Raw genomic sequence first — 72,089 nt, 5'->3', positions numbered from 1 at the left:
AAGCAGTAATAATAATAATAATAATAATAATAATACTGACTATGACTGGGATTCTCCGTGATGTGAGAGAGACTACAGATATTGCCATTAGGAGGGAGTTGATCAGGAACTGAAGTGGGTAGATAAGTGGGGTGTATTGCTGTAAGGAATATCCAAATAAATGGCAGTGACTCAATGTAAAATGAATTTGCTCCTCACGCTAGGACTGGAGACTCCAACTTGGCATCATACAACAATGCTGTGAGTGGGGTTATATGTGCCCCCAACCTACATGTACAATGATTGCACTTTTAGTTCTTCCCATTTCATAAGTATCATGTGAGTAAAACGCCTATTTTCCCCTTTATCCACTCAAACTGAGGAAGCGATTGTGAGAGCCAACAGAGACTGTGTGAGATCTCTCCATATACAGGGTTTATAAGATATACAGATGCAGGATCTCTTATCCAGAATGTACTGGGGATCTTTCACACCTTTGGGCACTGTGCTTTAAGGTTGCACATAAATGTGTATAAATGATATCATGGCACTAGGGTGTCTTACAATCACCATGGAGTTACACAGTAACATCAGTTACACAGTTCAGGTGCCATTTACCAACACAGCTACAATTTGCACCACAATGGATCCAAATATTAGGCTTATAGGTAATTGTGTCCAGTCACTTCCCAATTGGTGCCCCTGTGTCCTTCCCATGTCTCTGGCAGATGATGTGAGAGAGACCACCTATTGACACTGGGGTACCCTGGAGCTACTGTCAGGTTATAGGCAGGTGCCCTAAAACCAGTAACATACATACATTATCTTCCTTTCTCTCATTTCTTTTTGGCTGCATGCAAATGGTGTAAAAATGAGCGCACACAGTGTATGGGGTATACTGTATCCCCCACTGGTTACCTGCACAGAACTTACCCTACACTTGCAGTGGGCCGGTCCCTCTCCATATTCTGTGTTGTAGAGTGGGATGTTCCACCATACAGATAAATTCCACCCCATTGTCAGTGAGTGGGGAAGGAGTGAAGGACAAAGTGGCAGTGCAGGAGAAATGTCTATAGTCCTCTCTGAGTTTGGGGATCTTGTACTTGTCTCCATGACTCACGGGGAACCCCTCCTGGTCTCCTTCCTCCTTTCTGTACCATGTGACTGTCAGGGCAGCAGGGAGGCACCTGGAGATCTTACACTGAAATGTGGCCTCTTCCCCAGGGACAAGGCTGGGGGTCACTATCTCCCCAATTTCTGGGGCCCAAGGGAAACCTGTGGAATAAAGCCAAAATAGTATGTCAGTTATAATTCCTTTGAAAGGAAAATGATTTTGGTTCTTTGTGGCTCTCGTATTGGCCAACTGAGGTGAGTATCCGTCAGTCCCCCTAACTACAGTTACTATGCCATTTCTCTGCTGTGACCAACAGAGAGAGATTGATAATTTAATTATCTTTAGCTACTGCTTTTGCATTCTGCAGTTAATGAATTCTGTGTTTTTAATTGGTTCCCTTACCTGGATCTAGAGCTGATATTTCTCTTGTTTCTGGACCTTCCATGGTTTCATGTTTCCAGGTGACGGACACTCTGGACTTTGGATCTCTCAGTTTGTTTCCTGACACTTTGCAGTTACTCTCAATGTTCCAAGTCTCATCAGAATTCTGGGTCAAACTTGGTGTCGATGATAATTTAGCTTTAGCTGGTCCTGTTTTGAGATGCCACTCAGTCTGGATCTCCTTGGGATAAAAACTCAGGAGCTTCAGAGAGAAAAGTACTTCTCCGGAGTCACAACAGAGGGTGATATTCACAGGCTGGGGCATCAGGGGTTGGGCTGAAACACAACATCACACAGGATAAAGACAAATGGGAAAATAACCAGTGATACATGTTTTAGTGACTGTTCCATAACTATTATCATTTAGTACAAATAATCTCTTAATGTTCTTTATATTCAACTATTAACCCACTTAATACATGTAATTTGTGATCACAAAGAGCATGGGAAGCAGCAGGCACTGAAATGATAATTAACACCTCCTGCAGTATAATCTATAAGGCTGTACTACATTGATAACATGGGATGATATGCTAACTGTGGCATTTATGAGACATCTTACACGCAGAAAGTTTAATGCAGATAAATTTTGGTCTTATTGCAAAAAACAGTGGCTGCTTTTATACTGCAGTTTCAAAGTAATACAATATAATAAAGAAAAAATCTAAGTGAAAGTAGCCTGACTGATCTACTAGCTGACCCAGAGGATGGGAGATATACAATAAATGCAAGTGTGCTGCAGTCTAAGCTGTGATACAAATAAAGGCAGCACTCCAGTAAGAAGGAATGGCATATTTATTTGCTAGGCAGCTAAGGATACAAGGTCTTTAAAGGGGACCCGTCACCCAAAAAAATTATTCAAAATCCTATTTAATCAGATTAGTCAAGGAAAATGAACTTTAATTACACTATATAAATTATTTGAATCTTGTTTCCTTCAGTCTGGGAATTCATAATTATAACAAGCAGGCAGGAGCCATTTTGTGGACACTGTTATTAAGAAAAGCCTTGTATCATCTCAGAATCTTGTTTGTGCACCAGAATGGGGGACCTGATGTCCATCCCCATGTCCTGGTTACACAATTAAATGATGAAGAGAACGGGGGAATGTGGGGAGAGCAGTGACATGTAGGAAGTGCTGAATGGAAAGTGAAAGTAATTGCCTGCCCCGCCTCTATGCCACGGGCATAGACGAGGGGCAGACAATATTTGATTGACAGCTGAGACTTTGAAATTAGTTTACAACAGCTATTAATGCTTAAATAAAAAATAGAAATTGGATTTCATGTTTAATTTGAAAAGGACTTTTATTATACAGACTTTTGTGTCTGGGTGACAGGTCCACTTTAACCCCTTAAGGAGCAGTTCAGTGTAAAAATAAAAACTGGATATAAAAATAAAAACTGGCTAGATAGGATAGGATAGGCTGTGCAAAATAAAGAAAATAATAATATACTTAAAAATGTAATGTATAAAGACTGGAGTGAGTGGATGTGTAACATAATAGCCAGAACACTACTTCCTGCTTTTCAGCTCTCTAATGCTGAGTTAGTCAGTGACTATAAGGGGGGCCACATGGGACATAACTGTTCAGTGAGTTTGTAATTGATCCTCAGCATTCAGCTCAGATTCAAATGCAACAGTTATGACCCATGTGGCCCCCATTCAAGTCTCTGATTGGTTACTGCCTGGTAACCAATCAGTGGAAAGCAAGAGAGCTGCAAAGCAGGAAGTAGTGTTCTGGCTATTATATATATGTTATACATCCAGTCACTCCAGCCTTTAAAAAAGAAATGTTTGCCTTACTAACTATGTTAGATACATTTTTTATTTTGCACAGCCTGTCTATTTACCCAGTTTTTATTTTTATACTGAACAATTCCTTTTTAATGAAATTGTCACTAATATCCAATCACAATGGTTCCATTGAACTCTTCAGGTAGGTGTTGGCTGAAACTCACAGAGGTGTGAAAGTGGGATCTGGTCACAATGGCACGATAGCAACTTCATCACACTTTCATAATTTCAGCTAACACTTATCTGAATAGTTCAATTGAACTGCCAGTGATCATTATGGTTTGTCCAATAACTCCAAAACCACTTATCCAGGATGAGTTGAGATACAATGTAAGTTGCACATACCAGACAAGCAGGTGGAGGATCAGGAGTTGCTTTGTCTTTTGACTGAGATCTAGGGATGTAGCGAACTGCCGTTTTGGTGTTCGCAAACGTCGTTCGTGAACACCGGCAAAAATGCGAACAGTTCGCGAACTTCGAACACCCGCTAAAATCGTTCGATTCGAACGTTCAAAGGATTTTTCGTTCGATTCGAACGTTCGAAGGATTTTCATCGTTTGATCGAAGGATTTTCATTCGAATCGAACGTTCGAAGGATTTTAATCGTTCGAACAAATGGAAATCGTTCGATTTTAGCGGTCGAATGGTCGCGAACTCAAAATGCGAACGATCCCAAACGTTTGCGAACATTAGGCGGACGCGAACGGTCGAAGTTCGCGTGAACAAGTTCGCAGGCGAACAGTTCGCTACATCCCTACTGAGATCTCCAGCACAAACACCATCCTGGGTAATGCTCAGTCTCTCCTATTCCCTAACTCTGCTTGCCACTCACATCAGATCATAAACTTTCCCATCCAAATTCTCACAAGATTTTCAGTGCAAAACCTCATGATGACATAACTGGAGTCACCAGATTGTTTTAAAGACACTAGTCAGCAGTGCCCTCTGCTCCTCCCCGAGACAAGCTCAAATATATACATTGGTGAGATAGAAGATTTTCTTTTTCTTTTAACTTTCTTTTAATTCTTTAGGCAAACAGGTTTGGGGAGGCTTAGCCTCTCCAAGCCTTAATGAAAACCCGCCTATGCATGACTGGTACGTATATATTTATAGTGAGTGTTCCTACTATTAACAATGTTTAATCCCCGCCCCTTGTGTTTTATTTCTACTGTAGCCTTTGTTTTGGACCTAGAACCCTAACAAAGTAAATGCACATGAGTTTTACCCAAATAAGTGCATTGAGTCTTGGAGGCCACCAAAACAGGCAGCTTAGAAGGCCAACTTTCCTTAATAATTAGGATGCACCACTCCCAGCCTTTGTATTGCTGGAATGAGGGAAATACAGTAAATAGTGATACTGTACAAGCAGATGCCCTGGGTTATACCTACAGGTGATGGCTTCCCATAAGTGTCTGGTTGGGGGTAGACCTTGGGGCTTCCCTTCAGTCTCAGGCTGTGGCATAACTACAGGCCTTGGGTTCCTATCAGTCTCTGGTTCAGGTAGAACTACAGGCCAGGGCTTCCCACCAGTCTCTGGTTGGGGTATAACTACAGGCTGGGGCTTCTCATCAGTCTCTGGTTGGGATAGAATTACAGGCTGGGGCTTCCCATCAGTCTCTGGTTGGGGTTTAACTATAGACCAGGACTTACCATCAGTCTATGGTAGGGGTATAAGTACAGGCCAGGGTTCCCATCAGTCTCTCGTTGGGATAGAACTACAGGCTGTGACTTCTCATCAGTCTCTTGTTGGGGTAAACTAAAGGCTGGGGCTTCCCATAAGTCTCTAGTTGGGGTATAACTAAAGGCCATGACTTCTCATCAGTTTCTTGTTGGGATAGAACTACTGGCCAATGCTTCCCATCAGTCTCTGGTTGGGGTATAACTACAGGCTGCGGATTCCCATCAGTTTCTGATTGAGGTATAATTACAGGCAAGGGCTTCCCATCAGTCTCTGGTTGGGGTAGAACTACAGGCCAGGACTTTCCATCAGTTTCTTGTTGGGGTATGGCTACAGGCTGGGGCTTCCCATCAGTCTCTGGTTGGGGTTTAACTACAGACTGAGCTTCAGCCCCTGAATAAATACAATCAACATAACCGGATATGGTCACAGTACTATAAGAAAAGAACAAAAATTACCAGCAAACCCAGACACGGAGACAGTTATTTTACTGCAGTTCCCCAGAATTTATGAAAGAGAGCAATACAAAAGTAACACAGTACATAGATATCCTACAGTTGGAGTGGCAAATACACCTCCATCCTCACCTTTCTCTCTTGTCTTCTCCAGTTTTGGCTTCCCATCAGTCTTTGGTTGGGGTATAACTACAGGCCAGGGCTTCCCATCAGTTTCTTGTTGGGGTATGGCTACAGGCTGGCGCTTCCCATCAGTCTCTGGTTGGGGTTTAACTACAGACTGAGCTTCTGCCCCTGAAATAAATACAATCAACATAACCGGATATGGTTACAGTACTATAAGAAAAGAACAAAAATTACCAGCAAACCCAGACACTGAGACAGTTATTTTACTGCAGTTCCCCAGATTTATGAAAGAGAGCAATACAAAAGTAACACAGTACATAGATATCCTACAGTTGGAGTGGCAAATACACCCCCATTCTCACCTTTTTCTCTTGTCTTCTCTGGTTGTGGCTTCCCATCAGTAGGGATGTAGCGAACCGCCGATAATGTGTTCGCGAACGCCGTTCGCGAACACCGGCAAAAAATGCGAACAGTTCGCGAACAGTTCGCGAACTTCGAACATCCGAAAATCGTTCGATTCGAACGATCGGAGGATTTTAATCGTTCGATCGAACGATTTTCGTTCGAATCGAACGAAAATCGTTCGATTTTAGCGATCGAATGGTCGAATGGTCGAACGATTTTGACGCGAACGCCTATTGGCGAACGTCGCGCGACGTTCGCGAACTTGCGGCGGACGCGAACAGCCGATGTTCGCGCGAACAAGTTCGCCGCCGAACAGTCCGCGACATCCCTACCCATCAGTCTCTGGTTGGGGCAGATACATACAGTAGTTACAGATACATACAATGATTGGAGAAATATCCAGAAATGGGTCTCATTCCTGCAACATTTTTTAAATATCTCAGGTCACATGGGGGATTGGAGAGAGAATGTATGGCTGTATCTGTGATATGATGTCAATACAATGTAGTGCACTATCCACAACAGAGATTTGATATTGTTTGGTGAATTCCATATGGGAAAATGAATTATCAATTCTTACCTAAATCCTTTAGAGAAAATTCCCTGGATTCAGGATTTCCCATGGATCCATGTGTCCATCTCACACAGACTCTAAACCTTGGCTTGTTGAAGAGATTTCTGGGAATTCTACAGTCACTGTGGATACTGACTGTAAGGTTGGGATTTTCCTGCAGTTGGTCAGTGGATTCCTGTATTTGCTGAGAATCTCCCACCCCACAGGTCCAACTGATATCCAGATCTTTTGGGTAGAAGCTCCCAAGGCTGAAGAACAACATCACCTCTCCTGAGTCAAAGAGGGTTGACTTTATATCTCCCAGGGGTTTGGGTTTAGCTAATTCTGACAAGTGCCTGGGACCCAGAGCCTTAAAGGGACAGTATATACCCCTTCCAACATGAGCTGAATGATTAGGACTTGTGCTGAACATACAGTACGTGTTGCCTATTGTTGTAATTAAGGAATATGTATAGTTTCTGCTATTTCTGGCACTAAACAAGAATATGAAGCCAGTTTAATTTTAGTACTTGTCCTGTAGAACACAGGAAGAGCTGATTACCAGCCCAATGAGAAGCCCCTAGTGCTGAGCTGCTCAAGAGGTTACTGCTTAGACAAGGGATGGGTTGTTTGTTTGTTTAAAGGTATATAGGAAGCTCTGAACAAATTGCCTTGCTTTATAAAGGAAGGGAGAGGTAAGTACAGTGGAAATACCCAACTTTCAAATTAGAGCTTTATATTGGCAAAATAATAGGAAAATGTGGATTTTTTAAATTAAAACAATAGGCAGAATATAAGTTTAAATTCTATTAATGTGTTCATTTTAGCAAAGGGGATTTTAGGTTTACTCTGTTCCTTTAAAGGTACTATAACATGAATATATTCATTATTTTAGTGTGGTTTTTAAAGTATTACTATTCTGCCTATTTCCACCATGATACTGAAAATAATATCTGTTACCACAGTTATCAGACAAATTGATCTTTCTTTTTCATGCCTTCCGATATAGCCAGAAGCTGCAGGCTAAGCTTCATGTGGTTTGTAGCGCCCCCATACCCACCCCTTTAAACTAATGGTGGTTCTGTGCTTTTAAAAAAATGGTCGTTGATTTGGGCGGCGGAGGATTTAGCCCTCAGACTGAAATAAAGGTTCAGGAGACACTTATTACAAGGAAGAAGTATGTCTTTTTATACTATGACCAGAGGTAAACAAGTTAGGGACCACCGTACCGGGTTTACCTTGACGTAGAGTCCTGCAGCGGGTCGGGTCCCTGCAGGTACCCTCGAGTTACACGCAAAAATCTGCGGTACCCTGCGGGTAGAAGTTCCAGGTGTTGGTATAGAGGCGTGTAGTGGTTTTGTGGGTCGCTGCTCCGGCCGCGGGTCTTCTCCATAGCGATTTTTACTATATTTTTCGATAACGCCTACTTCCGATAATGTCATCTCCGGTTTACAATGACAGCACTTCCTGTTTTGCTCCTTTTTTCTGATCACTCCTACTTCCGATGATGTCACTTCCAGTTTACAATGACAGCACTTCGTGATGGTCAGCGGGTCGCGGGTCTGGGTTGTGGATAAGGTACTTGCGGGTCGGGTAGCAGGTCCAAGCAGATAAGAATGCAGTTGCGGATTGCAGGTAGCGGGTATGGGTCGGGGACGGGTTCCAAAAAATGGGCCGTGCAGGACTCTACCTTGGTATGGTGGCTTATCAACTTTATTATCATAACTTTGTAACTAAAAACCCTTGTTTTTTTTAACACATGCACTTGTATATATACTGCATTACTTAGACAGGGGACCAGGGAATGTTTATTGATTAATTGGCCAAATCAGTAGCACTTCTATTGTACTTGAACATATTTTATGAGTGCACCCACAACCCCCTATTTTCCACTACTCGTCCTTTATTCTACCTCCCAAGCTGTTGTCATAGTCATATACAAGTCATAAAGTTTTCCCAAGTGAGGGGAATTATTGGGTTAAGTGGGTAAAAGTAGGTTAAGTTCTCTTGATGCCAGACAGGCAGTGTCACTAGTTCTAGGAGTGTTTTGATGAGGCTGAGAATGACATGTAAGAGAGGGGCAGAAAGAACACAAATATGGAACCCAAAGGACTGAAGAATATGAAAGGTTCCCCTGCAAATGAGAGACAGGGGGTGAGCTGGGCTCGGAATGATTTTATTGTGAATTCCCTTGGTTTTTGCCTTCAAGGAAAACTATACCCCCACGATGAAAAGTTGAGCAACAGATAGGTTATTTGAAATGAAGTGACATATTAAAGAAACTTACCAAACTGGAATATATATTTAAGTTAATATTGCCCTTTTACATCTCTTGCCTTGAAACCCCATTTGGTGATGGTCTGTGTGGTTTGTTTGTGTGCACCGTGAAGCCTACGATCCCAGGCCCTTATTTTTTAAAATGGCAGTTTTCTATTTAGGATTACCCAATGGCACATACTACTAAAAAGTATATTATTAGGAAAATGTTTTATTTACATGAAGCAGGGTTTTACATATGAGCTGTTTTATGCAATATCTTTTTATAGAGACCTGCATTGTTCGGGAGTATAGTTTTCCTTTAACAGAGTACTTTGTTTTTCATAGTCAAGAGAACAAATACACTTCCCTTATGCACCAGGTTTTCACTGAAAATTAATTCTTATTCAGAACGTCCTTCTGCCTTCTTATTACTGGCACTATAATTGGATATACTGCACCTACTGCGATATGTGACTCTCATGAGGAAATCAGAGCACATAGATTACTATTGCCTTAACTAGTTCATCAATCTAAGATCTAATATTATGTGTTGTCATTGGTTCATGCAAAAAGGAGTACTCTTTTAGAGACAAGTATATAGTTAGATCAGGTAGAAAAAAGACCAAAATCCATCAAGTTACCATATGCAGGTAATAAGGTCAATCTCTGGGTTCTTAAATGTCACAGATCTGTGTGTACAACAAATATCAGCTCACCATACTCTCTAATTATTCTTATTGATGGGAGCAAAACAGGACAACTGGACCATAGTAAAACCTTTAACCTGAAAAGCCCACAGCTGAGATGTTGCACTTAGTGGGTCAGTGTATATAGGACTTCTCCACCCAGTACAAGAGTGTCTGCATTGTACTTACCCCAGACAAACAATGGGCCAGTGCTCTTCTCTATGGGTTTCTGTAGAATGGGATGTTCCACTCTGCAGATAAATTCTGATCCATGTTCCTCACTCAGTGATGGAGAGAAAACCAAACTTGCTGTATAGGTGAGAGTCTTATCCGCCTGCTCCTTGCTATTGGAATCTGGGATCTGATACTTCCCTTCCCCGGAAATAGGAATCAGCTCTTCCTTCCCCTTCTCCTTCTTATACCAACTGACAGTCAGGGCATCAGGGAAATACCCAGAGATCTTGTACTGAAGGGAAACCTGCCGGCCCACCAGTATCTGATGGAGGGGAATTTCTTCCATTATTGGCCGCCAAATGTGACCTACAAAATGAACAAATTAAATAGAAGAAATAGACTGTCTTACTCAAATGGAAACCAACTCTAAGGGACAGTTTTCTTTTAAACTGTTTTTTTCTCAAGAAAATCACTGCGAATAGGTCCATTTAGTACAAAAATAATGAAAACCTGAAGTAGTACCACCTACTTCAAGGATCAGAGGGAATTGTGCAGATAAAAAACAGAATTATCAATATGACAGACAGATAAGAGTGGTGGGATGTGCAGTTTGAGTAAAGGTTCATTTAAGGAGGAATCATGTAGATCATCAAAACACGAATCATGTAGATCTCAAAACATACAAAGCCCTGAAAGAGATCCCTACTATGAATTCTATTAAAGAGGTAGGAGCTTGATTGCAAAACATGTTGTATAAATTACAGCATCTGTTCTAAATGAAGGGAAATTCACACATTTGTAATAATCCTCATTATCTCAGGGATCAAGCAATGAACCAAATATATTCATATGTTTCTCCAAACATTTGTTTTTGTTACGGTCATATATAAAAGACACAAAACAGTTAATACATTGGCTAGAAGGAATGAGTCTGAATTAAAAAGGACTATGGACTATGGAATGGACTGTTACACCATTGTATACTAACTTTTAATGGTCAACACACCTCCTACAATTCCAGTTTTTATATAAATCCCGTGTGACCTCCTGGAGCTGTATGTGAGTCAAATAAAAGTGCTGGGTTCATTGGTCATCAGCCCATAATTTAATAGTTAATGTCAGATGCCTCTTGGGCACCACTTACTGTATTTACATTAGAGTGTGATTAGTACTAGAAACTAGTGTTAAATTACACATAACTCTCATGAAGGCAACCATTTGGCTTCGTCTGGTCATGGGTGAGTGACTACAGTATTTCTGTCAGCTGTAATCAAAATCAGAACAACACAGATACAAAATGTGAATATATTATATCATTTATGTGGCATAATAAATAATAATTCTTTTTAAATAATAATTTGTTCAATTTTGTATTTCAGATTCCATTGTAGATAGAACTGATATGATATCCCATCTACAAACTTGTCTTTATAAGCCTTTTAGTACTAAACATAACAATAACTAAATAAATCTATTAGTCTATAAGGAATCACCGATCTGTTTTCTTACCTAAATCTTGTAGAGAAAATTCCCTGGATTGTGGATTTTCCATGGATTCATGTTTCCAGCTCACACACACCTTAAACTTTGGATCTTTGAAGAACTTCTGGTTAATTGTGCAGTCACTTTGGATGTTAAATGTCCATTTGGGATTCTCCTGCACTTGGTCAGATGATTTCTTCTTTTTCTGAGACTCTCCCACTCCAGACGTCCAGGTGATTTCCATGTCTTTTGGGTAAAATCCCCCAAGGTTCAGGGAGTATTTCACTTTCTCTGAGTTACACCATTCCAGCATTATAGGCTCCAACAGCTTGGGTTTAGCTGAAATATTGAGATTTAACATTAGGGAATTTGGCTTACTCACCTACCCTAGCACTTTCATTACAGCAGAGGTTGGGTAAAATTGTGGTTAATCAACCTTTTATCAACTCAGATATATGTCTGATATTTCTGCCCTTTACAGCCACTGAGGCCCATTTTGTTTTGTTTTTTTACAAAATAAGCACACATGGGGTTGAGCCATGATGGTTCTGGATGAACAGCGGGAGGATCAGAGGAGAGCAGAGAACAGACTAAATGGAAGATGATTCTTGAGGTTGGTCTGGTGCAGAAAAACACAGAAATAGCTACGGTCTGAATCTTTTCATGCTCCCTTAGCAGGACTAGGTAAATGAATGGGTCAGGGTAGAAAACATGATTGTTAGAGTTGTGGATCCTGATGTATCAGTGTTATGGATTCTGCTGGTCTATACAGGGATGCAGACACTTGTTGAGAGAAGTGAGCTATAGTATTGGACATGTTGGACAACATAAGGGTTGTATTCTTAAAGGTATTGTAAACTCAATCATAACACTGTCCATCTCCGCCCCCTAGTTTTGCACATGGAGCCAGATTGACTCACATCAGCTGGGATTCTCATTGGAGGATTATTTTGCATTTGAATGCAGCTGCTGGCTGTCAAGATTTAAGGACACATTTTGGAAAAGTTTTATTGTGCAATATTGCTTTAAAGGAGAAGGAAAGCTACGGAGGCATTTTATTGCCAATAGATTAGCTGCAATAGTGCAAGCTAGAATGCTATATTTATTCTGTAGAATGATTTACCATACCTGAGTAAAAAGTTCTAGAAACTTTATGTTTGTTTAGAATAGCAGCTGCCATATTAGCTTGGTGTGACATCACTTCCAGCCTGAGTCTCTCCCTGCTCTGGGCTCAGATTACAGTAGAGAAGGGAGGGGTGGGGGGGAGAGGAGAGGAGCAAATTGAGCATGCTCAAGCCCAGGGCAATGAGGTTTAAGCTGAAAACAGTTAGTCTGATACAGAAGCCCATGAGTACACAATAGAAGGAAAGAAATGCTGTGTTTCTTTTGACAGGGGACTCAGAGCAGCATTACTTTTGGGGGTTTACTGGTATATTTAGATGGACCTTTCTGATAAGGCTTACTTAGTTTTAACCTTTCCTTCTCCTTTAAGAATACAATCCTGATGTTGCTGGACTACAGCTCCCAGCATGCCTTAACCTTGGTAATGTGTTACATCATTCTGGGAGTTGAAGTCCAGCAATAGCTGAGAAATGTTTGGTGGAGCAGTGCAGCAGGGTTTACTAACCATTAAAAGCAATCTTGCACAATAAAACTTTTCCAAAACTTTTCCCAGTCAGCGGCTGAATTAAAATGGAAAAATGAGAATCCTACTTTTGATTTAGAGCCGTAAGGCAGACAGTAAAACAGTAAAACAGACAGAGAAGAACAAATCCACAAGAAAAAATGAATTGATGAAAGGTAGAGAATCAGATATTTCAAGAAGGTGGATGTAGATCTTTGTGAGTCTTTCAAACATTATTGAGCTTCTTTAATATTGTTGGTGCAAAAAAAATAATGTAGGGACAATATGAATGTGCCAATAGAAATACACATGTGCTTTGGCTTAGAAGAAATAAAAGGCATCATAGAAGTGAAGACATGTCAGACCGCAGGATCAGAATTTGCTCTTTTTATACTGGAAGCACATGTCTCTGTTCCGAAAGAAAATTACAGTACTATATAAGAATATCTCTAGTTTAAAGTATTCTCATATACATGTGTTATACTACTGTGTATAAAATAACATACATTATACAAATACATTACTTACCATAAATGGCTTTGGGCTTAAATTCTCTCTCCTCGCTCTTTCCATCACAGACAAATCTGCACATGAGACTCACCCCAGAGTGGACAGATACAGAGGGGATAAATCTTATGGAACTGGACACATTAAGGAGCCCCTCTTTGTCTGATGTATCAGTACTTTCTCTAGTTGCCACATATCTGTTGAGTCCTTTGTCTGTTGGCTTCTTGCCTTTCTCTGTTGGGGTGTCACAGATCTCCCACACTTTTCCATCTCTCTCCCTTATAATCCATATCACCTTTATATCTTTGGGGCAGTAAGAAGCCATGGCATAGAGAGTGACTTCTCTTCCCTTTGTCCATTTGTCTGGCCCCTGAATGTCATTCACAATGAACTTTTTCTCCTCTACTGAAATAAATGTCTTCTCTTCTGCCAAAAATAAAATGGTTACAAATTGACACATGATGATGAAGGGGCTTTCTAGAAAATTCACTAGTAGAATGTGTGTTTCCAGTCATCAGAGCTTACATTCTCTTCTTCTCATTAACTTATATCACATGTTATACTTGTTGTGCATAATAAAGTGTATGGGAAGATGTGTTTTGATGCAGCCATTGACCTCTTTGATGCCTGTGTACTTAATGGCTGCTTTACAGCTCTTGCACTTAGCCATAAATATTTTAGAAGATACTTGTGGTTTGGGCACATTAAAATCAGCATGGTAGAAAACCAGTATAAAACTAGTAGTTAGTTAGATTACAGGTCATTTCCTATGTAGATTGCCCCATGTTGTTGCTAAAACATATTTGTAAAACTCCCAACAGTTACAATGTATGAAAATGACCTATGGGGAGTCATCCAACTCATTACTGTACCTTGTATCTGGAGGGGACCTGTTCTCCTCTCCTCAGTTTTCTCTAAGCTTGGATGTTCCACCCTACAGATGAATTCAGCTCCTTGCTCTGAGCTAATGGTTGGGGTGAAGGTTAAACAAGCTCGGCACTGAAATGTCTTGTCTTCTTGCTTCTCCAATTTAATCTCTGGGATCTTGTATTTCTCACTGTGAGACACTGGGAACAAGTCCTGTCCATCCTTCTCCCTCCTGAACCACTTCAAAGTCATGGACTCAGGGAAGATATTAGAGACTTGGCACATCAGTGTGACTGGATTGTTAACAAAGAGATTGGGCACAGGAATGTTCTGGACTACTGGTTTCCAAGGAAAACCTACAGAAGTGAAATACAAGTGAAAACACAGCAATTGTTTTTATATGACAGTTGATATGACAAAAGGTGAAACTACGTATGGTTCAAGGCATGCTGCTCATGGAGATGAATCTCCTAGACAAACAATATAATCTATGCAACAATGTAGTGTCTGTGCAAGTCTATTATTTTGGTCATAACTGGTCATATTTTGTGGAGATCATTATTTCTTGATTTACTCCTTTATAGCTGCTTCTAGATTCTATGAAGTTACCCTTGATTTCATAAATTCCTCTTTCAGCTCATTGAACAAACTCAATGAAACATTGGTAAATGACCAGCCTCATAAAGGTTAGCCTTTTTGTATATAATCTATTTATATTGTGCTAAAAAAGATTTCAAAACCCTTTGAAATCCATTGACCCCTCCTTCTCAGGGTCTCAGGCCACTTGATTTTAAGTGATGGATATTCACTTATCTGTAAAAGAGTAGATTATGACATCGATTTTTAATTTGAGAAATTGAATACACATGATTTTTAATGTATATGGACATTTTTGGGTACATAAAAGGACAGTTTTGAAGACTTTACTATTCATCTTTACAGAAAGAAATCCCATAGAAAAATAAGGAGTGAGAGAAGTTTTCATCAAACTTTTGGTACAAAAGTCTTGTGAAAATATTTACAAATAGAATAATCCCCCGAGCTTCTTATCTTTTCTGTACTTCCTTTGAGTACATAATACATTACCTGGGTCTCTGATGGACAGTTGGGTAGATTCCCAGTCACTCATGAACTCGTGTTTCCAAGAAGCTTTGACAGTAAAGTCAGGATCTCGGAGAAGCCTCCCTGTAATTCTACATTTGCTGAGAAGATCATACATGATCCCTGAGTCTGTCACTTCCTCATCTGACTCCATCTTGTTATAGGAAGGGGGAACCCCAGCACCCCAACTGATCTTCATGGATTTAGGGTAAAACTGCTGCAAGCTGAGACAACACAGCACTTCCCCATTCTCAAGGAGAGAGAATTTTATTGGCTTCAAGTGCTTGGGTTTGGCTGGAACACACGAGAAAGAAAAGATATAGAAACAATTTCAATAACAACTGCTATAGCAGTAAAATCTCTATTGGCTGTATTGCAAATATACATATCCAAACCTGAGGTTGTTCCCTAATGTACAATTTTATAAGACTCATTTTCCAATGCCCAAAGCACTAAAACGAGTGTGAAAATACACACGTTTTACCAAAAGGCACTTGTGTCTTTAGATGATTCTACTTTGCAGCAAGTGCTAATGGGCCACTTCAGCCTGAAAGCAGTAAAGTACTGGAAATCATGGAATGAGCTTCTGCCTAGAGTAGATCTTACTTCCCTTAGCGTGTAACACTTACACATGCACTGACTTGCATGTCGTGGTTATGTTAAGTCAATGGAAATTTTTTCCTTATGGCGACTTTTTTGTTTCTGCAACAATTTTGTCTTGAAGACTTTTTTGCTGCTGCAAAATTTTTCATGGCGGATTTTTGCCGCAATTTCGCGAAAACATTCTCAGAATCCATGCCTGGTGAAAAAATTGGCTCATCACTAGTAACAACATAAAAAAGTTGAACTAAGACTTGCAATGATGTGCCAATGCAATTTAGTGTCCGCGTTGCTACTATGTGGCCTGCAACTTTAAAACAGACAGTGCCCCATATACAGTATTACTTCTTCTTGAAACACAGAAGGATCTATAAAAATAAGGCATTGATGTGAAAGGCAAGTGTGTGTGTAACAGACAGGCTTGGATTTGTGGAAAGGCCACCTAGGCCTGGGCCTAGGGTGGCAGGATTTTAGGGGGTCGGCATGCTGCCCAACCACACCCACATTGGTTCAAAAAACACTGGGGATGCGCTGGAGATACAAAAAATATTTAAATTTCTCGTACGCCAATCCCCATTGCTCCTGTCCAGATGATGAAAATTTGCACGAATAAAGGGGAGGGGACAGGGGCGACGAACGGCAGTAGGCCTAGGGGCGGCCGCTATGAAAATCCGGCCCTGGTAACAGAAGGAAAAGATTTACAGGCAAAGTCTGTTGGAACAATATATCATGAATATAATATGAAGCAGAATTCATTAATTTAATTGCCAGATAGAGACAGATCATAAAGTAACTTCTCACCATAGAGATTTTTATATTGGAAGAGTTTTTCAGTGGATTTCCCATCACAGACAAACTTGCATTTGAGGCTCATGGATCTGTGCCTGGAGACTGAAGGAGTGAAGCTCAAGGAAGTGGTAATGTCCATGAGTCCCTCACGGTCTGATTCATCGCTCCTCTCCCTACAAGCCACATAATCATTGGCCCCCGACTTCTCCTCTTTATCCTTCTCCTTGCTAATGTCTGGGATTTCCCATTTGGTCCCATCCATCTCAGTCACTATCCAGGTCACCTGAACATCCTTCTTACAGTACAGGGCAGTCCCATACAGAGTGACCTTCTCTCCTTCTTGCCATCTCTGTGGCCCCTGAATGTTATGCACAATGAAGCTTTTTGGCTTCTCTGTCAAATCTGATGAGCATTAACGGTAAAGAAAGAAAAGAAGGTTTCGTTACAAATCAAAGAAATAAAACAGAAGGAAAAGAAAACAAAGTAGAAGAGGACTGTTCAGTAAAACACAATATTGCATGATACAGTTTTATTAAAACATGTGTATATATATATATATAGTCAAATACAAGAGTCCTCTGCACTCAACCCATTATCAATATATTTAAGACAGAGACATTTTGTGCTACTGCTACTGAAAAATGCCTTACCCTTTAAACAACACAGGGATTGTTTGTCCATATATTGCAATATATTTAAGCTGAACAACTACGTCACAGTCATCCCATATCTGGCCAGTCCTACGCTTAATTTTATCTGATTCATTAAGAATTCTATTGCTTCATTATACATTTTACACAGGGACCTGCAACTTACTTGCTGCTTTCAAAGTAAAACTCCCAAACTTGGCTGCCCTTTTATTAGACACCAGTGGGATCACCTGACTATAGCTGGGAGGGGTGGAGCTACAACATGGAGCTGGTCACTGCTCCTGTATAACTAGAACAAACAAGGGAAACTTGTGCTCACCACTAATTTTTAAAACCATTAATAATAATTGAGCATAGGACTGGCCAGATATGGGATGACTGACGTAGTTGTTCAGCTTAAATATATTGTAATATATGGACAAACAATCCCTGTTTTGTTTAAAGGGTAAGGCATTTTTCAGTAGCAGTAGCACAAAATGTCTCTGTCTTAAATATATTGATAATGGGTTGAGTGCAGAGGACTCTTGTATTTGACTATATGTATTTTGTGGTCACAGCCTCATTGCACCCCCACCTAATGGTTTTAAAACTAGTGGTGAGCACAACTTTCCATTGTTTATATATATATATATATATATATATATATATATATATATATGCTGTGGCTGCCCCTGTGCACGGATGTAATTACTGTATAATCCAATCAAGAAAAAAAAAAGAAGGATTACATATATATATATATATATATATATATATATATATATATATATATATATATATATATATATATATATATATGTAACTAAAGGAATGGTGCACTCCGTAGACAAAATTAATACCTGGGCGCCAGCATGGGAAATAAGCAGTGAACAAGGATTGCGGCACTCACAGGGTTTTAGTGAAAAAACGAAAACATTTTTTATTATTAAACCTCAATGTTCTTCGTCAGGAGCAAAAACAAACAAACATCGTTTGTTGAGGCTTAATAATAAAACATTTTTGTGTGTGTATAATTTACGGGTGCTGGATTTAGTAAAGGGATGAACACTCTAGTGGGGCACATTGGAGGAAATCCTCATAGAGATGGGTGGTCCCTAGTTAGAATTTTCCAAGACTACTTGAATTTGTCTTACCATATTTCTGTATTGACCCAGTGCCTCCTTGTATTGGTTTCTTCAGGCTTGGGTGCTCCACTCTACAGATATATTCCATTTCTTGCTCCATGCTTTGTGGTACTGAGATATCCAGACATGATTGGCACTTATATGTGTGATTTGTGCCCCTTTGGGACTGGGACGTATGCATGTCATAACTGTCACTTTTAGATACAGGAAACAGTTCCTCACTTCCTTTCTTCTTCCCAAACCAACTGACAGTAAGTGCATCAGGGAAGTAATTGGAGATATTACAGCTCAGTCTTAATTTATTGTTCTTTCTCTCACTTTGTAAGGGAATGTCATCGATAGTCGGGTGCCATGGGAAGTCTGTAAGGGAGAACAGTAGGAACTACAATAAATATATATATATATATATATATATATATATATATATATATATATATATCTAAAGCATAACATTCTTTGATCAACTGACATTGTGTATTGTTGTGATGCTTAGAAATATTTTAAGGAGGCAAGTTATGTTGACTTTTTTATTTAAAAAAACCTTTAGATACACATACATGGTTAGTTACTCGAAAAAAACCCAAAATCCATCAAGTTCAAAACCTTCACATGAAACCCAAGGCACCCACTAAAACTATATATACTATACCAAAATACACACTGTATGTTAATTGTAGATATAAGAATCACAATAGCCCTTGTATTATGTCTGTCCAAGAAATCATCCAAGTCCCTCTTATAGTCATTAATTGAATCATCATCACAACATCTCCCAGCAGTGCATTCCCCAAACTCACTGTACTCATCTATGAGAACCTACTCTGCTTCAAATTAAAGTATTTTCCTGTATTTTAATAGGGGGGCCTCTGGTCCAATGCTTCATTTTATGGAAGAATAATTATGTCCTCTCATGTCTCTCTCTCTCGAGAGAACAACCCCAACCTTGAAAATCTACCCTCATTATTCAAATCTTCCATCCCCTTAACCATTCTTCTTAAAGGGGATGTTCACCTTCCAACACTTTTTTCATTTCAGTCGATTTCAGACCCCAGAAATAAAGACTTTTTCAGTTGCTTTCTATTTGTCACTGTTTTTCTAGAATTGAAGTGTAAAGTTTCATTTTTCACCTTCTAAAGCAGCTCGGGAGGGGGAGTATCTGACTTTTTAACTGTTCTAAATTGATCCATCAATTAATCCATGTGTTTGTCCCTGCTGAGCAGAATCCCTGAGTGACATTAAAGGCAGCTATTAGAATTGATACAATAGTCGCACTTATATTCCCCATAGATCCTTCTGAGAAATGGACCAACTAATGGATCAGCCAATTGGAACCTGCACCTGGATCACTGAGTTGCAGACTGAGACACTAGAGACAGGAACATTTAATTTTAAACTATTTAAAATTTTGGAAAAACAGTAAAAAATAAAAGATGGAAAGCAATGGATTAACTAGATGCTACTGGGCCCCACAGCAAATTAATTGTAGCTCCCCCAAAATATTGTACTGTTTTATGAATGTATATTGAAATTGCTCACTAAATAGGGCCTCATGGGCCACCTTATACCTCCTGGGTCCCCCTGCAGCCGCAGGGTCTGCTTCCTCTGTAGATCACCCATAATGGAAAACTATTGTAAAAAGTATTTGTTTATGGTGAACAATCTGAAAACAACTCAACTGAAAAAAGTTTTGGAAGGTGAACAACCCCTTTAAGAACTGGAATCCAAAACTGCTCCTCATACTCCAGGTGAGGCCTCACCAGGGACCTATAAAGAGGCAAAATGATGTTTTATCCCTTGAGTTAATGCCCTTTTTAATACAAGAACTTAATTTGCTTTATTGACCACAGAATGACACTGCCTGAAATTAGACAATTTGGTATCTACAAAAACCCCTAGATCCTTCTCATTTAAGGAAACTCCCAACACACTGCCATTTGGTGTATAACTTGCATTTATATTATTTTTGCCAAAGTGCATAATCTTGTATTTATCAACATTGAGCCTCATTTTCCAGTTTGATCCCCAGTTTTCCAGTTTAGACAAATCACTCTGCAAATCGCCAGCATCCTGCATGGAACCTATAGTTCTGCACAATTTAGTATCAACAGCAAAAATAGAAACAGTACTTTCAATGCACACCTCCAGGTCATTAATAAACAAGTTACAAAGCAAAGGACCATGTACAGACCCCTGCGGTACTCCTCTTACAAGTCCAAGTAGATCACATCCACTGCCATCCCAGAGTCGAGGTTCCTGCTCACCTCCTTATAAAAGGCAATTAAACTACTGTAGTTTGGCAAGAACTGTTTTGCTTTAAACCATGCTGGCACAAACTCATGGTATTATGATTTGCAAAGAAGTCAAGTATCTTATCCCTTAATAACCCTTCAAACAGCTTTCCGACCACTGATGTCAGACTAACCGGCCTATAGTTTTGGGAACGGGATCCCTTTTTGAATAGTGGCACCATATTAGCAATTCGCCAGTCTCTTGTCACCATGCCAGATTTTACCTTTCTGTATTTATATATTTTTCAAAAATAGCATATGGTACCTGGGAAACAGAGAGTCTGATTGAAACCTGTTTCTTTAAATGTGGATGCAGACATGTAAACCAGATGATAGGGCACTAATGCCTGAAAACATTACCTGTCCTCTTTGGGAGCAGCAGTAGAAATTAAGATGCCTTAGCCTTGATAAGTAAAACAGTCCAATATTCAAAGTGCAATGGAACCTGACTTAACCCGGAACAATTTGAGCAACATCAATGATTGTATTAGGGACTGCCTACTACTTAGGGGCATTTTTATCAAGGGTTGAATTTCGAATTGAAAAAACTTCGAAATTCGAATTCAATAAGATGAATGTAAATTAAGTCAGTCATTTCTAGGTCGAATAGGTCAGTTTTCGAGTGAATAGGCCCGTATTCGGCCGAATTCAAATGGTATGAATCGAAGGAATAGCACATTCAAAGTTTTTCCCAAAAAAAACCTTCCAAGTAGGTCATAGGAGATCCCCTATAGGCTAAAACAGCAATTCGGCAGGTTTTAGATGGAGAATGGCCGAAGTCAGATTTTTAAAGAGACAGTACATGATAAATTTCTAATCAAATTTGGACTATTCCCTAGTCGAAGTACACAAAAAATAGCTTGAAATTCAGTTTTTTTTCTTTCGAAAATCCACCTCAACCTTTGATAAATCGGCCCCTAAATGTCAATTGAGTCTCTGTGTTATAAGAAGACTGCTTTAGAGCTGAGAATTAAGATTTTCCTTCAATCAGTAGCAGTAGTGTAAGTGCAATATCACCCTCTTACCTTTCACACTCACTTCTCTGGACTCAACTTTCTCCATAGAATCATGTTTCCATGAGGCACAAACTTTAAAGTCTGAATCCTTCAACCAATCCCCAGGAATTTCATATTTGCTTCTCACAGTAAATGTATTATCCGGATGTATAATCAATTCATCCACTGGTGCCTTTGTCTCTAGTGACTTCTCTTTGTTACATCTCCAAGTGACCATGATTCCCTCCTTAGGGTAGAACCTCTCCAGGATGGCTAATAGCTGCACATTCCCAGAGTCACAAAGGCTCATACTTATTGGCTCAATAAACTTGGGTTTGGCTGTAACATAAAAGCACACATTTCCATAAATATTTAGTATTTTTATAGACCTACTGTATGACTTAAATTCAAGGAAATGCCTTCCATCTGTGATTGCCATAGCTGCAATTCTGTGGTTTGTCCCTCTTAAACCTGTGTTGTATTGATGAATGTGATTAAATGAATAGGGCTAAACTATACTTGAGTAGTACTCAAGTCTGTAACCCACCAAATTCATAGCTAATACACAGCTCAGACATGGGTCAATAAAATGCTCCCACAACTGCACAACTTCTATACTGAATCATTATCCTTTAACATTGATATTGTGCTGGGGACATTATTTTAAGCAGACTTAATGCATTAGGGCCAAAAGCATTAGATTCTCATTTCTTTGATGAGATGAGATAATGATTATATTGATCCTATTAAACGGGCTTTAATAAGTGTAACCAAACACATTAAAGGATATATTGTTAGTAATCGCATCATTACTTCACCAGTAAAAGCCCAGCGGAAATGATTATCGTTATTGTAGGTATGATAAGAGTTGGGATTCAGTGAGCATGAGCCATATCACTAGGACATATTGGGAAGCCACATTTACTTGCTGGTTTTAGCGGGCAAACGTATTACCCCATTTTCTGACCTTGAATAGACTTAAACTGGAAGGTCTTCTCCTGGGTTTTCCTACCACACAGAAACTTGCAAGAGATGGATGTGCCAAGGTGCCTCGATACAGATGGAATGAAGCAGAAAGTGCTGGAATAATCACAGAGGCCATTCTTTTGTGACTTGATGGTTTTAGATACAATATATTCTCTGGAGATAAGAGGCTGTTCCTCCTCTGCCTCCCCAGTACCAGCCTCTGAGAATTTACTCTCTGTGCCATCTTGTGCCTTTACAATCCAAGTGACTTTGGCATCCTGAGAACAGTTGGATGTTGTACAGTAAAGACTGAGCTTTTCCCCATCTATCCAAACCGGAGGCCCCTGAATGTCACCCATAAACATCTCCCCACCTGAATAGGACACAATAAACAAAAAATAAACAAAGCTGGACTTTCTATAAGGATTGTAAATATAGTAATTAAATAACACATTCCTTGGCTATGTCTGGGCATATTTCCATATGCTATAGTGTTACAGTAGAAAATACAAATGTTTCTTTTGGTGAGCATGTTATAAAGCTGCCTTATTACCTTTTTTACTGCTATATTTGCAGTAAACTATTCCGATGATCACAAGAACAAGAAGCACCGCACAGCCACCGACAGCTCCGAACACAACAGCGTTATTGGATTCATCTTTAACTGGAAAAAAAACAATAACCATATATATGAATATAAGGGTTTTTATTCATCCAGATCATATAATATCAGGCAGCTGTAAGTCTAAATGAACTTGTAATTAGATATGTTGTTTCTGAATTTACTATGAAAAACTACATTGAATAATGAATGAATGAATAATCATTCAAACCGTTGGATCAGCCATTATCAGTGGTGTAACATTCCGACCCAGTCTTTACCTCCATGCAGCAGCAGGAAAGCTTTCTCAATGGGCTCAGCAAGAGATTGATGTTGGACTCTACATGACATGGCCCTTCGTTTCACAGAGTCCTCTAATGTCAGGGATCTGTTCAAACTGAATGTGCCATCGAAATTCTGTTGATAGTTGGACAATACAGAACTGGTCACGTCCTTTCCTTCCTGGATTATGGTCACAGTGATATTCTTTGGGTAGAACCGTGACGCTGAGCAGACGATCATACTTTGTTCATCTGTTAATCTCTCTAACACTTCAACTGTAGGAAGAGCTGTAGGATGAAGCAAACAAATCAGTATTTTCCTCCTTCCCCCTTCCCTAGTAGGATCTCACTTGTTTTTTCTGTCTTTTAATAGTCTGGGGTTCCTGAGGCCATAATGGAAGATAAATAATACTTCTTATTATATTCATAAAACAATTACAATTCATATATTTGCCACTTGCCCTATCCAGTCTATATCCCTTCCAGTGTCTATCCTTACCCCAGCCCTTCTCAAGATACATTCAATTTAAATCTTTCCCTGGGTACATATAATATTTAGACAAATACATTTGAAAACAATTTTTCAAATATTCATATTCATATATATTCATATTTTATGGTCAGATTAGAAGACAATCCAGTTACCCTTGGTCTATCCCATGCTCCAAGGGAGAATAGCTACTGAGATCTAGGCATTGAGAGGAAGAAGGAAATATGAAAATCACATTAATCAACTTTAGCCATAGAGTCCTGCTTCATTGTAGCAGGGTTGAGTGGCATTGGGAAGGGTTTGTGGTCTATGAGAATCTTGAGAATAATCTGGCTAGAACCTGGTGTCATAGCCAAAATATAAGAAAGTTGGAAGCTATATTTTTTTTAAGGGAGTATTGGTTCTAAATTGCACTATATGCAGAAGGGAAAGGCTTTATTCCCTGTTACTGTATTTAAATAGAGTAGTACAAGACAATGTGTCATTAAAATGTACAGTATGATGTGACCTGTTGTACCCTGATGTGCCATGTGATGTCAAGACAAACGTTTGCTACATCTGTAAGTAGCAAACCAAACAGAACAGTATAAAGAAAAATAAACTGATCTCTGTTGATATTCTAACACAAGGGTCCCCAACATTGAAATGTAAAGGGCATTGGGAGCAACACAAGCATGAAAAAAGTTCCTGGGGGTACCCAATAATGGCGGTGACTGGTTATTCTGAAGCCCTCTGTTTGTCAGTACAAAGGTGAGAAATATAAAAATGAGAACCTGGGTTTGGTGAGTAACATGTTGCCAGTAAGACACTTTAATCAGTCCTATAAGTACAGAGGATCAAAAGATCAAGAAAAGAAATAAATCTCAAGAATGGATTGTCAATAATAGGGTATATTCCTCATCTAATCTAATTGATTACAAACCTCAGTCATCAGGTCATTTTTTTTTATTATAACTGGTCAACCAAACTATTGCCATCTACTGTGTTTCCAGTTCAACAGTTAGGAACTCACTAAAGGAAATCTCCAGGGGTTTTTTTGGGGCCCAACCCATGCAAATAGTCATCTTGCTCCCCAAATGTCATGTTTAAAGGGTATATAAAGTCAAAAAAATTAAATCCCATTTTTACTTTCTTTAATAAAAAAGAAACCTATCTCCAATATACTTTAATTAAAAAATGTGTACCATTTTTATAAGAAACCTGACTCTATGCAGTGAAATTCTCCCTTCATTTACTGCTGCGGATAGGAATTGTCAGACGGTCCCTAACTGCAATCATACTTATGAACAGCAGGGGGAGCTCCTCCTTACTTCTCAGCCATGCAGAACTCAAGCAGCTTTGTTTGTTTCCCTGTAGAGCAGTCGGCGACTGTGTAGAGATTTCTATTGGATTTTATTGTTGCCTTTACATCCCCTTTACTGTTTCCAACTCCAGCTATAGGTACAAAGATCACTGAGCCAGATTTAAACAGATAAACTGGGATTCTATTTGGAGGATTATTTTACTGCAGCCACTGGTTCTGCAGAGTTGGAGAAAGTTTGTATTAAACAATACAAAAACTATAAAATCCACATTAGATTACATGACAACACAGGAAAGTGCAGTCTGTCTATTCTGATATCTGATTCTGATATTAATCAGTCTTGTTGTATCAGCTTCTGGCAGATATTATTTGACTTGTGCTGTTTTGAAAATTTATGACGATCCCTAAGCAGCCCAGACCACACTGAGCATGTGCACAGTCTTGGTCTTGCAAAGATGTTTAACAAAGTTACAAGATGGTGACCCCTGGTGGCCAACTTTGAAAGCATAAATCATTTGTTTGATTAGGCTTCTGATGCAATTCATGAAGTTCATATTTATGTTTAGTATACAAAATACAGAATTTCTATCCTTATTCTATTTTACAATTTACTTCCCCTTTAATGTCATTAAAAATGGCTCCTTACATTGAACTTTCAGCATTATGTCCTTGGATTCTATGTCAGGACTGTAGATAATTTTACAAGTGTAGACACCGGCATCCGAGACTGTGACATTGTGGAGTAGCAGAGAAGCGATCCCTTTCTTGGCATCTGCATCAATGAATGTCACTCTTGGGTTCGGCTGCTTCCCCTTGTTGTCAAGCCTGAAGAATTCTTTGTTCTGGAAGGTCCAGAGTATTGCAAGGTACTGCAGATTCACAGGCTGATCCAAACTGAATGTACAGGGGAGGATCACATCAAGCCCCAGGGTAACAACAGGGGGAGCCCCGTCCTTTATCTTCAATACTGCATCTGTAGAAAGGATCCCTAAAGGGATAAATTGGGTAAAAATGTTAAAACGTTTCCCTTGAGTCCAGGACCTGGTAGGAGACATCCCAGTGGCTTTTAATATTCCGCACAGTCAGTCAACAGATGGTCACTTAGATAAGGTCTAACACCCACATAAGTACAGAATCACCATATTTTTTGTATTTATTACACAAACTCCATATTATATTATATATATTATATATGTTGAAGTAGTGATGAAACAATGTTATTTATGGACAGTATTATACAATCCCTATTTAATATATATGCTAATCCCGGCCCCCAGAATAGAACCATTTTGGGTGGATTATGGGCAGAGGTTTGGAATAATTGGGGGATGCATTGAAGGAATTTGTTTTTTCTAACTGGGGCCCCATTTCAATTGTTGGCAGGGGCCAGTGGGTTAGGGGCGAGACTCTACAGATACCCCCACACCCTTTCTATTGTATAAGAAGCACCAGCAGAGATCTAGGAATAGAGAGATGAGGGAGCCATAACCCAAGTACTGCCTCTGAGTATTAACCAATGACAACGTTACAGTAATGTGGTTGCACAACTTCTTGGCAGCTCCCAGCATGCATCTGTGTGAATTAGGGGGGTCACTGGGAAAGAGCAAGAGGGGAGGTAATTGTTATGTTTATCAGGACTCATGGTCCATAAGTATTTCCCTACAGTCACACACTGATCTCAGCAGTTACACTCGCCTCAAACTGAATTTATTCCATATTTACACTAGTCACCCCACAGTCTGTATCTCACATGTACTGGCCCAGTGAGTGCCTGATATTAAATTATTCATGAGATCATTCCATACACTAAGGACTGCTTCATGCATCTGCAGCCTGAAACTACATCTCCCAGCATGCTCTACTAGGGTCCCAGCTGGAGTCTAAGGGTGCAGTATGGTTGATAGCAAATTATGTGATCCTCTATTAGAGATTAGATAAACTGCAATATGGAAACTGAGCAATTCGGACAATTCTGAATGAGCCAATTAACCCTTCATTTGACTCTATGAAGGAGCTGCTGGTTGTGGTTGTAGTTTCAGCCTCCCCTGAACCCGACTGTGTTGTACTGATTCTACTCATCCTCATCTGTCCCACAGAACTGCCTTATATTCCTTTATAGAGAGCAACAAAGAGCAAAAACTGCAAGTAGGGGAAGAAAGGATGGGCTTATATGTTACCCACTGGAAATCACTCACCTTCAGACAACAAAGCACCCGAAAATACCTTTGTATTGCCATGAACCTGAATCAACACTTGTAACACATTATACTGATATTATTGCGTGAAAATGCCCTCCTATCCCATAATCCCCTTCTCCAACCATGTGACTAATGGCAGAGAGATTCCCCTCAGCAGTCAGACCTCCTATCCCATAATTCCCTTCTCCAACCATGTGACTGAGTTCTCCTCAGCAGACAGGCCTCCTATCCCACAATCCCCTTCTCCAACCATGTGACTAATGGCAGAGAGATTCCCCTCAGCAGTCAGACCTCCTATCCCATAATTCCCTTCTCCAACCATGTGACTGAGTTCTCCTCAGCAGACAGGCCTCTTATCCCATAATCCCCTTCTCCAACCATGTGACTAATGGCAGAGAGATTCCCCTCAGCAGACAGGCCTCTTATCCCATAATCCCCTTCTCCAACCATGTGACTAATAGCAGAGAGATTCCCCTCAGCAGCCAAACCTTCTATCCCATAATCCCCTTCTCCAACCATGTGACTAATGGCAGAGAGATTCTCCTCAGCAGCCAGACCTCCTATCCCATAATCCCCTTCTCCAACCATGTGACTAATGGCAGAGAGATTCTCCTCAGCAGCCAGACCTCCTATCCCATAATAACCTTCTCCAACCATGTGACTAATGGTAGAGAGATTCCCCTCAGCAGCCAGACCTCCTATCCCATAATCCCCTTCTCCAACCATGTGACTAATGGCAGAGAGATTCCCCTCAGCAGCCAGACCTTGTATCCCATAATCCCCCTCTCCAACCATGTGACTAATGGCAGAGAGATTCCCCTCAGCAGCCAGACCTTGTATCCCATAATCCCCTTCTCCAACCATGTGACTAATGGCAGAGAGATTCCCCTCAGCAGCCAGACCTTGTATCCCATAATTCCCTTCTCCAACCATGTGACTAATGGCAGAGAGATTCCCCTCTGCAGGCAGACCTCCTATCCCATAATCCCCTTCTCCAACCATGTGACTGAGTTCTCCTCAGCAGACAGGCCTCTTATCCCATAATCCCCTTCTTCAACCATGTGACTAATGGCAGAGAGATTCCCCTCAGCAGCCAGACCTCCTATCCCATAATCCCCTTCTCCAACCATGTGACTAATGGCAGAGAGATTCCCCTCAGCAGTCAGACCTCCTATCCCATAATCCCCTTCTCCAACCATGTGGCTGAGTTCTCTTTAGCAGACAGGCCTCTTATCCCATAATCCCCTTCTTCAACCATGTGACTAATGGCAGAGAGATTCCCCTCAGCAGTCAGACCTCCTATCCCATAATCCCCTTCTCCAACCATGTGACTGAGTTCTCCTCAGCAGAGAGGCCTCTTATCCCATAATCCCCTTCTCCAACCATGTGACTAATGGCAGAGAGATTCCCCTCAGCAGCCAGACCTTGTTTCCCATAATCCCCTTCTCCAACCATGTGACTAATAGCAGAGAGATTCTCCTCAGCAGCCAGGTCTCCTATCCCATAATTCCCTTCTCCAACCATATGACTAATGGCAGAGAGATTCCCCTCAGCAGCCAGACCTCGTATCCCATAATCCCCTTCTCCAACCATGTGACTAATAGCAGAGAGATTCTCCTCAGCAGCCAGGCCTCCTATCCCATAATTCCCTTCTCCAACCATGTGACTAATGGCAGAGAGATTCCCCTCAGCAGCCAGACCTCCTATCCCATAATCCCCTTCTCCAACCATGTGACTAATGGCAGAGAGATTCCCCTCAGCAGTCAGGTCTCCTATCCCATAATCCCCTTCTCCAACCATGTGACTAATGGCAGAGAGATTCTCCTCAGCAACCAGGCCTCCTATCCCATAATCCCCTTCTCCAACCATGTGACTGAGATTCTCTTTAGAAGCCAGGGCCATGATGTAAAGGAGGGGAGATGCTGAGATAGAAGATGATGATAGTGATGGCACAAGGGAGAATTGAGGGTGAATTATATGGAAGAGAAAAGGTAAGAAGACTTCAATAAGGTATGTTGGTGCCCAAAAGCCAGTCATGTAACTACAGTCATATGAAAACATTTGGGAACCATTTTCAGCCTACATAATACTTGACTCCACTTTCAACAGAAAAGATAACAGTGGTACATCTTTCATTTCCCAGGAACATCTGAGTACTGGGGTGTTTTCTGAACAAAGATTTCTTTTGGTTTTATTATTTACAGTATTCAGTTGTATGAAATTAAATCAAATGTTAAAAAACTGGCTGTGCAAAAATGTGGGTACACATGTAACTGCTCAATACTGATTACTGGCAGCACCAAATTGGTTGAAGCAGACAATGACCCTAAACTCACTTGGAAATCTACAAAGACATTTATGCAGAGGGACAAGTCCAATATTCTGGAGTCCCCCGACTTGAATATCATGGAAAATCTATGGGATGATTTGAAGCAGACTGTCCATGCTCGGCAGCCATCACATTTAACTGAACTGGAGAGATTTTGTATGGACCAATGGTCACAAATAGCCACATCCACAATCCAGACACTCATCAAAGGCTATAGGAGGCGTCTAGAGGCTGTTACATTTGTAACTAAGTATTGATGGAATATCTCTGTTGGGGTGCCCAAATTTATGCACCTGTCTCATTTTGTTATGATGTATATTTTCTGTTAATCCAATAAACTTTATGTCACTGCTGAAATACTACTGTTTCCATAAGGCAAGTTATATATTGAATGGAAGTTGCTACTTTGAAAGCTCAGCCAATGATAAACAAAACTCCAAAGAATTAAGAGGGGTTCCCAAACTTTTTCATATGACTGTATATACAATTGTACAATCTGGTTGGCATGTGTGAGAAGAGAAGATGATTTCTGATATATAGTTGCCACTAATGAGAGGGATTTACTAGAAGAGCAGGGCCAAACTGAAGAGAGGAACTCACTTATGGTATTTTTTTCCTGTGCTGGATGTGGGGGTTCAGGGGAGCTGACAGCAATTCTTTTCCCTGAAACAAATAGGGAAAAGGTGGGAAATGTGTGGGAGCTGGAAGTTGACTAACCCATGTCTTAATGTTTTCTGCAGTTACTGAATTCAGTACCTACAGAGGATTCACTTTCTAGCCAATTTGGGATCGAAGGAAAATCGTACGATCGATGGATCGAATGAATAGTGCTAAATCCTTCGACTTTGATATTCAAAGTCAATGGATTTAACTTTGAGGGTCGAATATCGAGGGTTAATTAGCCCTCGATATTCGACCATTAGTAAATGTGCCCCTTAATGTTTATATGATTTTCTAGTAGACTTAAGGTATGAAGATCCAAATTACAGAAAGATCCATTATCTGAAAAAACCCCATTCTGGATAACAGGTCCCATACCTGTACCAGTAGATACTGAATGAGATATATTTAACTGCAACTGGCAGTTGTTCATGTGGAACAATACACTTTCTCTCATTGTCACATCCGACAGATTTGGGGGAGCAGGGGGACCTTTAAGACTTTCCTCCCCATTATGCAAATCACCAACACAGGCACTGACATTTCATGAATCACATGCAAGTTGTACATTTGATTAGTGTAAATAAGGACACTATTTGGGGGAACCCATGGCCGTACCTTCTATACAGAGGACACTGTATGAATTGTTGTAGATAAATGTGCTTTGTGATCTCATATCATGTGAATATCATTAGCTTCGAAGAATAATTTCTGCAGAGACATTTAGTGCTCGTGGGCAGATAGAATTAAAAAAAAAGATTGTGTTGCAGGACCACCTCCAGCCATGTTTTATACAAAAGCTGCTGTTTGGCATAGAGTTGCAAAGGAACAGCGCCACCATCTGATTAATGATGCACATAAGGGGCTGGTATATGATATGAATAGAACTGCAGAGAATATTTCCTCCTAAACACTGATACACACTCTAATAATACACACTCTAATATTACACACTCTAATATTACACACTCTAATACAGGGTAACACATGAATTGACATTGTCTGGCAGTGCATTCTGGGAGCTGTAGTCTTTCCTTGTCAGGCCCAGCAATCAGTCCGTTATTTAAATAAATAATAGATGTGACTGTCAGGTCTGGGCTACAGGGTAGGGCAAGACTTTATCAGCCATATTTATAGAGATGTATCAGTGTATGACTCCTGAATAGGACCCCAGTCATTTGTTCTCACACTGTAACGATTCTGCCAGTCAATTAATATAATAAATCCCTCGATCAGCCATCAGACCCCATAGTCACTTCTATCCCCCTGCAGCCTGGCACTCACACACTGGCTACAAGAGGAGTAGGGTCATTCAGTAATACATTATACCCAGTAACACTCACACACTGAGCTGCAGCAGAACTACAACTCCCACACCTCAGTGCTCCCCATTACCCAGCATGCACAGAGAGAGATTCTACCCAGTAACACTCACACACTGAGCTGCAGCAGAACTACAACTCCCACACCTCAGTGCTCCCCATTACCCAGCATGCACAGAGAGAGATTCTACCCAGTAACACTCACACACTGAGCTGCAGCAGAACTACAACTCCCACACCTCAGTGCTCCCCATTACCCAGCATGCACAGAGAGAGATTCTACCCAGTAACACTCACACACTGAGCTGCAGCAAATCCAGCAGAGAAGGAAGATTCTCTCCAGCGCCATTTCCCATCCCTGTTCGCTCGGAATGGCTGTCTGGGCAAAGAGCACTGCTGCTTCTTTCACTTTCACATTCTGAAAAAACAAAGGGAGGAGGAGAGGAAACTGAATAATCCCCGTATTCACAACAGCAGCCGCAGCAGCAGCAGCTCTCCCCCTGCTCTAATTAACAACTGCTTCTCTTATACTGGCCCTGAGCCACCGCCATAGCCCTGCTGAACTGCTGGGAGCGACTCTGACACCCCTCTGCTGTTATTATTATTATTATAAGGAATAAGAGAGAATATATTGAAAGGCATAAAGGCTAATAGGAGATTAGATGAAGAGCGTGAGGAATGGATGAGGGGTGACGTGGCAGAGGTTTTTTATTTTTTAGGAACCTCTATGTCAAAAGAATGTGATTATTATAGAGGTGCCCGGCTATAGCAGCTTGTTCCTTTGGTTCATGGCCAGATGTTCAGAGCCCTGGGGTTCCCTTTGTTCAACTTATAAATACAATAGAAATAGAATATAAATAGTAGGGATGCACCGAATGCACTAATCTGTATTCAGCTGAACCCCAGAATCCTTTGTGAAAGATTCAGCAGAATACCGAACCGAATCCTGATTTGCATATGCAAATTAGGGGTGGGAAGGGAAAAACATTTTTACTTAATTGATTTCCCTCCCCACCCATAATTTGCATATGCTAATTAGGATTTGTTTGTGAACGTTCTCATTCATCCAGGTCATGGTATATCTATAGAAATAAGTCAAATCAAGTAGACTTGCTATGTTTTTCCTGAAGACCTTTCACCAGTCATCCAACTGACTTTCTCAATCCATGTAAATACGGACTCTGTAAGATACACAAGGAAGGGGCCCCTCTCAGACCTATTGTCAGCAGCAGCATTAACTCTGTCACCTACAATGTGGCTAAATACCTAGTCAACATACTAGCCCCGTTGGTTGGAAATACAGAGCATCACATACAGAACTCCAAGGACTTTACTGACAAAATCCAAGGGTTTGTATTGGGCACAGAAGAAACCATAGTATCATATGATGTAACTTCTCTCTTTGTGAGCATTCCCATCACAGAGACAGTTACAACAGTGAGAAAATGGTTGCTAACAGACAACACCCTTAACAACAGAACAAAGCCTAACCCAGAGCAAGTATGTTCCTTACTGGACCTGTGCCTAAGTACCACATATTTCAAGGACAAGTACAAGTTCTACAGGCAGAAGCATGACTACACCATGGGATCACCAGTTTCACCCCTTGTGGCAAACCTGTACATGGAAAGAAAGGCCTTGGATAGCTTCAACAGAATCACTCCAGTCATTGGTTCCGTTATGTGGATCATACATGGGTTAAAATACACACACAGGAGGTTCAGACTTTCACAGTGGATCACAACATCAAGTTTACACGAGAAGATGTACAAGATAACACACTGGCTTTTTTGGACTGTTTGGTAAAAGTCAGAGAGGGTGGAAATCTGGAAATAGAGTCTACAGGAAACCTACCCACACAGACCAGGACCTGCTGTTTGACTCCCACCATCCACTAGATCACAAACTGGGGGTCATCAAAACTCTACATCACAGAGCAGACAAGATCCCCATCAGCACAGAGGCTAGGTTGAACTAGATGAAATATCTCAGAGGGTCCCTGAAGACATGTGGGTGTTAAGATTTATGTGGGTGTGGGTGTCAAGATTTATGAAAACCGGTGGAAAAAGATGCAATAACACCAAGACTACCAGTGAAGGTGGAAAACAGGACAGGAGAAAGAACTTGGTCCTCCCATATGTAGCTGGGGTGTCAGAAAGGATTTTTAATAAACACCACATCCCTATCTGCTTTAAACCCAGAAACACACTGAGGCAGCAACTAGTTCACCCAAAAGACCCCACCCCAAAGCACAAGAAGCTCAATAACATTATGTATGAAGTGAGGAATGCTCTGATTTGTATGTGGGGGAAACCAAACAACAGTTGCACCAGCGTATAGCCCAGCACAGAAGTGTCAGCTCCTCTGGTCAGAACTCAGCCGTGTACCTACATCTAAAAGAAAAAGGACAGACGTTTGAAGATTCTAGACCAGGAGATCGACTGGTACAAAAGAGTCATATATGTAAAAACTGATAAACTAAGTCTGAATAGAGATGGGGGGTGCGACATCTATTGTCTGTCACATACGATGCTGTTTCGGCACCACTCCCTGGAAGGTTTAATAACACATCAATGCTCCAATCTTGTTAATATAATCAACACATTATTTAATGACATCATTGTGGATAATGATAAACAGATTATTCTAATTGGAGCAACATTCCAGAGCAAGATCCTATGTACAAGTTATTCTGAACTGAGGAAACCAGTTGTATGACTGGTGAAACGTCTTCAAGAAAAGTCCAGTTGATTTGACTTATTTCTATAGATACAAATTAGGATTTGGTTCGACTGGACAGAAGGATTCGGCCAAATCCCGCTGAAAAAGGTTGAATCCTGGCCAAATGCCGAACCAAATCCTGGATTCAGTCCACCCCAAATAAACAGAATATAATAGAAATAGAATAGAAATAGAATAGAAATAGAATAGAAATAGAATAGAAATAGAATAAAATAGAATATAAATAGAATATAAATAGAATATAAATAAAATAGAAATAGAATATAAATAGAATATAAATAGAATAAAATAGAAATAAAATAGAAATAGAATATAAATAGAATAAAATAGAAATAAAATAGAAATAGGATATAAATAGAAGGCATAAGGTGCTCTCAGTAGAACGGTAGAGGTGTAAGAGGGGACAGTGTAAATGTTGTTACCAGTCATTAAATATCATTTGTGGGACATGATATGAGAATTGCTCAGAAGTTTATGTGGCACCAAAAATACTTTTTTTGGAAAGAATACTGTAAATATGGAATTAAGTTTTGTCTGGCCACAATGATTTTTGTGCCATTTGGAAATTGTAGGGTCATTTGGAAATTTGCAGATCTGTCATTTTTTATTTTGTTATGACCCCTGTTTGAGCCTTTTGTTTTCCAGGGTTGTTATATTTGAGATTAATTCCTAGTACAGGTATGGGATCTGTTATCCGGAAACCCATTATCCAGTAAGTTCCAAATTACAGAAAGGATGTCTCCCGTCGACTACACTTTATTCAAAAACTCCAAATATTTAAAAATGCTTTTCTTTTTGTGTGTAATAATAAAACAGTCGCTTGTACTTGATCCCAACTAAGATATAATTTATCCTTATTGGAAGCAAAACCAGTCTATTGGGTTTATTGAATGTTTATATGATTTTCTAGTAGACTTAAGGTATGAAGATCCAAATTACAGAAAGATCCATTATCTGGAAAACCCCAGGTTGTGAGCATTCTGGATAACAGGTTTAATTCTGTTTAGTAATAAAACTGTAGCTTGTACTTGATCCCAACTAAGATATAATTAATCCTTATTGGAAGCAAAACCAGCCTATTGGGTTTATTTCATGTTTATATGATTTTCTAGTAGACTTAAGGGAGGAAGATCCAAATTATGGAAAGATCCATCTGTCTGGCCCCCCAATCTCTCCATCACTGTTGTGCTGCTCATGATCAGCATGGGGGTTCAACCTTAGCCCCACTGATACTTGGGAAGAGGAAAAGTGTTCAACAATGTATTTCAGTGTATAAAGTAGTAATTCAGTTTACTAATTAACTAGTTCATGATTGACAAGAGCTTGAGATTATTTACTAATAATTAACTCATACTCCATGCGTTGAATGAGCAAGAGGTCAATGTACAGATTATACTGCCCCTTATATTGTATCTGTAATTGGTTCAACTAAATTCATTCTGCCCCAGTCCATCCCATAAAAACTCACTTCAGTTTACAAGTTCCCATTTAACTCACATCATTAGATTACATTACAATATACATTTGAGCAATAATTATTGTTCCTATTGTATAAGAGTGGTTGTAAATATTTAATGTACATTTGACCAATAATTATTGTTCGTATTGTATAACAGTGGTTGTAAATATTTAATGTATCAGTTCAGTTTGTTTTGCCCTTGCATTCAGAGTACAGCCCCAAGTATCACCTGGGAGAGTGAGGCCAACACTAATATTTAGGTAGAAAGGAGCTCAGAATAGACTGAGTGAAATCTATTGTTCTTGCAAGGGGACCAAGTCAAACAGGAGGCGCTTAGTCCATTCACTGCTCCTGTTTCCACTGCCCATAACCATTCTGAGCTCTGAAAGGGGCACATGGAACCAGTAGGGCTGCCATATTGATTGCACGTGAGTTGGGGTAAGAATGAGACCTGTGAGTAGGTACTAGTTCCGTTCCACCCATGCTTGTGCCCATAGGTATAAGAGAGACAGTACAAATCTATAGTTCCCATATCCCATGGGACACTGGGAGTTGTAGCTGAACAGGGAGTGCGACTTTATCAGGGGTTCAATGCTTTCCAAACTTTATGTACATTTTAGATTTTTATTCTGTTAAATAACAAAGTCAGAATAATGACCCAATATAATGTAGAGCAAGCCCATAATAGTACCCGCCAGTAGTGCAATCAGCTACAATCCATAGGCACAACGTGGTGCAGAAACATGGAGATCAGCTGAAGGGCAACTCTAACACATAGATCCTCTTGCCAATGCTCAATGAATATGCCCATGTTGCCATGAATTAGCCGTACTATGGCGGCTAGGCCAATATCCAATAGTAGTACCGTAAGGCCTGGGTGCTCTGTCAAAGCGGCGACAAAAAGATCTGGGCAACTTTGTGCTGCTCAGATTTAGTGCTGATACCAGTCATAAAATCAAAGTTGTGCCTGTCACTTTAAGTTATAGATGGCCTGTTCTGCTGTCAGAACACCCTGTTAATAAGAATATCATTAGCAGCATGTTACTCAATAACAAACCTACACACACAGGTTTTTATTGGTGATATTTTTATTTCAAACCGTTTTTTATTAACTTTGTTTTATTTATTTTTTTAAAAAAACTTTAAAAGCCAGTTTAAATAATGTGAAATGTACCAGTTCCATAAATATTCAGCCCTCACATTTCAGCACTTGATTGGTCAGCCTCCTTTACTGGATATTCACGTAGGATTTGGACACATTCTCCCCGGTGGTGTTGCTCTGGGCTCTTTAGGTTGGTTGGATGACACTTGTGCTCCTCTAATAGTGTCACCGATTAACCAATCAGAACTTACAATCTAATTTCACTTCCACCGAGACAGAGTCACAGACAGGCACAACAATAGTTACTACAGTGAGTTCTGAGCACCACGAGGAACCCACCCAGGTACCAACCAAACTCATCAGTCTTTCTTTCCATTGCTCTTTCCTTCCCCAGGGGCATTTCCTACATTCTGTTGCCCTGTAACTGGGGGTATTTGTGTTTTTCCTAAAAAGGAAAGAGGAAAGGAATAATATATAATAAAATATATATAAAATAGACCCAAACAACAGACAAAACATCCCTTTTTCTACTGCCCCAAGGCCCATTAGTGGGACCCAGAAAACTCCTCTGTGAAGAATCTGTGTCAGTATCTCCTTCGTCCTACTTATTGAACATTTTTTTTTTTTTTTTTAGTACAACATCACATTGATGATAAACAGATACCCATGGCAGCGTTGAAAAGAATAGCACTGGGGAATAAATAGATTTTAAATTCAAATTAACTGGTTGAACTGTTTCAGGTTCTTGCCAACTATAACTGGTTCCCCTGACATTAATAGGGGAATGTGAAAAAATTGTGTATGTTAAATTCATTAAAGCTTTTGTGAACCCGGAAACTGTTTAGTGACCTCTTCAGCCAGTGGAAGTAGGTTTGTGTCAAGGCCGCCGGGAGCGCTCACCAGTGCGTCCTCTCCCGGCGGTGGAAGATCCAAGATGGCCTATTCAGGCCACGTGGGCACTGGGACGCCAGCGCGGATGCTGCCGCAGATGACGACGTTGGCGCGGACGCAGGCGTAATGGCAATGACGTCACCGCTTGGCACCAAAATTCATAATAAAAGGGCGCCCTGGATGCTGAGGCGCTGCCCAATTATAGGTATTACTCCTCAAGTACATGGGTGTGTTCCTGTATTTGTTCCTGTTGATTTCCTGATCTTGATCCCTGCCTGAATCCCTGTTTGTGATCTGCGCTGCCTGAAGAACCTTGCCTGTGACCTGACTAATCTCTTGTTTATCCCCTTGGATACCTTGACCTTGGACTTTTGTTCCTGGCTTCCTCCTTAGTAGGGATGTAGCGAACTGCCGATTTGATGTTCGCGAACGCCGTTCGCAAACACCGGCAAAAAATTCGAACGTTCGCGGACAGTTCGCGAACTTCGAACGTTCGCGGACAGTTCGCGAACTTCGAACACCCGCTAAAATCGTTCGATTCGAACGATCGAAGGATTTTAATCATTCGATCGAAGGATTTGCGTTCGATCAAAGGATTTTCATTTGAATCGAACGATCGAAACCATTCGATCGAATGCTTTTCATTCGATCGAATGCTTACAATCGTTCGAACGAATGGAAATCGTTCGATTTTTAGCGGTCGAAGGAATTCGAATGGTCGAATGGTCGAACGAATCGAACGCGAACCCAAATTGGCGAACGTCGCGCGACGTTCGCGAACATTTGGCGGACGCGAACGGTCGAAGTTCGCGCGAACAAGTTCGCCGGCGAACAGTTCGCTACATCCCTACTCCTTAGTCCGGACTACTCCCTTCTGGAGCCGCAAGGCCCCCTGACAGTTTGTGAATGTTATAGGTTGTGCCAGAGCACAGGGAATGTAATAAAACCTGAAAAACGTTGTTGTTTGCTCCAAAAAATGACGACTCCTTCAAGCACTTCTTAAACATGTGCAATTAAAATTCACAGTGCAATAACAGTTTTAGGAAGAATATTACACTGTGAAATGCACATTTTTTAATTTTATTTGTGCAAACTGTTTTTCTGTTTGTGAGTTTTATAACATTCCCCCATTAGTCTCTGCAGATATAATGAAAGGAATAGATAGACAAGACAGTCTTTATCATTGAAATGGTCTTTATACTTTTCATCTGCCCTTGTTCATACAATACTGATATGATGCATAATTGCTATTATTGTTTCTATCCTATATAATATATGTCATTATTTTACATTTATAAATACTTCAGCTAAAGCTTAGATCATCTTTTCATCATATATCTCAGTGTAGCTGCCTGTATAATAATGTAGTGTAGGATATGTCACAGTAACTAGATTTGTCATAAGATGTGTTTGATCTCAATAGTTATTTTTAGCAGAGTTGCTTTAGAAGATCCATATTTAATATTAATTTGTTTTCTCACACTTTATTATTATTATTATTATCTGGAATTTACTTGGACAATCCCATCAATTGCAAAATAAATTCTCCATTTGCTTTGTGTGTATTTATTTTTAGCTATTTTGTATCTAGAACCCTCTCTAGAACTCACCTGCATCTTCACTTCCTCTCCCCGACTCCTCATTGTTGGGGGCTGGATCTGTTTGTTTAGGCAATGGGTCCGGTTTCTGCCCCTCTGACAGCAGATAATAGACTTCTGTGGGAGGGAATGACATAAATGTTATATTTTTGCATATCCCATACCCCAAAATTGACACAGGTAGAAGATAGAAACATTATTTGCTTCCCTATTATCCTCTCTCCAGCCACTGGGTAAATAACTAGATAAGGGGGGATTTCATCTGCCCCTGTGGATAGAAGCACTTGGTCTTTTCGCTGATTTAAGGGGGCCATAGACACACAGATAATATAGTACAAAATGAATTTAGTACAATATTCACTACGTATATGGTGGGAAAAGAGCCGAAAAGAGGGTGGGAATCGGCAGAAGACTTGAATAATGAAAATCTGGATTGGGCCCTTTGAAGGGACGCAAATATCGGCCATTGTTAGTGCTGAATGGTCAGATACAGGTAGAATTCTATTGTTTCTATATGTATATTTGACCATTCAGCGCTACACGTGTGTATTCAAACAAATTATCTTTATTGGAAACATCTTTTCCAGGAAAGATTGTAATTGTAATGTCTATGGCCACCTTTACACCTATTGGTGTCGGGTTTTGTTTTTTGGCCTTAGCAGTGACTCTTTCAAAATAGAACATTTCTTCCCTTTTGCTTCTAATAAACTGTCATTTCATTGATTAACCCATAAGCCATTGACTTATACAGTCATCCCTGGTTGTGCAGCCATATGAGTCTGTAGAAGCAGGTTTAGTGGAGTCGTATATGTCACAAGCTAAGTCCATGTTTTCCTGTAAGTCACAGGCTCAGGTCAGGAGTCCAGAATAATTAAGTACAAGTTTTCTTTCCAATCTCTAGCTCATGTACAAGTAGTATGGCATCCCACACCTGAGTGCTTACTATCAACATGTGTGTGTGTGCTAGTGATACACAGGCTGGCTCATACATCATACAGCTAAGATAGGGAGCAAGTCATGAATGTCCTTTCATCTCCAGTACATAAAACAATTAGATGGTATTGGAAACATTGCCCAGTGTTAGTATGAGCCTATGTGTGTATATATAGGGGATAGGGGGGATTATTTATCAACACTGGGCAAATTTGCCCATGGGCAGTAACCCATGGTAACCAATCAAATTGCTGCTTTCATTGTTCTACTTGCAGCTGGCCTTAAAAAGCTAATCACTGATTGGTTGCTATAGGTAACTGCCCATGGGCAAAATTGCCCAGTGTTGATAAATAAACCCCCTTGTCCTTACTAGTGTACAGGGCCACCATCAGGGGGGGACAGGGGGGACAAGCGTACCAGGCCCAGGCATTTTTTGAAGATCCGGGCCCCCCTTACGAGCGCCCGAGCCGTACGTCCTCACTCTGCGTTGCCGAATGCGGAAGTGCCGAATAGCCAAAGCCGAAAAGCCAAAAAGACCTGAAGTCACGGAAAAAGCCGAAGTCCCGAAGCGCTGAAAAGACCCGAAGTCACGAAGTGCCGAAAAGACCCGAAGTCACAAAAACAGCCGAAGCCGAAGTCCTGAAGCAGCGCAAAGACCCGAAGTCACGAAAGGAGGTGAAGTTGAAGTACTGAAGCCATGAGTTCAATTCTACTGAACACCAGTTTGTGTATTTTTTTTTTTTTAATCCCCTGGCCACCAATGTATTATTTTAATATTCTATAGGCCCCTGCCACCAATCTTTTTGTAAAACATTTTTTTGGGGCCCCAATTTTTTTTTAACTTGTAAGGGGCCCCTTGCCACCAATGTTTTTTTTTTTCTTAATTTTTTTTTTTTGGGGCCCCAAATTTTTTTTTAACTTATAAGGGGGCCCCTGCCACTTTTTTTTTTTAAATTTTCTTTTTGGGGCCCCAATTTGTTTTTAACTTATAGAGGGGGCCCCTGCCACCAATGTTTTTTTTTACATTTTTTTTGTTGGGGCCCCAAGTTTTTTTTTAACTTATAAGGGGGCCCCTGCCACCAATTTTTTTTTAAAAAAACATCCCGAGAATTCTGGATAACAGGTCCGATACCTGTATGAGCTTCTTAAAAATATAAAAAAATAGTTAATACAAAGTTCATTTGTTAGGGAAAAAAAGCATGTTCATCTCTAATAAATGAACTTTTAGTTGTATTAACTATTGTTTTTGGGAAACTCATACTATATTCTCATTGGGATTCACAGGGCCAGAGGTGACAAGATCTGCATTTTGCGATATTTATGATATTTTATCCTTTAGATGAGAGTAATGCATTTTCTACTATTTATACACATATATCCCCTGAACTGGGAACTGACTTATATATTGTAGTGTTTCTCTAATTGTGTCTGTAAGTTTTCTACCCACTTAGATTGTGAGCTCTACAGGGCAGGGACTTTCTTCTTCTTGTCTCTTTGTATTTTGATGATTAATAGCTGTACTTTGTATTTATTGTTGTAATGACCTCCTGTGTCTTCTAATGTATTGTCCTGCTGTACAGTGTTGCATAGTGAATTCTTACTGCTATATAAATACATATATACATACAGTGTGTTTTTACATTACATTTGGTTAATGTAACATTCATCTTGCCCCTATGTGACAGAAATCCCAAGTAGCCCCAATATATTTATAGTATTAAACACAGTTATTTGGCTGTTACTTTTCTCCCGTAGGAACTCTTTCTTGATTGGAGAGTTTAGTGTCTCATGTTGCACCAGAGCAGTGATGTACAAATTATTCTTGTTTATCTTATTCACACTGGTGAGTCTGTAGGAGCCGTCACTGTTCTCATATAGTTCATTGTGTATATCAGCATCAGGGATCTTCTTATAATCCTTTCGGTCTTTCCCAGCTCTGTGCCAGGTAACCTCAATATTCTGTGGGTAGAACTGATCTATTTCCATGATGATGTGTGTGTCCTTCTGGGTAATGTTTGTCATAACTGGGACCCCTGGGAATGAGACAGTGACATATAAAACATACAGCCTCCAACTTTGCAAAACATGTAAATGTAATTAGATTTAATTCATCTGCAAATGGCAGTGACTGAGGATGATGAGAACTGCAAAAAAAATGTGGCATCTGATGATCCATCAAGACCTTGAACTAGGGGTAGACAGAAGAGTTATGTGCCTAGTGCCACCCCCACACCCCAGGCATGTACCTCTCCTGTCTACCCATAGTTCTGGCCTTGCCTGTTATAGCACACTCAGTGTCATATAGTCAGGGTTAGTTATAAAGAGCAGTTCTGTCCTCCACCGAGCTGACATACTGTAGGGTAACACCCCTGTGTAGCACTATGTACTTATCCCTGGAAGTCATCCACTGATTACCATTACCCCCAGAATTCCAGCATCAGTCCAGTTGCACCCACCACAGTTGCACAAAATGACAACAACAACAATGAGCTAATAAACTTGCCAGGGAAGTAGTTCCTAAAATTAACACATTTCTGGTGTGACAATGGGCATGGCATTAAAGGGATACTGTTATGGGAAAACATGGTTTTTTTTTCCCAAAACACATCAGTTAATAGTGCTGCTCCAACAGAATTCTGCACTGAAATCCATTTCTCAAAAGAGCAAACAGATTTTATTACATTTAATTTTGAAATCTGACATGGGGCTACACATATTGTCAGTTTCCCAGCTGCCTCCAGTCATGTGACTTGTGCTCTTTACTGCTGTACTGCAAGTTGGAGTGATATCATCTCCTCCCCCAAGCAGCCTAACAACAGAATAATGGAAAGGTAACAAGATAACAGCTGCCTGGTATATCTAAGAACACACTCAATAGTAAAATCCAGGTCCCACTGAGACACATTCAGTTACATTGAGTAGGAGAAACAACAGTCTGCCAGAAAGCAGTTCCATCCTAAAGTGCTGGCTCTTTCTGAAATCACATGACCAGGCAAAATGACCTGAGATGCAGCTACACACCAATATTACAACTAAATACACTTGCTGGTTCAGGAATGAAATGTTATATTGTACAGTGAATTCGTTTTCATTTAGAAATAAAAACTACACCATAAAAATCATGACAGAATACCTTTAAAGGAAAACTATACCCTCCTAACAATGTTGGTATATAAAAATATAGTACATAAAACAGCTCATATGTAAAACTCTGCTTTATCTAAATAAACCATTATCATAATTCTATACTTTTTTAATAGTATGTGCCTTTGGGTAATCATAAATAGAAAATTTCCATTTTAATAACTAAGTGCCGCCCCCTGGGATCTTACTATTCACTGTGCATACAAACAAACCAAGAGTTCGTATTCATGTTTGATCACATGAGCCAATTAATAAAGTTTCCTCACTTCTTCTTGTTACAGTTAGAGCTGCAGTATTTCTGGTCAGGTGATCTCTTCCCGTTACAGTTAGGGCTGCAGTATTTCTGGTCAGGTGATCTCTTCCTGGTACAGTTAGAGCTGTAGTATTTCTGGTCAGGTGATCTCTTCCTGTTACAGTTAGAGCTGCAGTATTTCTGGTCAGGTGATCTCTTCCTGTTACAGTTAGAGCTGCAGTATTTCTGGTCAAGTGATCTTTTCCTGTTACAGTGAGAGTTGCAGTATTTCTGGTCAGGTGATCTCTTCCTGTTACAGTTAGAGCTGCGTTATTTCTGGTCAGGTGATCTCTTCCTGTTACAGTTAGAGCTGCAGTATTTCTGGTCAGGTTATCTCTTCCTGTTGCAGTTAGAGCTGCAGTATTTCTGGTCAGGTGATCTCTTCCTGTTACAGTTAGAGCTGCAGTATTTCTGGTCAGGTGATCTCTTCCTGTTACAGTTAGAGCTGCAGTATTTCTGGTCAAGTGATCTCTTCCTGTTACAGTTAGAGCTGCAGTATTTCTGGTCAGGTGATCTCTTTCAGGTGATTTTTTTTTAAAGGTTTTCTTTATTGATTTTTAATATAACATAAATAGTAGAGATAGGTAGAATTAGGAAGAAAGAGAAGAGGTGGAGAAAGAAGAAGGGGATGGGTTACTTACATCCTGTGATATACCAGGTTCTAATAATACATTCAGTCCAAAATATCTACAAATCTGCTGTTTGTCTGTGGATCAGTCAGCCACCGGCCCCAAATTTTCCCAAACTTGGCTGGGCAGCCGTGTGCCATATAGGTAAGTTTTTGTTTCGGAATCATCTCATCTATCAACTTAATCCAAAAACCCAGAGTTGGGGGTTCAGGGGCATTCCACGTCAAAAGAATGGCTTTCCTTGCAAAGTGAAGTCGTTGCTGCAGGCAAAGTCTGTCTCCAACTGATAAACTGAGGTCCTCCACGTGTCCCAAAAGACAATATTCAGGAGTTCGAATTTGGGGCAGACCCAACGAGGATCCCATGAATTGAAGAACGGCTGCCCAGAACCTCTGGATTTTAGGACACTCCCAAAATACATGCATATAATTACTCTGTTCAAAGTTGCATTTCACACAAACATCAGGATGTCCCTGATAGATCTGTGCCAGCCTATGGGGTGTTAGGTAGACTCTGTTTAAAAACTTTATATGTATATATCTGTCCCTAGCTGAAATGTGAACATCGGGCACCTGTTCCAAGATGTCCTTCCAGGATCCCTCCTCCAAGTGGGGGAGATCCTGAGCCCACTTACGGCTAATATGCGCAATAGGATCATGATCTTCCATTAATAGTATGACGTAGAACCAACTAAGAGGCCTGGAAAGATGCGGTCGACGCAGGTACCTTTCTAGAGTAAGCTCTTGAACTATGAGGGCTTCCCCCGAAAACTGGGCTACGTATGCATGCCTTAGTTGAAGGTATCGAAACAGCATTTGGTTGCTCAGCCCTAGTTCCTGCTTCAGCTGATCGAACTGCTTAAATTCTCCCTGCTTCACAATATCATTCAAGTGTTTTACCCCTGCAGTTGCCCATACGCTTACATCTGGGATAGTCCAAAAGTGCGTAAGAGTGCTGTTTCCCCACAAGGGAGTCCATTTGGACCAGCTATTTGATTTTTTGTATGCTACTTTCACAGTTCTATTGAACACCTGTGTCACTGTCTTCATAGGAGGCGTTAGGGGGTAAATTGATGGCAAACCCCTGTGTAGTTGGTTAGCTAAGGCTTCAAAGGAAGAGACCACTGCTGCCTCCAGAACAGTGGCCTGATTATTTGGATCTGGATTAAGCCACCACCAGGCGTACACCAGTTGACTGGCATAGAAATATAGTGTCAGATTGGGAAGGGCTAATCCCCCCTGGTTGGTTGAAGCTTGAAGCATTCGCATGGCAAATCGGGGGCGTTCCCCTGCCCAGACAAAATTTCTAATACATGTGTCCACTTCTTTGAACCATTGCTTGGTAGGCAGAGTGGGTGAATTATGAAACGCATAAAGACATTTGGGAAGAAAAATCATCTTTAGAATATTAATGCGTCCCGGCAATGACAGCGGAAGATTGAGCCATTGTTGGGTTTTTGTCCTTAATGACCTGACTATTGGGGCTAAGTTTAATTCAATGTATTTACTAGGATCTTTATGGATTACCATGCCCAGGTAAGTGAAGGAGGACACCCATTGCAGCTGTGCAGAGTGCAGTTCTGGCCTATTACCCCTGTCATCTATAGGGAAAACCACTGATTTCGCCCAATTGACCCTAAGGCCTGAGTAATTCCCAAAGTTCTTGACTTCCTTCAGAAGCTCTGTGAGTGCTTCCCTCGGGTTGGCCAGATAAATCAACATGTCATCAGCGTAAAATGAAATGGGCATCCCTGCCTGGTGCCCCGTGCCAATGGGAACTCTTGTGAAAGCTCAGCATTTACCAGTATGCGGGCTTTCGGGGCGTCATATATGGCTTTTTACCAAATTAATAAAGGGATTACCTAACCCATATCGATCTAGGAGTGCCCAGAGATAGGGCCATTCCACGGTGTCGAACGCCTTTTCAGAGTCAAGGGACACCACCACTCTTTTGATCTCTTCTTGTTACAGTTAGAGCTGCAGTATTTTTGGTCAAGTGATCTCTTCCTGTTACAGTTAGAGCTGCAGTATTTCTGGTCAGGTGATCTCTTCCTGTTACAGTTAGAGCTGCAGTATTTCTGGTCAGGTGATCGCTTCCTGTTACAGTTAGAGCTGCAGTATTTCTGGTCAGGTGATCTCTTCCTGTTACAGTGTAACGAACGTACCTGGTGGTCTAGGGGGGGGACGGCAGGGACGCCTGCCGCCCCCTCGGCGGGGACGCCCGTCTCGACAAACGGCTTCCTGTAGGCCGCAGGCGCCGGCGCCTTAGGGCGCGCGTGACGTGCTCTGATGTTATTTAAAGGTGAAGGTGCGCTGACGTAGTGACGTCAGCGCGCAATGGCACGCAATTCAAACACTGTTTAAAGCTCATTAGAGCTGTGGGACCTTGCCCGTGATAGGATTTGTTTCCTGGTGCTTCTGACCCTTGTGCTATATTCTTAACCTGTTTGATTCCTGTTTTTGACCCCTGCCTGGCTATTTGACTATTCTGACTTCTGGATTCTGACCCTTGCCTGATTACCGACTACCTCCTCTGATTAACCCTCTGATTGACTTCCTGGTTTGACCCTTGCCTGCCTGATAACCTTTATTCTCTGCCTGCCTCAACCCCGCCTGATCTGACTACTCTTTTGCCTAAACGCCTTGTACTACGATCTTCTGTCCAAAGACTTTGCTTTACTGTCGTGCCCCTCTGCTTATCCAGAACGCTCATCTTGCACCTCTCGTTTAAGTCCAGGTGGCATCCAAGTAAGCCGAGGGCTCCTCCCGAGGCCCAAAGGCGGTCACACTACTGGTGAAGCACGAGCCAAGACCAGGGTGCCTGGTGTTTGTTCTGGTGTTGGGTGCCGACCGTGACATACAGTTAGAGCTGCAGTATTTCTGGTCAGGTGATCTCTACCTGTTACAGTTAGAGCTGCAGTATTTCTGGTCAGGTGATCTCTTCCTGTTACAGTTAGAGCTGCAGTATTTCTGGTCAGGTGATCTCTACCTGTTACAGTTAGAGCTGTAGTATTTCTGGTCAGGTGATCTCTTCCTGTTACAGTTACAGCTGCAGTATTTCTGGTCAGGTGATCTCTTCCTGTTACAGTTAGAGCTGCAGTATTTCTGGTCAGGTGATCTCTACCTGTTACAGTTAGAGCTGCAGTATTTCTGGTCAGATGATCTCTTCTTGTTACAGATAGAGCTGCAGTATTTCTGGTCAGGTGATCTCTTCCTGTTACAGATAGAGCTGCAGTATTTCTGGTCAGGTGATCTCTTCCTGTTACAGTTAGAGCTGCAGTATTTCTGTTCAGGGTGAGACCATCACAATATGGGCACTCGAGGGAAAAGAAGCAAAATGGCAATACTTATCTTAATAATATAGCTTTCCATAAGTGCAGTTGAGTGTGGAATATTTAGTATACCATGAGCTGAAATCCAACAATCTACTCAGGAGGGCAACTTTCCTGACTACCCTCCCAACTAACTTGTTCACTTACCTCTCACACTGAGGGCCCCAGTGCTTCTCTCTAGGGGTTCCCCCAGACTGGGGTGTCCCACCCGGCAGATAAACTCCGCTCCTTTCTCAGTTATTGCTGACACAGAGACAATGAGACTGACTGTGCAGGAGAAGGTCCCATCAGCTTCTCTCTTCTGCTCCATCTCTGGGATCTTGTATTTCTCACTGGGACACACAGAGAATAATTCCTGCCCTCCTGCTTCTCTCCTCAACCATTTCACCTCCAGAGCATCAGGGAAATACCCCAAGATCTTACACTGGAATTTGCCCTCTGTGCCGTGTATCAGGGTATCAGGTTTTATTATCTCTTCCATCTGTGGGCGCCAGGGGAAATCTGCAAATGCACAGAGAGGGGGATAATACTAAGTAAATGAATAAATGGATTCAGCACCATTACTGCCTGGCAGGGTACATAAAACCTTTAGTGACCTCCAAATATTCAGCGTCTGAGGTCATGTGGCATAAAGTGTCCTATAAATAAGCCACACACAAGACAAGCATCTTGACCATTATTATTATTATTATTATTGTTGATGTCGTCCTCACCACGATGACCTTGTCAAAGTGATTTGATCATTTGGCCCAGGGGGCCAGATGATTGAATCCATTTCATTTTTTACTAATAATAATAACAACCAGGGTTTTTATGCAATTTAAAGGGGTGATTCACCTTTAATGTAAATTTTAGTATGTTATAGGGTGGCCAATTCTAAGCAACTTTTCAAATGTTTTTTTTTTATACTTTTATAGTTATTTGCCCTTTTCTGTTATTTGACTGTTTGCAGCTTTCAAATGGGCGTCGCTGACTCCCTTCTAAAAAACAAATGCTCTGTAAGGCTACAAATGTATTGTTATTTTTTATTACTGATCCTTCTATTCAAGCCTCTCCTATTCATATTCCAGTCTCTTATTCATATCAATGCATGGTTGCTAAGGTAATTTGGACCCTAGTTACCAGATTAAGATGCAAATTGAAGAGCTGCTGAATAAAAAGCAAAATAACTCAAAAACCTTCAGTAATACAAAATGAAAACAACTTGCAAATTGTCTCAGACTATCATACTCTCTACATCATACTAAAAGTTATCTCAAGGTGAACAACCCCTTTAAGTTTAGGTCTCACTTGTATCAGTGTTTTTCTCCAGGTATTTACATGACTGTTTCTTCTTTGGCAGTCAACAGCAGTCATCTTTTGTTTTATGTCTCAGAGTCCATGTCACACAACATAAAGCAATATCAATGCTGGCCATACATATTAAAGGCCTCATGTGTCATCAGCCTTAAGGCTGTTATATATGGGCTGATAATCTGACAGACTGAGTTGCATGTTATCAGCCCATGTACAATATGGGGCCCTCAGATGGGCCTACCTGATCTGGCCAAACATTGGTCAGATGTCGATCAGACAAGTTTAAAAATCCAGTTGGTGCAAGGAACGCATCAGCTCATTGATATGGTCCTCAACCTGATGGTCTACATCCTCAGTGCTCAGTCAGTGTGAGTCAATCATTTGGCCAAGGGGTCACGGGGTTTGATATTGTCCACCTCATGCTGGGCATATCAGGAAAAGATCTGCTCATTTGGCAACCTCCCCAAACAAGTGGACCTTTAAGTACATGACCACCTTGACTCTTTTAGGTGAAATGGTCTTTTACATTTTGAGCAGAGTTGCTTAGCGATGCCTGTAGTTCAATCAACAGTGAGAGTAGAACATTTAGGAATCCTGAGCTAACAGAAGAATAAACAGATGTGCTAGAGTTATTTTATACAGATGCAAGTATCTCTTTAAAAGAATACTATCCAAGGGAAGACAGGTGCTAATGCAGGTTAAACTTGCGAAAAAACTTATTTGAAAACATGTTTTGCAAAAGATCATTGTAAATAAATGTAAGCACTGGATCATCAATCTACCCAAATCTTAGATTTTACCTTTTCACATGGATGGTACAACCATTAAGCAACCTTGGAATTAAAATATCAGGTACCTAGATAATGCAGCACAAACTGATACTGAAAAATCACTAAAACCTTCAATAATTAGAAGACATTCCACTAAAATAAACAGTAATATATACAATATATTCATCAACAGTTAAATACAGCATGCAACATGAAGCCCAGTCTTGTTACCTGGATCTGTTGCCGAGAATTCCCTGGACTCCTCTTCATCACTGGATCTGTGGTTCCAGGTCACTCGCACTTTGAATCCTGGATCTTTGAAGAGATGTCCTGGGAGCTTACACTCACTCTCAATATTAAAGCTGCTGCCAGAGTTGTCTGTGGGTTTTTCTTTGGATTCCAGTTCCTTGTAGTGTCCAACTCCACAGCTCCATCTGATCTGGATGTCTCTGGGGTAAAACTCCTGCAGGGTCAGGCAGCTCAGAACCTCTCCTGACTCACTCAGGGAAAGCTTCATGGAATCCTTGGGCTTTACTGGGAAATAACATGAAAATATTGTGTCAGCAAAAGGGTTGTAGATTAAGTCAGCCAATTACCATGTTCAATTTAAACTACAAATGTGCTGTGTTTACTAAAGTGTTTTTTAAGTACACCATACATTTCCCCTCCAAGCTTTTCCCAATGTTTGTGATGGCAAAAAACAATATAAACAATGATAAAACTTGTGGATCTTTAGGAAACATGTTATAAAGACCCAAAAGAAGAAAATTTTAAAATGTAGAAAAAAAGACCTAGAAATATTTAATATGACAGATTTTGTAATCTTCCCTGCAGTTTATAATAAGCCGTGTTTAAAAGCCAGTTTAGGGATATCAGCACCAAATCGGATTTTGATTTTTGATTTGAGCTGCATGATTCCATATTGGGACCAAACAATCCTATTGAGTTTATTTACTGTTTAAATCATTTGTATCAGACTAAAGGTATGGAAATCTAAACTACAAAGACCTCATATCTGGAAACCTCCCAAGCATTTTGGATAATGGATCCCATGCACGTTCAGGCATAAATGTGTTTTGTTCTAGGTCAATATTAGTGGGTTGATCATAAAAGCTTAGATAATTTGTCCACCATTTACTTTTACAACAGTTTTAACAATTTCATTGGATTGTCCTGAAACGATTGTGTCCAAGTCTAGTAATCGCCTCTGCCAGTACAGCTGATCAGGGAACAGAAATCCATAACAAAATAGTTATCAAGTTGTGATTATTTCTTACATATGATTAAATAGTCTAGTTTCTCCTCTTTGGCTCTTCCATCACAGACAAACTTGCAGAACACAGACATCCCCTTGTGCTTTGATACATCGGGGGTGAAGCTGAGGGAGGAGGTGACATTGTGTCTCCCGTCTGTCTCTGTTCTGTCTGTTCTTACAGAGAATTCCTGATCCAGCAACATATTCCCTTCTCCTTGTGGTTGGGGCTCATCCTCTGTTATCTCCATCTTCTTCCCATCATTCTCCTCCACTGTCCATATCACCTGGGGGTCCTTAGGGCAGTCAGAGGCCACACAGTACAGAGTCACCTTCTCCCCATCCAACATCTGACTCCTGTGTATGTGACTCACCCGGAATCTCTGGAAATCTAAAGAGAGAGATTAGTATCAGACATTGTCTTAATGTACTCAGGAAACTGTGACATGGGATAACCTTGAGTGCAAGGATCTTTGTCATTTTTGAAGAACATGGAAACCAATATAGTCCATTACCTGCTTGCACAAGCAATTACCTGACAATTCATGGAGTAGAGTTACACAGATTAGCCTTTGTTTCAGTATATGCTAATTTAAGTGGTGGTTCTTTACCTTTCACAACTGTTTTATTAAAAAAAATGAGAGGGGTGGTTGAGTACTGGCTCCCCTGGAGGTTTAATGAAAACTAAGTGCCCTCACTTTTTCATCAAGAAGGAATTTCCAAGCTGAAGTCTTTTAGCTGTTTTTAAACTGTTTAAAATGTTTAGTTGGTGGTCATTTTGTAAGTTCATAAGAAGGAAGAGGCTCACACACATTAAAGGGATTATGTCACCGGAAAACATGTTTTTTTTTACAAAACACCTCAGTTAATGTAGCTGCTCCAGTAGAATCCTGCATTATAGTACGAAAGAACAAAGATTTTTTTTTATATTTAATTTTGAAATCTGACATGGGGTTAGATATGTTGTTAGTTTCCCAGGTGTCATCATGTCATTTGACTTGTACTCTGGTAAACTCCAGTCACTCTTACTGCTCTGCTGCAAGTTGGGGTGATATCACCCCCTCCCTTTCCCCCAAGCAGCCAATGGGAAAGCAACCAGGTAAGAGCTGAACACAAGATAACATCTTTCTGGTAGACATAAGAATCCAAGTCCCATTGCGACTCCTCCAGTTCTTTTGAGTAGGAGAAACAACAGCTTATCTGAAAGCAGTTCCATAGTGCAGCACAGGTTCTTTCTGAAAGCTCAGGGTCAGGCACAATGACCTAAGGGTCCTTCACACCAATATTACAAATAAGAAAAATGCATTTATTGGTTCAAAAATATTATTTTAAACATTAGAATAAATGTACACAATGTAATTAAGTAATAAAAACTATACATTAATAATCATGACAGGATCCTTTTAAGGTATGTCCTTGCCCTTTCCACTAGCAGAACTTTTATTTTTCAGGTGTCCCACTATCCACATCAATCACACCTCACATATCTAAACTTGAATTGTTTCACATTCAGACAGGTCCAGTATTTCCAGCACAGTTCACAGTTACAACCAATCATCATCCAAGGATTAAAGTAACAACTCTACCTTCCCCTTCTAGTTTCAATATGTTCTTATTGAAATTTTGAAATGAATCATCAATAAAAATCATAGCTGCCACTGGAATATGATATACTTATTTAAAAAATACTTTCAACAAATTAAACAATTGGAAATGTCTCAACCAACCACCAGTTACGCTGGCTTTAAATATCAAATAACTTATAATTAATTATTTTTTTTCCTGGATCACTCCCAATAACATTGACCATGTATCTCTGAATTCATGTTATAAGTTCTCCTCAGCCATCTTTACTTTTATAGACAAAACATCTTCACCAAAAATGAAATATTGCCTTTCTAGATGCAACTATATATGAAGTCAATTCAAGAATCTTTATTTTAATCTACTGATAAACAAATTGGCAATTGGTGTTTTTACTGTGAATACCCAGCAAAACAAACACAGGAGACAAATGAGCTTTAGTTTTTTGTTTCCCTGAATTAAATCTCTCTAATTCTAACCATAACTCATGCCCCCTGGGGAAGTTCTACACTTAATTTATACCAATTGGGTAAAAGATGTGAGTTCCAGAATTCTTTCTTTATAATATAGTTTACCATGTCCCAGACAAATTGTTTTGTAATGCTGAACTATCTAGACAGGGAGGACAAGTGTTATAATAAATACAATAAATTAGCATAAACACAGAAATTAAGTGGGTGGATAACATACAGGGAAGAAAGTGCACAAGGTAAAATCATTCTCATTGAAGTGGCAGCAATAGACTAATGTTCTAGTGTTCCAAAAGCTAGAATCCAGCTATTCAGCTATGATGAGATAAGGCCTCCTAAGGGGAAGGTATATAGGGGGAATAGCAGAGGGCCCAGTACAGAACCTGGAGACACCCCAACACTAAGCAGAACAAAGATGTGTTAGCAAAAGTAACATAGAAAGAGCAATTAGAATGGTCGGAAGAGATCAGGATGTTACTTGATCCCGAATATCCAGAAAATAGACGATTTGCAGAAGGACAGAATGGTCAACAATATGAAAAGCAGAAGGTAAGTCCAGGACAATGAGAATAGAGTAATGTTCTTTGGCCTTAGCAGTCTGGAGATCATTTGTCAAGGGATGAAGCAGTGAGTTGAATATGGAAAATCAGCATCATGGATTGGATTTTTTTATTATTATTATTATAAGTGTACTATAGTCTTGTGCAGACCATAAGAAATGTATAGTGGAGAAAGGCAGCTTTTGTACAGCTTTTTTACACTCTGTTGTTCACATACAGGAATACAGAGAGTTTATCCAGGGCAGGGGATTGTGGGTCCAACTGTGTTGTGGCTGCAGAGGGACATCAGTATTGATAACAGCAGACAGATATTTACTAGTGAATCAGGATCAGAGGACGCACTGATGAAGGAGAAGCTGGAACTGAGAGAATTAGACAGAGCAGTTATATAACAGTGTGAGTGTTACCAACCATGGTCTTTGGTTGAGGGTTAGTAGAGGGGGGAGTGTGTGAGATTAGATGGAGATCAGAAAGAGGAAAAGGATCACTGTTAAATGCAGAAAGATTTAGGTTTTTAGTTAAGAGCAGATGTAGGAAGTGACCATCCTTATGGGTTGCTGTATTTGTCCCACTGCTGGAGATCAAATGAGATGGTGAAATGGAGACATTGTGATGGCCATGACTGGGAGGGGTCATCAATGTGACAATTGAAGTCACTTAGAATAATTGCAGAGCTGTAAGAGCAGAGGGAAAAAGAGAGCCAGGATTAAAAGTCAGAGAGAAACGTAGCAGTAGATTTGGCAGAAGGAGGTCTGTAAACACCCATGCAAGAAATGTAGTCACCGCAGCACACTGGAAATTAAGAATGCGCTCAAACTTTTTAGAGCAAATTTTAATTTCCAGTGTGCTGCAGTGACTACATTTCTTAGATCTATATTTTGACCCTAGGCAGGTTTGGGTATATATATATATATATCTATATATATATATATACTGCACCAGCACCTGGTACATAAGAGCTATTACAGTAGGTAGAGCACTCCATTTGTGTGTGGAACTGTAAACACCCAGGTAATGAGAGGGAGAACAGCTGAATTTCATGCACCTCAAAAAAAGGAAGGAGATATAGAGAAGAATTAGAGCTGCAGCTCGTTATTAGCAAATAACACAGTATGAGAGTAGTGTAAGATGCGGTTACAGACCTTCATACCATCAAATGAACTTATATCACTTGAATATATTATACAAAATATAATGGGTCTGTGTTGATCTGAATTCTCTCTACTTTGGAACAAGAATAGCTTATTATATTGTGTGATGTGTCTTGTGGGTTCTTTATTTAAATTTGGCGTAATCCTTTCTTTCAGAGATCTAATAGTACACAACCCTATATACCCTTTCTGACATTTTTCACCAAGTTTTGCCACAAAAATGATGCCCATAGACTCCAATGGGTGAAAAAAATTGTTGTGGACAAAAAAAGTGTTGCCCATAGACTTCACTGTCATTTAGTGAATTTCTGTCAAAGAGAAATAGGTCAGATTTGCCCATCACTATTTCTGATTCAGATTTTAACAGCTTTGGAGCATAATAAATCTCAAAAATTCCATTTTTTTTAAATGTGCCTTAAAATGTCTCAGGTTTCATCTCAGGACCAATAATAATGTTTTCCTTTTACCCACTGAATGAGACAGTGACTTACATTTCTTCCTGTAAATGAGAAACCAGAGTCCCACAGTGATCGCGGCCCCAGTCAGCAGCATGGTGAGAAATATGGCCGCCGCAATGTTCCCTGCAGAATATTTGGCCTCTTCGTCTGAAAGAGAATCAGGAAGGAACAGAGTTACATCTAATAAACTGGTACAGCACATGTAACATACTGGGAGCCAGAGCCACAGTTGCAACAAACAGGGCTAAATGTTATAGTTATCACACAGGCCTAGAGTGGAAATAAGAATGGGCTAATTGGAACTGTTCTTGGCTGGGGCCTACTGGGAGATTCTCATACTTGGCCCTGTCTGACCCAACTAACATATTATCTGATGCAAACAGAGCAGCTTTAATTAGTAACTGCTAAAAGCAATAACTACAGAGTTCTGGCTGATCACTATTGGATCTGTATTGGGCTTACTACTGAAGATATTAAAGGGATCCTGTCATCGGAAAACATGTTTTTTTCAAAACCCATCAGTTAATAGAGCTGCTCCAGCAGAATTCTGCACTGAAATCCATTTCTCAAAAGAGCAAACAGATTTTTTTATATTCAATTTTGAAATCTGACATGGGGCTAGACATTTTGTCAATTTCCCAGCTGCCCCCAGTCATGAGACTTGTGCCTGCACTTTAGGAGAGAAATGCTTTCTGGCTGCTGTTTTTCCTTCTCAATGTAACTGAATGTGTCTCAGTGGGACCTGGATTTTACTATTGAGTGTTGTTCCTAGATCTACCAGGCAGCTGTTATCTTGTGTTAGGGAGCTGCTATCTGGTTACCCTCCCATTTTTCTATTGTTTGGCTGCTGGGGGGGAAAAGGGAGGGGGTGATATCACTCCAACTTGCAGTACAGCAGTAAAGAGTGATTGAAGTTTATCAGAGCACAAGTCACATGACTTAGGGCAGGTGGGAAATTGACAAAATGTCTAGCCCCATGTCAGATTTCAAAATTGAATATAAAAAAATCTGTTTGCTCTTTTGAGAAATGGATTTCAGTGCAGAATTCTGCTGGAGCAGCACTATTAACTGATTCATTTTGAAAAAAAATTTTTTTCCCATGACAGTATCCCTTTAAGATAAATGGCCAGAGAGGTAGATAATGTAACATGCTTACTTATGGGTTGCACAAGAGATGGCAAATACATGGAATCTGGAATAATCTGCATTACTAACTGGAAAATTGATGTGCCCTATTGACAGTATAAAGCAGAGAAAGCTTTGTGTCCCAGTCTTAAATTGGAGACAGATATGTTTTCTTATTATGGCCTTGTTTGTCTCATTTCAAGTGATTTTTACCCTTAAGTGCTTATGTTATTAATTAGGGGCTATATGCAGAATCAGAGCCCTGAGGGATAAAATAAGAACTGTATTTCCCTGCAGGGTTGGAATCACTGACCCCCTCACATGATTCAGTTTCAGTAAAGAGAAAGTGAAAGGGAGATTTTTGCACAAACTGAGTTGTCTCACAAAAAGAGGATTTTATTTTTAGGAAGAAGGTGCTGACACCAGATAAATTCCTAATGAGGCATAAAATAATCAGTTCAGCACTAAATGTAGTTCTGGGACAATTAGACACTCACATATGTGATCAAATGTTCCCCAGAATGACTAAATGAATATATTACTGGAAGAATTACAATAAAATGATGAATACATCAAACATACAGATTCCATATCAATTATTATTGGAACAAGAAAGGGTTTCAGTTCATTGGAGTTTATAATAGTCATTAAAGGAAAACTATACCCCCCAAACAATGTAGGTCTCTATTAAAAGATACTGAGTAAAACAGCTCATGTGTAAAACTCTGCTTCATGTAAATGAACCATTATCATAATAATATACTTTTTTAGTAGTATGTGCCATTGGGTAATCATAAATAGAAAATTGCCATTTTATAAAATAAGGGCCGCCCCCTGAGATCGTACGATTCACTGTGCACACATACAAACCACATGTAAGGTCACATGAGCCAATTAACAGACAGAGTTCTGCCTTTTGCTTCCTCACTTCTTCCTGTTACAGTTAGTGTTGTAGTATTTCTGGTCAGGTGATCTCTGAGGCAGCACAGATAGAGTCACGAAATGGTGGTTCAAGGCAAGAGATGTAAAAGGGCAATATTTATGTAAATATATATTCCAGTTTGGTAAGATTCTTTAATATGTCATTCAATTTGATATAAACTATCTGTTGCTTAAGTATTCATTTTGGGGGTATAGTTTTCCTTTAAGTTGAGGGGAGATAAAGCACCAAACTCTCATGAACTGGGATAAGTAACTTGACTCCAATGGTTCTCTTCTGTCTATTACACTCACTATTGACTCTGGGCCTGGCCTCCAGGTTCTCTGGTTCTGTTAGGTCTTATCACATGAGAATCCAGACCCTCCGGCTGAGGCAAGTGAAGGAGCCAAACATATAAATCAGGGAACCCAGGTACCAACAGATCTGGCTACAACAGGCAGTGAGTGAGCTCAGAACTGGAGGAATATAGGGAGGGGAAAATCCGAGCCCTCCGCCAGAGTGGGAACAGCTCCCACAAACACAGAACCAGAACCTACTATTTGCAGATGTGCATGTACGTTGGGCAGCACAATCAGTAGGAACACAATACTAATACATTCCTGATAAAGTGGGGGACATATATCAACATTGGGCTAATTTACCCATGGGCAGTAACCCATGGCAACCAATCACATTGTTGCATTCATTGTTCTACATGCAGCTGGCTTTAAAAAGCTAATCACTGATTGGTTGCTATGGGTAACTGCCCATGGGCATATTGGCCCGGAGTTGATAAATGAGCCCCAGTGATACCATAAGGAGAAAGAATATTGGGTTTGGGGGGCCACTCACCCTCTTGTCTCAGCTGTAGAGTCTCAGTGATGGGATGTAGCAGAGTCTCATGGTCCACCTCACAGGAGATGTTTCCCTCTTGGCTCCCACTTGTTGGGTTTAGAAAGTAATAGGAACCTTTATTGAAACCCCCATCTTTGTTTTTCCTCTGATCTTCAGCAATTTTCCCATTCAGGATCCATTTAATCTGCAGTGGTTCTGGGTCAAACTGAGTCGCTTCACACACAAATACCTGCTCCGGCCGTCCATTGATCTTGGCTGAATAGACTTGTACTGACGGAGGCACTGGGGAGACATATATAATTTGTATCTGACTTCTACACTCTCTCTGTACAAGCTGAGGGCAATCTTAGACTAACATCTCCTCATATCTGTCCTGCTGGAGGGGTGATAATAAAAATCAATAATAAGATGTAATTCTCTATATTAAACATTCATTGTTACTCTGGGAAGTTTCATTGAGCACAACATATTGTTATGACTTCTTGAAGAGGGCGTATTTGTTTGGCACAAGAACTCTAATATTTATAGTGAGACCCTTTATTACTTGCACCAGCGCAGCCCATAATATACTCAGTGTCAATGTTTTACTGGTGGGGAGTGGGTTATTCATCTCACAAACCTAATATGAAATACAACTTGTTCATATTTCCCTTCTACTAACCTTTAGAACATTCATGTGTGTTTTTATCAGACAGGACTTTCATACATTCCTATAAAGCAAAGACCTAAAGGTCAGAGGAGTGGGAGGTTCCCTGTGTAATGTACAATAAACACGTAAGTAACAAAGTATTTCACTTATACAGTAAGTACATCAGAGGGATCTGTTATCTGGAAACTGGTTCTGATAATAGATCCCATAATTTGAATTAAAGATCCACTGTGTCTTCTGACTTTTCATTTTCCTTTGCATTTAATAGAAATATAACAAGGGGATTCTCGTATTGGTATTTCCCAGTACTAAAACCTGGGCATCATGATGGCACACTGGTTGGCACTGTGGTCTTGCTGCTTAATTTCCAGCCAAGGGACTAACTGCAGAGAGTTGTATGTGCCTCATATACACACTTTCATCTGGGTCAGCTCCATCATTAGAAGATGATGGAGGCTCCATAAATGAAGGGCTCCATGGCAGAGAAAAGTCCCAAAAGATGCAAAGATGTGATGCAGAGTTTGTGTGGGTCATGGGAAGAGTTTTGGCATAATAGCTGGTGTGGATCATGGGGTAAGCAGGCACTGGGTATTTTTTGCCCTATTTTACCTGTTGGCAGGGTCAATCAGGGGACTGTTGGGTTAATAATAGTGGCCCCTTTAGGAGATTCATTCTACCAAGAGAGGGGAATGAGTGACTCATTGATGGGGTGGAAAGGAGATCTCACCATCAGCATAGGAAGGGGTTCTTTACTGTAAGGACAGTAAGGTTATGGGATTCCCTACCAAGAGAGGGGAATGAGTGACTCATTGATGGGGTGGAAAGGAGATCTTACCATCAGGAGAGGAAGGGGTTCTTTACTTGACTCAATGTCTCACTCTATAATATTAATAGAAAGTGCACTCACCTCCATACTGCACCTTGTAACTATCTTGTCTGGGGGTGGGGAGGGATTCATGTTGCACCTGACAGACAATCTCTGGGTTATTCAGGGTGTCGGAGGGGGTGAGAGTCAGGGTGCTGTTCTGTCGGAACGTTCCATCCGCATTCTGATGAAGGGGCCCCAGAACTGAGTTGGCCAATAGCTTCCCATTCCTGAGCCAAGTCACAGTGATGGGTTGTGGGTAGAAATCAGTCACTGAGCACTGAAGGGAAGTTCCCTGGTTCTGAACGAGAGTTCTCTTAGCAACCGCAACCTCTGGCACCGCTAGGGACAAGGACACAGATACAGAATGAGACAATAGAAGAAATATGGAAAGAAGGTTAAAAAGGATGAAGTATTGGTGAGCAGAATATTCTGAGGGGCTCCAAGTCCCCCAACCCAACACCGTTCCTTGTTACATTGTATTTCACTATTATTTCAAATCTACCAACTCATTAAGATATTAATGTAACTTGATCATTAGTATCCTATGTAGATCTGCTTTAGGGCTGATTAGAGGTGTCACTTGAAGGTGAGTTTGGGTTGGACTAGTATTTTCCCAACTGTCATCCACCCTCTGTACCTGATCCAGTTTCCCACCCATGTACAAACAGTATTACCCAGCAGCCCTTGGTTTAGAGAGAAGTCACTTATGTGCCACTGTATCAAATATAACCCATTAGTATTAAGGAGATGGTAAACAACAGTATGAGGGGTTCCTCCTTGTGTAACTGTGAGGGAGTGAATGTAGGAAGATGTTCCTGGGTTCCTACCATGAATGTGCAGCCTGATCTCCTTCTGTTGGGTGTTTGGGCTGTAAATGACTGAGCACCTGTAGGTTCCTCCATCAGAGATGGTCAAGTTGGAGAGAGACAATGAGGCATTGCCTTCCAGTATAAGTTTCTCATCTATGGATAACCGGGGGCTGGAGACCTTCCCTTTTGTGTCGTATCTCAGAACCTCCTTGTCTCCAAAATGCCACAAGAGAGCGAGAAACTTGGGATTCACTGGAGGATTATCCACTCGGAATGTGCAGGGAAGTAGGACATCTCTTCCAATCAGGGAAGACTGAGAGGAGGGAACTGTTACTTTCAGGGAGGAACCTAAATAAGGAAAGAAAACATCCAATTGTTATCTATGTGCAAACAAACCTGTGTGTTACATATGGGATTAGGGTAAAGGAATACATGAGATCTCTGGGTTCTACACAAGAAGATATTAGAATGTGCCAGTAGATACAACGAGATGTTCCTTCACTACATGACCCTCCAGCAACTCACTGTCCCATATAATACAAAGCTTTTTAGGATGAAGATGTAGTTGTTGTTGTGGTTCTGTAGGGGGGGGACTAGTAACATAAAGATGAATGATTGGACCATAACACGTGGATTCAAACCAAAAAATCTGAACTTCTCTCTTTCAGTACATGGTTACTAAATGCTTGGGCTTCTCCATTAATGGTGGTCCATGGTAATGAGTGGGAGTGTAGTCTTAGGACAAATGAGGGAAGTATTTTTGGGTCATTTTTATTTGCTGTTTGGAACAAGTTAAGAACTATGGAAGAACAATGTTTTCTTCATGAATTTTATTATAAACCAGAGTGGGGGCTGGAGTTGAAAAAACATTAGATCCAACCTGATCCAGAAGAACAATCCATAACTTGTCTCCTCTCACTGTAAAGATGGGCCCATTTGGATTTGGGGTAACAAGACTGTTCATGTGAGTAGCCATGGTGAAATAACATTGGTCCATATCACCCAGGCTGCCCAATCATATGAGTGAGTGAAATAATTAGCTTAATTCTATTAATCAGGAGAAAAAAAGGGAAATTCACTGACAAATATTTGTTCTGTGAAACTAATGTCCCAGTATATAAATCACTGGTGATTGTGCCCCCCATACTGTATGTGGGTATGTCAGTGGGCAAGAGTTTTAACTACAAATATCTCAGAAACATATTTTGTATGTTTTGAAACATATTATTTTGTAAATTGCTCAGTTTTGGGGGTTTGATCCTCTTTAATGTACATGTAGTGAGTGCTCAGCTTTATCAGTGACTTGCTCCTCTGTGATTCTCTTTATGGCACCAAACTGCCCAATTTCAATCTCCTAGAGAATTTGGGGGTCACCTTATTTTGGGCTTTAAGTCTCCTCAGTTGAGTGGGGAACAGGTTGATGGAGGTTACGTGCAACTTAATGTCTATGAACATGTTGGATGAAGTGGAAGGTCCAATAACCCATATTCCATTGGCCAATTCAATATCTCGTGGGCTGAGGGAGGGAGCTTTTCTCCAAAGTGAAAGTGGGGGTATCCTGATGGGGTACAGTGGCTATTTAGAATTAGTGAGGGGCCACAGTAAAAACTCATTCTGGGAATTTATTGAAGGGTGAAATTATGGGAGCAGCCTATGAGGGTTCAGCAGAGATCAGTTTCCCAAACCCAAATGGTTGTAGTGTGTGTGTGTGTGACTATGTGAGTGTGTGTGTTAGTGTGTATCTGTGTTAGTGTATGACTGAGTGTGTGTGTCTGTGTGACTGTGAGTGTGTCTGTTTGTGCGTGTATGTTTGAGTGTGTGTGTGTGACTATGAGTGTGTGTGTGTGTGTCTGTCTGTGACTGTCTGTGTGAGTGTGTGTGTGTGACCCCAGTACATGAGAGAGAGGAGAGTAGTACTTACATTGCTGCAGCAGCAGGAGGAGCAGAAAGAACAAGAGAAATTCCAGCACTTTCCCAGTGACACAATATTCCATGTTCTTGGCTCAGGCACTGACTCCTCTCATTTCCCTCTCTGCCTGTCTGTCTCTGCCTGTCTGTCTGTCTCTGTCTGTCTGTCTCTGTCTGTCTCTGTCTGTCTGTCTCTGTCTGTCTCTCGCTGCCCTGCAACTAATTGATCAGTGAAAGTGCTAAAGTTGATCTGGGCCCAACCCTACAGCTAATAAGGAACTTGTGTTATTACACACTCACATGTTTCTCATGGCTGATCATTAAACACATATTTTGGGGGGAGAGAAGAGAAAGAATTTGGCAGAACACACACATTAGGCAGAACTGACCCCCTCATGCAGGATATTTGTACAGTGGGTTAAAAGTGCAAGTGAAAGGCAATGTTTTGTCTGCTTTTAGATTGTAAGCTCTTCTGGCCAGGGCCCACTTTAGCCCTTGTGTTGCTTATCAGATGTTCTTTGTATCCCATGTGTATGTGATATAATATGTAATATTAATTGTAAGCTCTTCTGGGCAGGGCCCACTTTAGCCCTTGTGTCAGATCAGATGTTGTTTCTATGCCGTGTGTATGTGATATAATATGTAATATTAATGTATCCAGCGGAGCTTTGATTTATGTTGCTCAACTGCAGCTTGTGCCCCAAACACACAGAGGCTTCACCTGGGGGGATATGAACCCCAATAGAAATGCTGCTGCAATAATTACCCACGATGCACTAATATATATATATACAGGCTATGGACTCACTTCCCAGAAGCCTCGGAGAGCCACACACAACAGCTGGAATGTCAGCCAATGGATTGTGCTAATTCTGCCGGGGCCCAGACTGTCCCATCACTTACCTACATGTGTCATGTGTGACCTCATACATTCACCGACCAATCAGCTTGCACTCTGTCACTCACACATCTGCAGACTCACGTGTAATTGTACAATATGATCTCCCTTATCCCTTCTGTGCATTTCTGCAGCTCTAGTGTGTGAGGCCCCTGTGTATCCTGAGTCTCATTCCCCAACCCTCGCCCCAATGCTTTGTCTATGAACACTGCCTACTGCCCATGTGTCACTCAAACACCCTCCTCCCTGACTCCGCCCCCTACAGCTCCAGCTTTAAACACAACTGCAACGGCTTTTAAAGGGGCAGTTCACATGTAAAGAAACCGTTAGTGACATGCAGATTCTGATTTGCAATTGGTCTTCATTTTTATGGAATATGAATTATTTAGCTTTTTGTTCCAGTTTAGTAGCTGGTTCTCATCTGGTTGCTAAGGTCCAGTTTACCCTAACAACCAGTCAGGGGAGTGAATGAGTAAGTGGGAGATGAACAGGAGAGGAGCTGAATAGAAAGATAAGGAATACAAAGTAACAATGACTTCCACCCTCCTATTATAAACATATATATATATATATATATATATATATATACGATGAATAGTCTGTTAAAGTGTCAGCTCCTTTGACTATATGAGAAATAGGGGATGGTGGAGCTAATACAGACCCAGTATTCTGTGCTGTTCCTTGTCTGTTATCCTCTGTTTGTATCCGGCTCCAGTTGTCTGTGTTGCTCCATCCCAGTGTGAATGCTGTGAATATGTTATGAGACCCCATTATATTCACATTCCTCCCCATTTTTAGAGGGACAGTCCCTCTTTTGACAGCTCCACCCGCAGTCCCTCGTTTGTACTGGAAAGTCCCATTTTTCTCTGTACTGAACAGTCAGAAAAAGAAACAAAGTTTCTAACTTAATTGGCTTTTGGCAGAGAGCCCAGAACAGCCACAGCTGCAGATAAGATACTTTTGTAACAATTTCTAGATAAGCAAATAAGTAATTGTAACAATATAAGATAACAAGTCCCTTGGGAAAAGTTAGAGTCACAGCATAAAGGGCAATTCACCTTCATTAGAAAAACTGTAAAAACTGAAAAAAACCACAGAAATATGTTTAAACTTTCATAACCTGCCAAATGTAGTAAAATGAACATGGTAATTGCGGGGTGTGGCCACAGAAATGGACGTGGACAATAAAAAATTGCCACACTTCAAGCGCCAACTTTTTTGTCCCTCTTTTTGTTTCCAAAATGTTGGGAGGTTCATATTAGTGTTTGTCATTCTCTGCACATACCAACTTGTCTACAGGAAACCCCTTCCCTCGGAGTTAACTCTTCTGCTCCCAGTCCTTCTGGCTGTATAATGTCACCACTGTTATAGAATAAACAGAAAGTAAAGGAACAACTAGGGGATGTATCAGAGTTACACTATGTACTGGGCTCCTGTCTAAGGCTCCTCTATTACTGGTCACACAGGTCAATAAGACTTCATTATGGCCCTGGGGAATTGCTGCTCTCCCTGTCGGCACCATTATATCTCCCTGCTGGACTTCTCTTGTCTCAACACAGGGACCCTCCCATTGTTATTCTCACTGCTCCGCACACAACAAGGAGCTACAGGGGCCCGGGGAAAAAGGGCAAATGAAGAAAAAAATAACAAACAGTAAAATCCCATGGGAAATAAAAGTGTGAGCCAAATGTACCTTTGTATTTGTTTTTAGGACACATTTCCTAAATTGTAATGTAAATATTTGTCAGGGCAAAGTTCTCCAAAACTTGCCTTTAATAACTGCCATTAACATTAACCCTGTAATGACAAACAGATGAGTTATATGGAAGCTTCATTCTGCTGCTTCTACATAAACACATTCATAGAACTAAACCAGCTCAGTGACCAGCAAGTGCCACGTGTTCCACCAAACAACAAACGTCAGCCACGAAACCTGCGGAAAAACTTCACTCATCACTAAATATAATGAATTAAATATTACGTTTTAACCCTTTTCTTGCTGCCACTGGGTGGAATCGTGAGAGGATAGTGAAGAGCAAACCTCCCGAAAATTTGGGAAATAGAAAGAGGTACAAAAAGATTAACCCCTCTAATGTGCAGCAAAATTACCATGTTCATTTTAAAACATTTGGCAGGTTGTGAAAGTTTAAACACATTTCTGTGGTTTTTATGTGATTACAGTTTTGCTAATGAGGGTGAATTGCCCTTTAAGCTGCAAGTCACAGTTTCCCCCAAAAAAACTGCTTATCTTAAATTGTTACAATTGTTTCTTTGCTTATCTTAAATTGTTACAATTGTTTCTTTGCTTATCTTAAATTGTTACAATTGTTTCTTTGCTTATCTTGTAAAAAAGTTATCAAATTGCACCTGCCACGTATTCTGGGCTCTCTCCAAAAGCCAATTCAGTTTCAGATAATTTTAGTAACTTTTTATCTTTTTCTGGCTGGATATTTCACTTACAATCCGGGACTGCGGGCTGAGCTGTCAAAATCGGGACTGTCCCACAAAAAAATGGGACATCTGGGAAGTATGGAAGTGTCCATTGGGAACTGCAGGGAATCTTTACACTAGACACATAGAAATTTGGGCTATTCCCATGTTTCTCATTTACGGGGGAAAAGATTCCTCACTGTAGTTTTAGTCACCCCCAGAATAAATGTGTCTCCCCAGTTCCAGTACAGTGTGGGATCCAGTCTAATATTTGTGGATAAGGGTGACACTTAAAGGACATGTCAACCCAAAAAATTATTTTTTGCCTAATAAAAGAAAACACAATTATGAGCAACTTTTCAATATGAATTCATTAAAAACTGTCAGTGCTTAAAGAGTTATTTGTAAATGTAATTGCTATAGAAAGTCCCATTGGCTGAACTGCCAGCTGTTACTTTATAAACAATGTTGCAAAGTCCAGTCTCCTCCAGCCGATCAGTTGTGTCAGTCCGTTGGTTTGTGTTACATTGTTGAGCCAAAATGGCAGCGAATAGAAAGGGACAGACGCTGCTTTTAATTGCAATTCATACTGAAATATCTAAAACTCCATAGAATATTTGTAATGAATGTATATTGCAAAGATACTCAGAAATATCTTTTCTTTTATTAGGCAAAGAATTATTATTTGAGTTGACATGTCCTTTAAATAAATATATGTACATTACACTTTTTATGTTAAAATACATTTATTTAGTATACAGTTTGGCAGCTGGTAATGAAAGGGTTCATATAGTGACTTTACATAAGGAGTCACACAGGACTGGGGGGAGGAGGAGAAAGAGGGAGGGGGGTGAGTAAATACAACATCCGCTCAAGCCCCTTCTACTGATTCCTCAAACTCACAGATTTCCCGGAAAATGAAACTAACCAAGATCCTTTGCTGCACAGACAAAGCGGTCACTGCTGGGACTGACTCCTGAATCATGGGGGAGGGGCATGGACCCTGATATTTGTCTCTCCCACAGATTCATGTTTTATATACAAATAACCCCCAACAAGTGCAATGCTGAATATCTGTATGTCCTTGACCATAGCCTGCCTTTTTCTTACACGTACTCATTACTTGAATTTGTGCTGATGCACATACATCTGATGTGTGTATATATCATACTGAACTACAACTCCCACAATGCCCAGAAAGCCTTTAGCTAACGCCTTCTGTACCAGGAAACACAAGTCTGGGGTAACTAATGTTACAAGGCTGCGTCACTAACCATCAAGCTGTCCTTACAGCAGTTTGCAGTGATTAAGCCAAAGTAACATAGTAACATAGTAACATAGTAACATAGTAAGTTAGATTGATAAAAGACACATGTCTTGATGCAATCGGACCAGTCCCTGGATCAACTTGTACTATGAGCTATCTCCCATATCCCTGTATTCCCTCACTTGCTAAACACCATCCAACCCCTTCTTATACCTATCTAATGTATCAGCCTGTACCCCTGATTCACTTCCCAGCTCTCCCTGTAACACCCCTTTCCCTCCTCTAATCTCATTAGCTCCCTCCTGTCTGCTGGGAGGAGCTACTGGTGAATAAAGCATCCGACCCTTCCTTGTACCTATCTAATGTATCAGCCTGTACCCCTGATTCACTTCCCAGCTCTCCCTGTAACACCCCTTTCCCTCCTCTAATCTCATTGGCTCCCTCCTGTCTGCTGGGAGGAGCTACTGGTGAATAAAGCATCCAACCCTTCCTTGTACCTATCTAATGTATCAGCCTGTACCACTGATTCACTTCCCAGCTCTCCCTGTAACACCCCTTTCCCTCCTCTAATCTCATTGGCTCCCTCCTGTCTGCTGGGAGGAGCTACTGGTGAATAAAGCATCCGACCCTTCTTTGTACCTATCTAATGTATCAGCCTGTACCACTGATTCACTTCCCAGCTCTCCCTGTAACACCCCTTTCCCTCCTCTAATCTCATTGGCTCCCTCCTGTCTGCTGGGAGGAGCTACTGGTGAATAAAGCATCCGACCCTTCCTTGTACCTATCTAATGTATCAGCCTGTACCCCTGATTCACTTCCCAGCTCTCCCTGTAACACCCCTTTCCCTCCTCTAATCTCATTGGCTCCCTCCTGTCTGCTGGGAGGAGCTACTGGTGAATAATGCATCCGACCCTTCCTTGTACCTATCTAATGTATCAGCCTGTACCCCTGATTCACTTCCCAGCTCTCCCTGTAACACCCCTTTCCCTCCTCTAATCTCATTGGCTCCCTCCTGTCTGCTGGGAGGAGCTACTAGTGAAAAAAGCATCCGACCCTTCCTTGTACCTATCTAATGTATCAGCCTGTACCACTGATTCACTTCCCAGCTCTCCCTGTAACACCCCTTTCCCTCCTCTAATCTCATTGGCTCCCTCCTGTCTGCTGGGAGGAGCTACTGGTGAATAAAGCATCCGACCCTTCCTTGTACCTATCTAATGTATCAGCCTGTACCACTGATTCACTTCCCAGCTCTCCCTGTAACACCCCTTTCCCTCCTCTAATCTCATTGGCTCCCTCCTGTCTGCTGGGAGGAGCTACTGGTGAATAAAGCATCCGACCCTTCCTTGTACCTATCTAATGTATCAGCCTGTACCCCTGATTCACTTCCCAGCTCTCCCTGTAACACCCCTTTCCCTCTTCTAATCTCATTGGCTCCCTCCTGTCTGCTGGGAGGAGCTACTGGTGAATAAAGCATCCGACCCTTCCTTGTACCTATCTAATGTATCAGTCTGTACCACTGATTCACTTCCCAGCTCTCCCTGTAACACCCCTTTCCCTCCTCTAATCTCATTGGCTCCCTCCTGTCTGCTGGGAGGAGCTACTGGTGAATAAAGCATCCAACCCTTCCTTGTACCTATCTAATGTATCAGCCTGTACCATTGATTCACTTCCCAGCTCTCCCTGTAACACCCCTTTCCCTCCTCTAATCTCATTGGCTCCCTCCTGTCTTCTGGGAGGAGCTACTGGTGAATAAAGCATCCGACCCTTCCTTTTACCTATCTAATGTATCAGTCTGTACCCCTGATTCACTTCCCAGCTCTCCCTGCAACACCCCTTTCCCTCCTCTAATCTCATTGGCTCCCTCCTGTCTGCTGGGAGGAGCTACTGTTGAATAAAGCATCTGACCCTTCCTTGTACCTATCTAATGTATCAGCCTGTACCCCTGATTCACTTCCCAGCTCTCCCTGTAACACCCCTTTCCCTCCTCTAATCTCATTGGTTCCCTCCTGTCTGCTGGGAGGAGCTACTGGTGAATAAAGCATCCGACCCTTCCTTATACCTATCTAATGTATCAGCCTGTACCACTGATTCACTTCCCAGCTCTCCCTGTAACACCCCTTTCCCTCCTCTAATCTCATTGGCTCCCTCCTGTCTGCTGGGAGGAGCTACTAGGGAATAAAGCATCCGACCCTTCCTTGTACCTATCTAATGTATCAGTCTATACCACTGATTCACTTCCCAGCTCTCCCTGTAACACCCCTTTCCCTCCTCTAATCCCATTGGCTCCCTCCTGTCTGCTGGGAGGAGCTACTGGTGAATAAAGCATCCGACCCTTCCTTGTACCTATCTAATGTATCAGCCTGTACCCCTGATTCACTTCCCAGCTCTCCCTGTAAAACCCCTTTCCCTCCTCTAATCTAATTGGCTCCCTCCTGTCTGCTGGGAGGAGCTACTGGTGAATAAAGCATCCGAACCCCTTCTTGTACCTATCTAATGTATCAGCCTGTACCACTGATTCACTTCCCAGCTCTCCCTGTAACACCCCTTTCCCTCCTCTAATCTCATTGGCTCCCTCCTGTCTGCTGGGAGGAGCTACTGGTGAATAAAGCATCCGACCCTTCCTTATACCTATCTAATGTATCAGCCTGTACCCCTGATTCACTTCCCAGCTCTCCCTGTAACACCCCTTTCCCTCCTCTAATCTCATTGGCTCCCTCCTGTCTGCTGGGAGGAGCTACTAGGGAATAAAGCATCCGACCCTTCCTTGTACCTATCTAATGTATCAGTCTATACCACTGATTCACTTCCCAGCTCTCCCTGTAACACCCCTTTCCCTCCTCTAATCTCATTGGCTCCCTCCTGTCTGCTGGGAGGAGCTACTGGTGAATAAAGCATCCGACCCTTCCTTGTACCTATCTAATGTATCAGTCTATACCACTGATTCACTTCCCAGCTCTCCCTGTAACACCCCTTTCCCTCCTCTAATCTCATTGGCTCCCTCCTGTCTGCTGGGAGGAGCTACTGGTGAATAAAGCATCCGACCCTTCCTTGTACCTATCTAATGTATCAGCCTGTACCCCTGATTCACTTCCCAGCTCTCCCTGTAACACCCCTTTCCCTCCTCTAATCTCATTGGCTCCCTCCTGTCTGCTGGGAGGAGCTACTGGTGAATAAAGCATCCGACCCTTCCTTGTACCTATCTAATGTATCAGCCTGTACCCCTGATTCACTTCCCAGCTCTCCCTGTAACACCCCTTTCCCTCCTCTAATCTCATTGGCTCCCTCCTGTCTGCTGGGAGGAGCTACTGGTGAATAAAGCATCCGACCCTTCCTTGTACCTATCTAATGTATCAGCCTGTACCCCTGATTCACTTCCCAGCTCTCCCTGTAACACCCCTTTCCCTCCTCTAATCTCATTGGCTCCCTCCTGTCTGCTGGGAGGAGCTACTGGTGAATAAAGCATCCGACCCTTCCTTGTACCTATCTAATGTATCAGCCTGTACCCCTGATTCACTTCCCAGCTCTCCCTGTAACACCCCTTTCCCTCCTCTAATCTCATTGGCTCCCTCCTGTCTGCTGGGAGGAGCTACTGGTGAATAAAGCATCCGACCCTTCCTTGTACCTATCTAATGTATCAGCCTGTACCCCTGATTCACTTCCCAGCTTTCCCTGTAACACCCCTTTCCCTCCTCTAATCTCATTGGCTCCCTCCTGTCTGCTGGGAGGAGCTACTGGTGAATAAAGCATCCGACCCTTCCTTGTACCTATCTAATGTATCAGCCTGTACCCCTGATTCACTTCCCAGCTCTCCCTGTAACACCCCTTTCCCTCCTCTAATCTCATTGGCTCCCTCCTGTCTGCTGGGAGGAGCTACTGGTGAATAAAGCATCCGACCCTTCCTTGTACCTATCTAATGTATCAGCCTGTACCACTGATTCTGGTTTGATTATATATATAGATAGGTCTGATAAGAAGGTGCTTAAATGATAAGTAAATCTTTAAAACAAGTGAATGCAAAATTGATGAGGGGGCCACTCCAAGCACCCCGGCAAAGCACATTCATCACCTTCCTTTTGTTCCAAGACAGTAAAGGATGAACACAGTGTCAACATGAATGAACCCTGCCACAATAGCGCCACCTTCCATCCCCCCCCCGACCAGTCCAACCACCAACAGTCAAAGAAGCCGCCAGGAGAAAAAGAGACCACTCTGATACCCTCCACTCAGGAAAAAAACAAATTAACACACAGGTTTGTTTGCACATAGATAACAATTGGATGTTTTCTTTCCTTATTTAGGTTCCTCCCTGGAGGTAACAGTTCCCTCCTCTCAGTCCTCCCTGATTGGAAGAGATGTCCTACTTCCCTGCACATTCCGAGTGGATAATCCTCCAGTGAATCCCAAGTTCCTCGCTCTCTTGTGGCATTTTGGAGACAAGGAGGTTCTGAGATACGACACAAAAGGGAAGGTCTCCAGCCCCCGGTTATCCATAGATGAGAAACTTATACTGGAAGGCAATGCCTCATTGTCTCTCTCCAACGTGACCATCTCTGATGGAGGAACCTATAGGTGCTCAGTCATTTACAGCCCAAACACCCAACAGAAGGAGATCAGGCTGCACATTCATGGTAGGAACCCAGGAACATCTTCCTACATTCACTCCCTCACAGTTACACAAGGAGGAACCCCTCATACTGTTGTTTACCAAAATATTTCCTATACAAGTTGTAAGTTCAGCAGCTGAGCGGGGGCTAATGAGAGATTTCATCTGGCTGAGCTTATTCATAGGATACTAATGATTAATGTACATGTAGTGAGTGCTCAGCTTTATCAGTAACTTGCTCCTCTGTGATTC

At 41.1% G+C, this 72,089-nt stretch overlaps 2 protein-coding genes across 9 annotated transcripts in view; both read right to left on the bottom strand.

Annotated features, from left to right (window-relative positions):
- Window positions 1-32,426, bottom strand: part of LOC108704183 — a 33,377-nt gene extending 951 nt beyond the window's left edge. Inside the window, exons 1-17 of one of the 6 annotated variants that reach the window (XM_041578208.1) lie at window positions 32,142-32,414; window positions 25,982-26,323; window positions 23,543-23,830; window positions 23,214-23,324; window positions 22,662-23,033; window positions 21,725-22,033; window positions 18,421-18,771; window positions 16,650-17,039; window positions 15,234-15,542; window positions 14,153-14,503; window positions 13,302-13,706; window positions 11,177-11,488; window positions 9,683-10,033; window positions 6,576-6,887; window positions 1,496-1,810; window positions 913-1,254; window positions 1-139 (exon numbers count right to left, since the gene is read on the bottom strand). The exon at window positions 1-139 is cut by the window's left edge and continues 374 nt beyond it. In XM_041578208.1, the coding sequence (XP_041434142.1) occupies window positions 914-1,254; window positions 1,496-1,810; window positions 6,576-6,887; window positions 9,683-10,033; window positions 11,177-11,488; window positions 13,302-13,706; window positions 14,153-14,503; window positions 15,234-15,542; window positions 16,650-17,039; window positions 18,421-18,771; window positions 21,725-22,033; window positions 22,662-23,033; window positions 23,214-23,324; window positions 23,543-23,830; window positions 25,982-26,323; window positions 32,142-32,193 (4,911 nt within the window). In that variant the 5' untranslated portion in view covers window positions 32,194-32,414 and the 3' untranslated portion in view covers window positions 1-139; window position 913. Of the gene's footprint in view, window positions 140-912; window positions 1,255-1,495; window positions 1,811-5,596; window positions 5,759-6,329; window positions 6,888-9,682; window positions 10,034-11,176; window positions 11,489-13,301; window positions 13,707-14,152; window positions 14,504-15,233; window positions 15,543-16,649; window positions 17,040-18,420; window positions 18,772-21,724; window positions 22,034-22,661; window positions 23,034-23,213; window positions 23,325-23,542; window positions 23,831-25,981; window positions 26,324-32,141 lie in introns of those variants that run through there. The other 5 variants (XM_041578209.1, XM_041578210.1, XM_041578207.1 and 2 more) reach the window with 5 other exon arrangements.
- A 4,674-nt stretch (window positions 32,427-37,100) lies between these two features.
- Window positions 37,101-63,753, bottom strand: LOC108704221 (signal-regulatory protein beta-1). 3 transcript variants are annotated; one of them, XM_018240680.2, is made up of 11 exons: window positions 62,653-63,753; window positions 60,750-61,079; window positions 59,962-60,261; window positions 58,403-58,687; window positions 55,540-55,653; window positions 51,309-51,674; window positions 50,263-50,565; window positions 48,113-48,466; window positions 42,312-42,602; window positions 39,649-39,753; window positions 37,102-37,592 (listed from the first exon to the last, which is right to left on the bottom strand). In XM_018240680.2, the coding sequence occupies exons 1-11, from the start codon at window positions 62,723-62,725 to the stop codon at window positions 37,507-37,509; spliced, it is 2,607 nt and encodes an 868-aa protein (XP_018096169.1). In that variant the 5' UTR covers window positions 62,726-63,753; the 3' UTR covers window positions 37,102-37,506. The 3 variants fall into 3 exon arrangements, with proteins under 3 accessions (XP_018096171.1, XP_018096169.1, XP_018096170.1); XM_018240681.2 differs by having other exon boundaries at window positions 63,543-63,753; XM_018240682.2 differs by lacking the exons at window positions 60,750-61,079; window positions 62,653-63,753 and adding an exon at window positions 59,067-59,115 and having other exon boundaries at window positions 37,101-37,592; window positions 59,962-60,157.
- Window positions 63,754-72,089: the final 8,336 nt, after the last annotated feature.

This window comes from Xenopus laevis, chromosome 9_10S, assembly GCF_017654675.1.
Source record: "Xenopus laevis strain J_2021 chromosome 9_10S, Xenopus_laevis_v10.1, whole genome shotgun sequence".
Classification (NCBI taxonomy): domain Eukaryota; kingdom Metazoa; phylum Chordata; class Amphibia; order Anura; family Pipidae; genus Xenopus; species Xenopus laevis.
Note: the sequence above shows the minus strand (reverse complement) of the source record. Positions and strands in the feature narration are given on the sequence as shown.

What these genes read in the sequence shown, in the direction of transcription:
- LOC108704221 (XM_018240680.2), bottom strand. Translation starts at nt 62,725, where the DNA reads ATGGAATATTGTGTCACTGGGAAAGTGCTGGAATTTCTCTTGTTCTTT. An exon ending in CCTCCTGCTGCTGCAGCAAT is followed by an intron (nt 61,080 to 62,652) that starts GTAAGTACTACT and finishes TTCCTTATTTAG; the next exon opens with GTTCCTCCCTGAAAGTAACA. An exon ending in GATCAGGCTGCACATTCATG is followed by an intron (nt 60,262 to 60,749) that starts GTAGGAACCCAG and finishes CCTTGTCCCTAG; the next exon opens with CGGTGCCAGAGGTTGCGGTT.